Source organism: Thalassophryne amazonica, chromosome 7, assembly GCF_902500255.1.
Source record: "Thalassophryne amazonica chromosome 7, fThaAma1.1, whole genome shotgun sequence".
In the NCBI taxonomy this organism is placed as follows: domain Eukaryota; kingdom Metazoa; phylum Chordata; class Actinopteri; order Batrachoidiformes; family Batrachoididae; genus Thalassophryne; species Thalassophryne amazonica.
Genome location: NC_047109.1, coordinates 74,283,708 through 74,355,796, shown reverse-complemented (window position 1 = coordinate 74,355,796; position 72,089 = coordinate 74,283,708). Strand labels below are relative to the sequence as shown.

The 72,089-nt window shown below is 42.5% G+C and overlaps 3 protein-coding genes and 1 long non-coding RNA gene across 5 annotated transcripts in view; 2 read left to right on the top strand and 2 right to left on the bottom strand.

The window, feature by feature from the left end:
- Nucleotides 1–233, bottom strand: part of cdc42l (cell division cycle 42, like) — an 8,195-nt gene extending 7,962 nt beyond the window's left edge. Inside the window, exon 1 of the mRNA XM_034174495.1 lies at nt 144–233. The gene's annotated coding sequence lies outside the window, so the exon portion shown is untranslated. The remainder of the gene's footprint in view (nt 1–143) is intronic.
- Nucleotides 234–23,725: 23,492 nt separating this feature from the next.
- On the top strand, nt 23,726–46,867 carry mlf2 (myeloid leukemia factor 2). 2 transcript variants are annotated; one of them, XM_034174492.1, is made up of 8 exons: nt 23,726–24,016; nt 31,689–31,800; nt 31,899–31,934; nt 37,493–37,546; nt 37,649–37,777; nt 37,982–38,141; nt 38,356–38,582; nt 46,349–46,867. In XM_034174492.1, the coding sequence occupies exons 1-7, from the start codon at nt 23,973–23,975 to the stop codon at nt 38,565–38,567; spliced, it is 747 nt and encodes a 248-aa protein (XP_034030383.1). In that variant the 5' UTR covers nt 23,726–23,972; the 3' UTR covers nt 38,568–38,582; nt 46,349–46,867. The 2 variants fall into 2 exon arrangements, with proteins under 2 accessions (XP_034030383.1, XP_034030384.1); XM_034174493.1 differs by having other exon boundaries at nt 23,727–24,016; nt 38,356–38,570.
- LOC117514172 lies at nt 31,943–34,785 on the bottom strand. The gene is made up of 3 exons (XR_004561824.1): nt 34,626–34,785; nt 32,625–32,633; nt 31,943–32,135 (listed from the first exon to the last, which is right to left on the bottom strand). It is a non-coding gene; the product is annotated as an uncharacterized LOC117514172 (long non-coding RNA).
- Nucleotides 46,868–47,594: 727 nt separating the features above from the next.
- LOC117514169 (gamma-enolase-like) lies at nt 47,595–71,692 on the top strand. The gene is made up of 13 exons (XM_034174491.1): nt 47,595–47,739; nt 48,271–48,356; nt 48,483–48,578; nt 58,327–58,385; nt 58,469–58,538; nt 58,618–58,751; nt 58,846–59,068; nt 59,157–59,354; nt 61,421–61,497; nt 69,675–69,799; nt 69,934–70,042; nt 70,989–71,047; nt 71,400–71,692. Exons 2-13 carry the CDS (start codon nt 48,272–48,274, stop codon nt 71,467–71,469), a joined length of 1,305 nt encoding a protein of 434 aa, XP_034030382.1. The 5' UTR covers nt 47,595–47,739; nt 48,271; the 3' UTR covers nt 71,470–71,692.
- Nucleotides 71,693–72,089: the final 397 nt, after the last annotated feature.

Below are 72,089 nucleotides of genomic sequence, written 5' to 3'. Positions count from 1 at the left end.
ACATTCACCTGCCAAAACAACAAAAAACCAAGTGTGTCCGCTCCGTGTTAACTTCATACGGTTACTGACCGCTACTCACACATTTCTTAATCTGTGTACTTAATTACAATTAAGGAATTCAGACTTTTAACGAAAGTACTCACCGTTTTCTCTTCGCACTTCTTAGGCGTTGGTTACATCCGGGTTTGACTGCCGACTCACTTTCTGCGCAGCCGCAAATCGCGCGCGCCACAGTCCGCTGAAGAGAGAGACAGAAACACCGCCACCTAGTGACCAAAGTGCAGCAGTCACGTACTATCATATGCCATGAGACCGGGTTGCAAGGAACATAATTAGTAACTGAAACAATCCTTCACATGGTGATACAAGCATCAGATTTGGCATGAATGTTCTTCATAATTCAGTGTTTGAGGAAAAAAGTGCTGGCCACTTGAAAATACAATATGGCGGCCAGGTAGGGGTCAATGACGAATTATACAGGGGTCAAAATTAAAAATGCTCCGATAAACCACATTGTGTCTCATCACAAAGATTGCAAAAAGGTATAGTTTGGACTATCTATGGCTATCTAATAGGACTAACAAATGGAATAGTGTTGACTGTGCAGAATGCTTGGTTTGCAAAGTAAAGGTCAAACAATGTCAACGTACATTGTCATGTGACATATACTACCCTGTAACGTGACAACTGAGCATGACACATGGTGCAAAGTATTCCTTTTTAAAATCCTATTATCTCAAACCAATAATTTGCATCACATTTTACAAAAATTGGAGCAACTTTAACGTTTGACCCCCTGTACAAACTTGCTGTTTTTACCCCATAACTCCATTCAGCCATAGATAGTCCAAACTATACCTTTTTGAAATATTTATGATCAAGCAAATAATGTGTTATAGTTTTCAATATGATTGGAGCGTTTTAAAATTTTGACCCCTGTGTAATTCTTCATTGACCCCTACCTGGCCGCCATATTGGATTTTCAAGTGACCAGCACTTTTTCTCAAACACTGATTTATGAAGAACATTCATGCCAAATCTGATGCTTGTATCACCAAGTGAACAATTCTGGCCAAAAGTCATACTTATCTGCTCCACTAAAGTGAGCAAAATGTTTTTCCATCTGAATCAGAAACTAAACGTGCTTTACAGTGATGTCACCATATACACACCAACTGATGCCAGCAAGGTGCACACTAGTGATTTTCTGAAGAAATAATAATAATAATAATAATAATAATAGAGCCTTTTATTGTCATTGTACATATATACATACATAGAACAAAAAGTGTGTCCTCTGCATTTAACCAATCCTAATTACAGTTAGACACAATCCAACCACTAGGAGCAATGAGCAGTCACAGTCCGGCACCCGGGGACCAACTGCAGATGTACAGACTCTGCCTTGGTCAGGGCCAGAGACAGGAGTCGACCCTAAATAAGCATGTTTTTGATTGTAGGAGGAAACAGGGTGCACAGAGGAAAACCACACAGACACAGGAAGAACATGCAAACTCCACACAAAAAGGCTGGGAAGTGATCCCACAACCTTCTTGCTCTGAGGCAGCAGTGCTAACCACTAAGTGGCCATGCCGCCAACATCGCATCATTCAAACCTATCTCACTTCTCAATAAGTGGATGAGCAAAGTGTCAAAGCAAATACTTTAGAAAGACTACACTGAAAATAAGATGTGAAAGTAGGGTTGGGATGACTAGTTGGGTACTACTAGTCATTAACTAATTTTGATAGTAAATAAAGTTCCAATCTTAGGAGTAACACTCTCAAATTTACTTCATTTAAATAACAAAGTTGCAAAATAGCAAATGCAAAAAGAGGACATGTTATTAATATGCAGACAATGTTTCTGGTACCATTGGACATCATCATGAGATATCTATTCAAAGCCCTTAAATCAATCCCACGGTGGACCTGTACAGATTAGCTTCTCCCTGTAAAAAACATTGAAGATGTAAGCATAAACCACTGAAAGAGTTATTGGACACAAATGATTTTTCAGAATGATTTTCTCTTAAAGTTAATTAAATTAACCAACTAGTAGAAAATAGTTGTAGTAGTAGTAGTAGGGTACTTGCTAGTCATAGTCAACTATTACAATGAGTCATTCCAACCTTACACAAAAGTAAAAATTCAGTGCAATAGAAGTCAACACAAGTATATATACACACAACGACATGCAGGTTAGGTGAATTGGAAACTTTCTAATTGTCCAGGTGTCAGAGTTGGACCTGAACAGAACAACTCAGTTAACACAGAAAATAATCATGCAGGAGACACTGAATTTCTTTTTCCTGATCAGGAGAGAGCAAACAAGCATCAACCTCTGCTAACGACCATCCTGTCAGCTCTGAAGGGCCCCGCCCATCTGCCTCTCATATTTATTGAAATAAAGTTACATATACAAGCATATAGGGGCGTCAATAATACAAAACAAGTAAAAGACAGAGTCTGGTCTCATGTCGATATGAAAACTGTTATGGCTTTGAGTCTTCAGTCTCCTAGCCTTCCCATAACAACGTTCAGCCCTGAACCAGTGTGCCGGTCACACCGCTCTTCCCTCAAGGCTGACCCGTTAATTAAAGATGCACATCTGCGCTTAGCAAAAACATAGCTTTAGCAAAACAGTCTGCACATTCACTAAGCCAAAGATCATCTGTTCACTTTCCAGTGTAAGCAGTTGTAATGATTATTTGAAGAGTTCAGTGTATATGATTGCTTTAACAATAAGTGATTCATTAAAAGAGTAATGGTACGTGAACTCTCACACATGCATATATGTATATATGAAAATAGAGAACAGAATCAAAGACAAGATCAAAGACAGTACATCAAAGTAAAGACATTAATAATCAAAGTAAAGACATTAATATTTGATAATCATATTGCTAATATATAGAAAACCCTGTCACCAGGTCTCTCTTGCAAAAGACATCTTGATCTCAATGAGACTAACCTGGTTAAATAAAGGTTAAATAAATAAAACACACTTTTATTTATATTTTAAATACAAGTCAAGGGATGGATGTGATAACATTTGGAGTTAATTTAAATCAGTCAGCAATATGTACAATCAGGTTCATAAATAGTTGGACAGTGACATAATTTTTGTAGTTTTGCCTCTGTGCACCAAAGAATCAGGAAATTGAAACTGAGAGATGGTGCAAAAAGTAGACGAGTGAGAAAAGCCACAAGACAACCATGTCAACACCGAAAGAGCGATAAGCTCCCGTGGCTGTGATAGACAAAACCGTGCATACAGGAACTATAGTCTGTTGCAGAAACTCTGCACAGAGCAAACATTGTCTGTTGGAGAAACTGTGCATAGAGCAACTTTTGACAACAGTTATGCAGTGTCATGCTGGAGTGAGACATAAAAGCTTTTCTTAAAAGAAGAGTTGAAAATTCACCTACAGTTTGCCAGAAGGCACATGGGAGATGCAATCTTAGACATGATCTGTTTTCTTGTGCTAAAATCCTTGTCTGTTTCACATAACTGTGAAGCTGTGACTGGTGATGCCAAACACAAAAGTTACTCTGTGCACAGTTTCTCCCATCACAACCACAGAAGCCCATAGCTCCTTGAGTTTTCATGAGTGTCTTGGTGGCTTCCCTCACTTGTATCCTTATTGCAGCCGCTCATTTTTTGAGAACTGACTACTCCAGACAGATTGACCATACAGTGCCATACTGTCTGCATTTCTTAATGGTTGATGTGAATGAAGTTTAAGATATATTCAGTTGCTGATATGGTGATTTTGACTACAGAAGACTCACTGCAAAACAAAGTGATAGCAGATGCAGCAAGCTAGCAAGGGAAGCTTTCAAGAGTTCAATGACAACTCTTAAAGAATTGTGGATGTGATTGTCCTGGTCAAAACTGGAAACTGATCGTACAGCGCATCCAGAAAGTATTCACGGTACTTCACTTTTTCCACCATGTTAAAAGAGCATACAATGAGGATAAGCAACAAGGAAACTGGAGATCTCCGTGGACAACAAACCCCTGGAGTTCCAGCAGGCCCCAAAGTACCCGGGCATACGCTTGGACAGGACAATGTAGCTACAAGCAACATCTGGAGGAAGTGAGTGCCAAAGTAACAGCAAGGGTCTCACTCATCCGTTGCCTTGCTGGCACAACCTGGGGGCCTCTGCCAAGGTACTACATATCTCCACACAAGCTCTTGTATTCTCTCCAGCCAAGTACTGTGTCCCAGCCTGGAGCAGAAGCCCACATGTTAAGAAGGTCGATGCAGCCATTAACAATGCCCTCCGGATCATAACTGGCTGCCTGAAACCCACCCCAGTGTTATACCTGCCAGTCCTAGCAGAGATGGTGCCAGCCGGCCTATGGCGAGAGGCTGCTACCCTAGCCCTGACAAGGAAAGCCCAGGAACATGATTGGCACCTCCTCCATGACATCACAACCATGGCGACACCTCCAAGCAGACTCAAGTCCCACCACCCATACAACCAGGCCGTGCAAGAGATGCTTACTTCCATCTCGGAGGATCTGACAACCAAAGCCTGGCTGGTGGTGGCATGGAAGCAGGAGTGGGAGTCGGCAGGACATACATGTCTACACCATTATGTCCCGGATCCTGGAGATGGCGTAGAAGGAGAAGACCTACCTCGCCGGCAATGGACCCTCCTGAACCGCCTGCGCACAGTGATCGGCTGCTTCAAAGCGTCCAAGAAGAAGTGGGGCCTAACAGATAGTGCAGCGTGTGAGTGCGGGAAGCCTGAACAGACTGCTAACCACATTATCACCGCCTGTCTCCTGCACAGACCACCTTCTGAGGAGGGCCTTTTCCGAGTGGGACCTGAGATGAGGGCATGGCTGGGATGGGGCAAAAAAAGACTGGGAAAGTTGATAAACACCTAATTGGAAACAGGTGAGTGTCATGATTGGGTATACAAGGAGCATCCCCAAAAGGCTCAGCCATTCACAAGCAAAGATGGGGTGAGGATCACCACTTTGTGAACAACTGCATGAAAAAATAATCCAACAGTTTAAGAACAATGTTTCTCAACGTTCAATTGCAAGGAATTTGGGGATTCCAGCATCTACAGTCCATAATATAATCAAAAGATTCAGAGAATCTGGAGAACTTTCTACACTTAAGTGGCAAGGCCGAAAACCAACACTGAATGCCCGTGACTTTCAATCCCTCAGGCAGTACTGCATTAAAAACTGACATCATTGTGTAAAGGATCTTACCGTGTGGGCTCAGGAACACTTCAGAAAACCATTGTCAGTTAACACAGTTCGTTGCTACATCTACAAGTGCAAGTTAAAACTCTACCATGCAAAGCAAAAGCCATACAGAAACGCTGCCACCTTCCCTGGGCTGACTTCATTTGAAATGGACAGTCGCAAAAGTGGAAAAGTGTATTGTGGTCTGATGAGTCCACATTTCAAATTGTTTTTGGAAATCATGGACGTCGTGTCCTCTGGACAAAAGAGGAAAAAGACCATCCACATTGTTACCAGCGCAAAGTTCAATAGCCAGCATCTGTGATGGTATGGGGGGGTGTTAGTGCCCATGGCATGGGCAACTTACATATCTGTGATGGCACCATCAGTGCTGAAAGGTACATCCAGGTTTTGGAGCAACTCATGCTACCATCCAAGATAGATCAAGAAATCACATGTACATAAGTATTCACAACCTTTGCCATGAAGCTCAAAATTAAAAATTGAGCTTGGGTGCATCCTGTTTCCACTTATCATCCTTGAGATGTTTCTACAGCTTTATTACACTCCACCTGGGGTCAATTTAAAGACACACACCTGTCTACATATAAGGTCCCACAGTTTACAGTGCATGTCAGAGCACAAACCAAGCATGAAGTCAAAGGAATTGTCTGTAGACCTCAGAGACAGGATGGTCTAAAGGTATAAATCTGGGGAACGGTACAAAATATTTCTGCTGCTTTGAAGGTCCCAATGAGCACAGTGGCCTCCATCATCTGAAAACTGGAAGAAGTTCGGATACACCAGGACTCTTCCTAGAGCTGACCATCCGTCTAAACTGAGCAAGCGGGGCAGGGCCTTAGTCAGGGAGGTGATCAAGAACTGGATCATCACTCTGTCACAGCTCCAGCATTCCTCTGTGGAGAGAGGAGAACCTTCCAGAAGGACAACCATCTCTGCAGCAATCCACTAATCAGGCCTGTATGGTAGAGTGGCCAGACGAAAGCCACTCCTTAGTAAAAGGCACATGGCAACCCGCCTGGAGTTTGCCAAAAGGGACCCGAGGGACTCTTAGACCACGAGAAACAAAATCCTCTGGTCTGATGAGACAAAGAACCAGGCACCATCCCTACAGTGAAGCATGGTGGGGCAGCATCATGCTGTGGAGATGTTTTTCACTGGCAGGAACTGGGAGACTAGTCAGGATTGAGGGAAAGATGAATGCAGCAATGTACAGAGACATGTTGTGTGGGCCGCCAGAAGAGGAGGTACTGCTGGCCCACCACCAGAGGGCGCCCTGCCTGAAGTGCGGGCTTCAGGCACGAGAGGGCGCTGCCGCCATGGACACAGCCGGGGGTGACAGCTGTCGCTCATTACTTCTTGACAGCTGTCACCCATCTACTCAACATCATCTCAGTCCATAAAGACCAGACGTCATCTCCACCTCGTTGCCGAGATATCATACTTCATAGGAGGTACTACTCTCAGCCTTTTTTTGAGATTTATAAATCTGTGATTGTGAGTGTTTGCAGGAGAACCGGTCGTTTTGGTGGAGGCTGTGCATGACGGCGCTCCTTTTCCTCTGAGACCACTGCAACGTGTTGAGTGAGAGGTGGAGGTGGCATTCCCACCGTTGTTGTTACTGGGTGTACACACACCCACACTTGACTGTCTTTGTTCTTCGCCAGCAGTACCACATCCGACAGTCGGAGACGGTGATCACCTGGGAATTCGGGACTTGGCGGCTCGAGTATTCACCAGGTTCTGGGGCGGCGGAAATCGTGTGGTTCCGGCTCTTCTCAGGACAGACGTCTTCTATCCTCGAGCCTGCCCACACGTCACCTTGGTGTATTGACTGTTATGATATTCTGTGATTGTCTGTATGTTCGTTGTGCACATTCACAACATTAAATTGTTATATTTTGGCTCATCTATTGACCGTTCATTTGCGCCCCCTGTTGTGGGTCCGTGTCACTACACTTTCCCAACAGGATATCTCGGCCAGCGTCATGGACTCCGAGGGGCGTCACCCGGCTGTTGAATGAGCAATGGGAGAGCAGGGAGCGCAGGCGTCTGCAGGAGACGTGATTGGTGGGCTGCAGCACATTCTCACCGCCTTTACGGCTCGGTTGGATCAAATGACTGAGCAAAACATTCTCCTGAACCGCAGGGTGGAGGCTCTCTCCGCACAGATGGCGGCGAGCGCTCAGGGCGCTGCTGCGGCTCGTCCTCCTGCCAACCCTGTGCAGGATATAAACGTTCCAGTGGTGGTTCAACAACCCCTCCCACCATCCCCTGAAGCATACATAAGCCCTCCTGAGCCGTACGGAGGTTGTGTGGAGACGTGCGCGGACTTTCTTATGCAGTGTTCGCTCGTCTTCGCACAACGTCCCGTCATGTACGCGTCAGATGCTAGTAAAATAGCTTATGTGATTGCTCTGCTTCGGGGTAAGGCACGCGCCTGGGCTACGGCGCTCTGGGAACAGAACTCACGGTTGTTATCAGCATACACTGGGTTTGTGGGGGAGTTCAGAACAGTGTTTGATCACCCTAACAGAGGAGAGACCGCTTCAACTGTGCTGCTGTCAATGAGACAGGGACGCGAGAGCGCAGCCGCTTATGCAGTCAACTTCCGCATCAGGGCTGCGAGGTCCGGCTGGAATAACGTTGCGCTCCGCGCCGCCTTCGTAAACGGACTGTCGTTGGTTCTGAAGGAGCAGCTGGTAGCTAAGGAGGAACCGCAGGATTTAGATGGGCTTATCGATCTCGTTATACGGTTAGACAATCGGTTGGAGGAACGCCGTCGGGAGCGAGGCGAAGGACGTGACCGGATAGCGCCGCCCCTCTCCCTTCTGGGTTCGATAAGGCGCCGCCCTCCCCATGCTCCACAGCCGCAGCGCTTTGTGGGGCAACAGCTCCTCCTGCTGACGTTGTTAGGGAAACGCACAGGGCCAAAATGGGGAGGCTGATCCGTGGAGAGTGTTTTCTCTGCAGCTCAACTGAGCACACACAGAAAAACTGCCCCAAACGGCAAAAACGACAACAACCGCCCTTAGAGACTGGGCTAAGGAGGGGTCAAACCATTCAAGTGAGACACACACAAATTGCCACACGACTCCCAGTCACAATCCTGAGCGGGGATTTAACCCTTCAAGCCCGAGCACTGGTGGACACGGGGTCAGAAGGGAATCTGCTAGACAGCAGATGGGCAAGGGAGGTAGGGCTCCCTCTGGTGGCGCTTCCTTCGCCATTGCAGGTGGCGGCACTAGATGGCACCCTCCTCCCTTTACTCACACACAAGACACAACCAGTAACTCTGGTAGTGTCTGGAAACCATCGGGAGGAGATTGAGTTTTTTGACTCCTTCTACCTCCCGCGTGATTTTGGGCATCCCATGGATGTTGAAGCACAATCCCCGGATTGATTGGCCGTCTGGGGTGGTGGTTCAGTGGAGCGAAACCTGCCATCGGGGGTGTTTAGGATCCTCGGTTCCTCCCGGTTCACAGGCTAAGGAGGAGGTCAAAGTCCCTCCCAATCTGACGGCAGTGCCGGTTGAGTACCACGATCTTGCTGACGTCTTCAGCAAGGATCTGGCACTCACCCTTCCCCCGCACCGTCCGTACGATTGTGCCATTGATTTGGTTCCAGGCGCTGAGTTCCCGTCCAGCAGGCTGTACAACCTCTCACGACCTGAGCGCGAATCAATGGAGACCTACATCCGGGACTCATTAGCTGCCGGGCTGATCCGGAACTCCACCTCCCCGATGGGGGCAGGTTTCTTTTTTGTGGGCAAGAAAGATGGCGGACTTCGTCCATGTATTGATTACAGGGGGCTGAATGAGATTACGGTTCGCAACCGATACCCGTTGCCATTGTTAGATTCCGTGTTCACCCCCCTGCATGGAGCCAAAATCTTTACTAAGCTGGATCTTAGGAATGTGTATCACCTGGTTCGGATCCGGAAGGGAGACGAATGGAAGACGGCATTTAACACCCCGTTAGGTCACTTTGAGTACCTGGTCATGCCGTTCGGCCTCACCAACGCCCCCGCGACGTTCCAAGCCTTGGTTAACGACGTCTTGCGGGACTTCCTGCACCGATTCGTATTCGTATATCTGGACGATATTCTCATCTTTTCTCCGGATCCTGAGACCCATGTCCAGCATGTACGTCAGGTCCTGCAGCGGTTGTTAGAGAACCGACTGTTTGTGAAGGGCGAGAAGTGCGAGTTTCACCGCGCGTCTTTGTCCTTGCTGGGGTTTATAATCTCCTCCAACTCCGTCGCCCCTGATCCGGCCAAGGTTGCGGCGGTGAGAGATTGGCCCCAACCAACAAGCCGTAGGAAGCTGCAACAGTTCCTCGGCTTTGCTAATTTCTATAGGAGGTTCATTAAGGGCTACAGTCAGGTAGTTAGCCCCCTGACAGCCCTGACCTCTCCAAAAGTCCCCTTCACCTGGTCGGATCGGTGCGAAGCCGCGTTCAAGGAGTTGAAACGTCGGTTCTCTACTGCGCCACTTTTGGTGCAGCCCGACCCTAGCCGCCAGTTCATGGTTGAAGTGGACGCCTCTGACTCAGGGATAGGAGCCGTGCTGTCCCAGAGCGGAGAGACCGATAAGGTTCTTCACCCGTGTGCCTACTTTTCCCGCAGGTTGACCCCGGCTGAACGGAACTATGACGTCGGCAATCGAGAACTCCTTGCGGTGAAAGAGGCTCTTGAGGAGTGGAGACACCTGTTGGAGGGAGCGTCTGTGCCATTCACGGTTTTCACTGACCATCGGAACCTGGAGTATATCAGGACCGCCAAGCGGCTGAACCCCAGGCAAGCCCGCTGGTCACTGTTCTTCGGGCGTTTCGACTTCCGGATCACCTATCGCCCCGGGACCAAGAACCAGAGATCGGATGCCTTGTCCCGGGTACACGAAGACGAAGTCAAAACAGAGCTGTCGGATCCACCGGAGCCCATCATTCCGGAGTCCACTATCGTGGCCATCCTCACCTGGGACGTGGAGAAGACCGTCCGGGAGGCCCTGGCACGGAGCCCGGACCCTGGAACCGGTCCGAAGAACCGTCAGTACGTCCCACCAGAGGCCAGAGCTGCAGTCTTGGACTTCTGTCACGGTTCCAAGCTCTCCTGTCATCCAGGGGTGCGAAGGACCGTGGCAGTTGTCCGGCAGCGCTTCTGGTGGGCGTCTATGGAGGCCAACGTCCGGGAATATATCCAGGCCTGCACCACCTGTGCCAGGGGCAAGGCAGTACATAAGAAGGCCCAAGGGCTCCTCCAGCCGCTGCCGGTGCCTCATCGCCCCTGGTCCCACATCGGCCTGGATTTCGTCACGGGCCTCCCGCCGTCCCAGGGCAACACCACCATCTTCACGATAGTGGACCGATTCTCCAAGGCGGCCCACTTCGTGGCCCTCCCGAAGCTCCCAACAGCCCAGGAGACAGCAGACCTCCTGGTCCACCACGTCGTCCGTCTGCATGGGATACCCTCCGACATCGTCTCTGATCGTGGTCCCCAGTTCTCCTCACACGTCTGGAGGAGCTTCTGCAGGGAACTGGGGGCCACCGTGAGCCTCTCGTCTGGGTACCATCCACAGACGAACGGACAGGCAGAGCGGGCCAACCAGGACTTGGAACAGACCCTCCGCTGCGTCACATCCGCGCACCTGACGGCCTGGAGTAACCATCTGGCCTGGATCGAGTATGAGCATAACAGCCAGGTGTCTTCTGCCACCGGCCTCTCCCCATTTGAGGTGTGTTTGGGGTATCAGCCCCCGTTGTTTCCCGTGGTGGAGGGAGAGGTCGGTGTGCCCTCGGTCCAGGCCCACCTGCGGAAGTGCCGTCGGGTGTGGTGCTCCGCCCGTTCTGCCTTGTTGAAGGCCCGGACAAGGGCGAAGACCCATGCAGACCGCCGGCGATCCCCGGCCCCTGCTTACCAGCCCGGGTAGGAGGTGTGGCTTTCCACGAAGGACATCCCCCTCCAGGTGGACTCCCCGAAACTTCAGGACAGGTACATTGGCCCCTTCAGGATCCTCAAAGTCCTCAGTCCTGCCGCAGTGAAGCTCCAACTCCCGGCTTCACTGCGGATCCATCCGGTTTTCCACGTGTCCCGCATCAAACCTCACCCCTCTGTGCTCCCGGACCGACGCCGCCTCCTGCTCAGATCATCGACGGGGAGCCGGCTTGGATGGTGCGCCGGCTCCTGGACGTCCGTCGGATGGGTCGGGGGTTCCAGTACTTGGTGGACTGGGAGGGGTATGGACCCGAAGAATGCTCCTGGGTGAAGAGGAGCTTCATCCTGGATCCAGCCCTCCTGGCCGACTTCTACCGCCGACACCCCGACAAACCTGGTCGGGCGCCAGGAGGCGCCCGTTGAGGGGGGGGTCCTGTTGTGTGGGCCGCCAGAAGAGGAGGTACTGCTGGCCCACCACCAGAGGGCGCCCTGCCTGAAGTGCGGGCTTCAAGCACGAGAGGGCGCTGCCGCCATGGACACAGCCGGGGGTGACAGCTGTCAAGAGGTAATGAGCGACAGCTGTCACCCATCTACTCAACATCATCTCACTCCATAAAGACCAGACGTCATCTCCACCTCGTTGCCGAGATAAGCGCCTTGGGGCAACTGTTTGTTGTGATTTGGCGCTATATAAAAAAAAAAGTTGATTGATTGATTGATATCATACTTCCTGAGAGGTACTACTCTCAGCCTTTTTTTGAGATTTATAAATCTGTGATTGTGAGTGTTTGCAGGAGAACCGGTCGTTTTGGTGGAGGCTGTGCATGACGGCGCTCCTTTTCCTCTGAGACCACTGCAACGTGTTGAGTGAGAGATGGAGGTGGCATTCCCACCGTTGTTGTTACTGGGTGTACACACACCCACACTTGACTGTCTTTGTTCTTCGCCAGCAGTACCACATCCGACAGTCGGGGACGGTGATCACCTGGGAATTCGGGACTTGGCGGCTCGAGTATTCACCAGGTTCTGGGGCGGCGGAAATCGTGTGGTTCCGGCTCTTCTCAGGACAGACGTCTTCTATCCTCGAGCCTGCCCACACGTCACCTCTGTGTATTGACTGTTATGATATTCTGTGATTGTCTGTATGTTCGTTGTGCACATTCACAACATTAAATTGTTATATTTTGGCTCATCTATTGACCGTTCATTTGCGCCCCCTGTTGTGGGTCCGTGTCACTACACTTTCCCAACAAGACATCCTGGATGAAAACCTGCTCCAGAGCGCGCTTGACCTCACAAAGGGGCGACGGTTCATCTTTCAGCAGGACAGTGACCCTGAGCACACAGCCAAGATATCAAAAGAGTGGCTTCAGGACAACTCTGTGAAGGTACCTGAATGGCCCAGCCTGAGTCTGATTGAACATCTCAGGGGAGATATGGAAATGGCTGTGCACCAACGCTCCCCATCCAACATGATTGAGCTTGAGAGGTGCTGCAAAGAGGAATGGACAAAACTGCCAAAAGATAGGTGTGCCAAGTTTGTGCCATCATATATTCAAGAAGACTACTTATGTACTTGTGATTTCTTCAACCCAGTCTCACGGCAAGTCGTGATTCAGCAGCACGAAATATGCATTAATCTATTGGTTCATGATATTGTGACGAAAAGTGCCTCATTTTCATCACAGCAGCACGAATTCATTGTAATTCATTCAGATGGTTGCACAAAATTAAAAATGAAGCAGCGGGGGGGGAGGGGTGGTGGTTATGGTTAGGGTGGGGGAAAGGAGTAGGATTACGTTATGGTTAAGGTTAGGGTCGGGGTAGGAGTGGGGTTAGTAATAGTGAGTGAAAAAAAACCCTATCACAAAAATTTGACTTATTTCATCACGGGAGCACGAACAAAAAAAAAAGTGGGACTGGGCTGGATTTCTTAGTTTGTTAGTTTTAATACATTTGCAAATATATATATAATATATATATATATATATATAAAGAAACTTTTTTCTTGTTGTCATTATGGGGTGTTGTGAGTAGAATTTTGTGGGGAAAATGAATTTACTCTACTTAGGAATAAGACTGTAAGATAACATAACAAAATAAAATGTGGAAAATGTGAAATTGTAGTGGTCATTCTTCACCTTTTGACATAATTCACCATAACCAGCCTCGGTCAGGTCTCTGATCTGTTAACACGCCCAGCAGACTAAAGGCTTGCTCGACCCCCAGTGTTGCTTCCTCTGTCAGGAAGGCTGAACTGCATACAACCCCAATTCGAATAAAGTTGGGACATTGTGTAAAATGTAAATAAAAATGGAATACAATGATTTGCAAATCCTCTTCAACCTATATTCATTTGAATACACCACAAAGACAAGATATTTAATGTTCAAACTGATAAACTTTATTGTTTTTGTGCAAATATTTGCTCATTTTGAAATGGATGCCTGCAACACGTTTCAAAAACGCTGGGACAGTGGTATGTTTACCACTGTGTTGCATCACCTTTCTTTCTAACAACACTCAATAAGCATTTGGGAACTGAGGACACTATTGAAGCTTTGTAGTTGGAATTCTTTCCCATTCTTGCTTGATGTACGACTTCAGTTGTTCAACAGTCCGGGGTCTCCGTTGTTGTATTTTGCACTTCATAATGCGCCACACATTTTCAATGGGTGACAGGTCTGGACTGCAGACAGGCCAGTCTAGTACCCGCACTCTTTTACTACGAAGCAACGCTGTTGTAACACGTGCAGAATGTGGCTTGGCATTGTCTTGCTGAAATAAGCAGGGAAGTCCCTGAAAAAGACGTTGCTTGGATGGCAGCATGTGTTGCTCCAAAACCTGGATGAACCTTTCAGCATTGATGGTGCCATCACAGATGTGTAATGTCAAATGTGGACTCGTCAGACTGCAGCACACTTTTCCACTTTGTGTCTGTCCATTTCAAATGAACTCGGGCCCAGAGAAGGCGGCAGTGTTTCTAGATGTTGTTGATGTATGGCTTTCACTTTGCATGGTGAGTTTTAACTTGCACTTGTAGATGTAGTGATGAACTGTGTTAACTGACAATGGTGTTCTGAAGTGTTCCTGAGCCCACACAGGAAGATCCTTTACACAATGATGTCAGTTTTTAATGCAGTGCTGTCTGAGGGATCGAAGGTCACAGGCATTGAATGTTGGTTTTTGGCCTTGACACTTACGTGTAGAAAGTTCTCCAGATTCTCTGAATCTTCTGATTATATTATGGAATGTAGATGATGGAATCCTTAAATTTCTTGCAATTGAATGTTGAAAAACAATGTTCTTAAACTGTTGGACTATTTTTTCATGCAGTTGTTCACAAAGTGGTGATTCTCACCCCATCTTTGCTTATGAATGGCTGAGCCTTTTGGGGATGCTCCTTTTATACGCAATCATGACACTCACCTGTTTCCAGTTAGGTGTTCTTTGAGCATTCATCAACTTTCCCAGTCTTTTGTTGCCCTGTCCCAACTTTTTTGAAACATGTTGCAGACATCCATTTCAAAATGAGCAAATATTTGCACAAAAACAACAAAGTCTATCACTTTGAACATTAAATATCTTGTCTTTGTGGTATATTCAGTTGAATATAGGTTGAACAGGATTTGCAAATCATTGTATTCTGTTTTTATTTACATTTTACACAATGTCCCAACTTCATTGGAACTGCGGTTGTAAATGTTGTAACTTTTATGAATAAAACACATTTCTTCTTCGACTCTCATTTTCTCTCCCTCGCCTCTATGACCAACCAAAAACATGTAGAAGTAATGAGCATTAAATGGCACGAACTGCGTTGCTGGAATGGGGAAACTGTATCTCTTTTCACTCGCCACAGCTTCCACTCTTGTGATCACGACACGATCACACACACAACTTCTACACTGGCAATCCAGACTTCTACAAACTGCTGTGAATACTTTCCAGATGTATAGCATAGCAACTTTTATTTGTTGGTTCATCATTTACAATGGTACAAAGAAGAACTTGGTTAAAAAGATGTGAAACCTCAGATGCAGGTTGCTGCAAGGAAAAAATAGATGAATCATTTTTAGTTTGTTTGTGAGCAATTTTTCAGTGTTGAAAGTTTGAAAATGGCATGAATAAATTACAACAGAATCATGGGACAGACACACCTCTTGACTATATCTTTTCCTGCAAGGTAAGCACAATACTTTTTTAAAGTTATCCTTTTGTACTTGTGCCAACTTCCAATGTGGATCTGGCTGTATCTGCTGTGGCAACCCTGAACACAAAACAGGAGCAGCCAAATGGACAACAACAACAACAATGTTACTTTATTGTGTTAGTGAGCTTTTTTGTCTTTAATGCAGACTTATGTAAAAATGTTCTGTATGTGGGACTTGTGTTTGACTTATTTGAACAAAATGTATATACTTGTAATTGCTGTTGTATCAGTATTTTCCTTTTTTATGTCTATACTAGCTGGGGTACCCGGCGCTTCCTGGGTTAACCTGTTTTAGACATAAGCCAAATGCCAATCATTTTAATCAAAACAATTGCCCAACATTTGTTTTTGTAATGCTTATGTCTTATAAATATAATAGTTAATGGGCTAAAGTTTGTCCAGCAGAACTATAAGAGGTGGACTCCCCAAACTAAGTGGAAATACTTGGTTAAAAGACAAACACATTTGAATTCCTTCATGCAGACTTTGTTTTGCAATCAAATTTATAACATTAGTTAGTTAGTTAGTTACACACAAAAGGTAGGTAACAGTAAATGTAAATATCAATGAATCAAAAATTGAATTAGTGGTGTATTTCATTGTTTTTACATTGCAATTTTACAAACATAAAATGAATGTATTCAGACAGGAAGGCAAACTGGGTTGTACAGGACAGTCAGGTGCTTAACAGTTGAGAACATAAAGTAGCTGGAGGAAGGGATTAAATTAACAGAGATGGCCAACACATACACAGGGCTGGAAATTTGAATCTGCCTGGTCATACCCACAGCCTCAGCCTAAGCATGTTGTTGTTTTGCTGAGTGTGCTGTGGCTGTTCTGTGCTGAGTGTGCTTTAGAAAGGGATTAAATAAACAGAGATGGCCAACACATATACAGGGCTGGAAATTTGAATCTGCCTGGTCATACCCACAGCCGGCTATTTTGAGGGTAGTTTTCAGTTCAACTTTTTAAAAAATGGTACCAGTTTGTTCCCCACACATGAGGATTCAGAATATTTATAGTTTTTAGGGCTACATATTATAGTTTGGGAGTTTATCGCACATGGTACAACACTGTATGGTCTTACATAAATGGCTATTTTGGGGGTAATTTTCAGTTCAAATGTTTAAAAAAATGGTACCAGTTTGTTCCCCATGCCATTAGGATTCCGAATATATATAGTTTTTAGGGCTACATATTATAGTTTGGGAGTTTATCCCGGACAGACAGACAGACAGATGTAGCCTTCCTGTGATTTTGCAAGTTCTCCCTCTTAGAAATCATGGAGGGGTCTGAAATTTTCATCTTAGGTGCATGTCCACTGTGAGAGACATACTCTTAAAAAAAAAAAAAAAAAAAAATCCAGAAATCACAATGTATGATTTTTTACATAATTTATTTGTATGTTACTGCTGCAAATAAGTATTTGAACCCCTACCAACCAGCAAGAATTCTGGCCCTCACAGACCTGTTAATTTTTCTTTAAGAAGCCGTCTTATTCTGCACTCGTTACCTGTATTAATTGCACCTGTTTGAACTTGTTTCTTGTATAGAAGACACTTCACACACTCAGTCAATCACACTCCAACCTGTCCACCATAGCCAAGACCACAGAGCTGTCTAAGGACACCAGGGACAAAACTGTAGACCTGCACAAGGCTGGGATGGACTACAGGACAACAGGGAAGCAGCTTGGTAGAAGACAACAACTGTTATGATTATTTATTAGAAAGTGCAAGAAACACAAGATGACTGTCAATCTCCGTTTGTCTGGGATTCCATGCAAGCTCTCACTTTGTGGGGTAAGGATGATTCTGAGAAAGCTCAGAACTACACAGGAGGACCTGGTCAATGAGCTGAAGAGAGCTGGGACCACAGTCACAAAGATTACATTAGTAACACATGATGCTGTCATGGTTTAAAATCTTGCAGGGCAGCAAGGTCCCCCTGCTCAAGCCAGCGCATGTCCAGGCCCGTTTGAAGTTCACCAGTGACAATCTGGATGATCCAGAGGAGGCATGGGAGAAGGTCATGTGGTCAGATAAGACCAGAATAGAGCTTTCTGGAATCAACTCCACTTACCATGTTTAGAGGATGAGAACAACCCCAAGAAAACCATCCCAACCATGAAGCATGGGGGTGGAAACATCATACTCTGGGGGTGCTCTTCTGCAAAGGGGACAGGACGACTGCACCGTATTGAAGGGAGGCTGGATGGGGTCATGTATTACAAGATTTTGGCAAACAACCTCCTTCCCTCAGTAAGAGCATTGAAGATGGGTCATGGCTGCGTCTTCCAGCATGACAGTGACCCCAAACACACAGCCAGGGCAACTAAGGAGGGGCTTGGTAAGAAGCATTTCAAGGTCCTGGAGTGGCCTGGCCAGTCTCCAGACCTGAACTCTGTAGAAAATCTTTGGAGGGAGCTGAAACTCCAAACCTGAAAGATTTGGAGAAGATCTGTATGGAGGAGTGGACCAAAATCCCTGCTGCAGTGTGTGCAAACCTGGTGAAAAACTACAGGAAACGCTTGACCTCTGTAATTGCAAACAAAGGCTACTGTACCAAATATTAACACTGATTTTCACAGGTGTTCAAATACTTATTTGCAGCAGTAACAAATAAATAAATTATTAAAAAAATCATACATTGTGATTTCCGGATTTTTTTTTTTTTTTTTTTTTTTTTTTAGATTATGTCTCTCACAGTGGACATGCACCTAAGATGAAAATTTCAGACCCCTCCATGATTTCTAAGTGGGAAAACTTGCAAAATCGCAGGGTGTTCAAATACTTACTTTCCTCACTGTATATATATATATATAGATAGATAGATAGATAGATAGATAGATAGATAGATAGATAGATAGATAGATAGATAGATAGATAGATAGATAGATAGATAGATAGATATTGCTTTACAGTAAAATCAAATATCAAGAATAAAAATAAAAAATAAAAGTAACATACAATAGAGTTAAAAAAGGCACATAAAAACAAAACATGTTCAGCTACTGCAAAATTTCAGACAAGAAAGATGGTGCAAGGCCATTTATAGCTTCAAAAAACAAACATTAAAATCTTAAAATCAATTCTAAAATGAACTGGAAGCCAATAGAGGGAGGAGAGTACAGGTGTAATGTGCTCACTTCTGGAAGCTAAAGATGAGCAGCAGCATTTTACACAAGTTGGAGGTGTGCAAGAGAAGAATGGTTAACAACAGCATATTGTACATTACAGTAAACAAATCTGGAGTTGATGAAAGCATGAATGTCTGTCTGAAGATCATGTCTATGGAGAAAGGACTTTACTTTAAACAGAAGATGTGCCTGGAATAAACCATCCCCAAAATAATTCTGTTTTCACTAAACCTGCTTCCTGAAACAGGCCCCTGATCTACAAAAACTGTTCAAGAGAAATGAGACAGAATTACAGAAAGCATTATTTCCCTCTGGGTCGGCACAGCAGATTAGAGGTGGATTTGCACGTTGATTTGGCAAAACTTTTATGTCGTATGCCCTTCCTGATGCAACTTCACATTTACATGGAGAATGTGCAGAGTTGGCCTTGAACCAGGAACGTTCCACACTGGAAACAAGCACACATAACCACTTGGTCACCACCCCAAAATGCAGGCAGTAAAGGGACACAAGGAAATGGATGCGAAAACGATTCAAATATTTATTTATCAAATGCTTGAATGGTTGTGTTCCAGGAATCACAAACAAGAACAAGAACAAGAACCACAACAAAAACACAACATAACTAAAATCTTCCAACAACACAGTGCGGCGTGAGAATCCTAAATACTAAAACCTGAAGACAGTTGTGTATAATTAACAAGAAATGAACAAGACAGGGAGGAGTTGCAACTCCACCAAAGGACACCAGAGGAAGACAGAGAGAGACAGAGGAAGAAAATAAATGAGACTACTACAAACCATAAGTACAAACTCAATGAATACAACACGGAACAAAATGCACACAACATGGAGTTGCAGACACAAGGAAAGACCAAAAGTAACAGTCACGTGGGACAGACAAGACCAGAAAACATATATCAACTTAAAACCCATGTACAGCTGAAATCTAAAATAAAGGATCAGTGCACCCCAAAATCTTCAACTACATCCATAAAGTCCTACCACACAGGAGATGAGACAAACAGTAGATGTGGATCTGGACCGATATAATGTCTAAAGTTAATGTATTTGAACATTCAATGGATACTCAGCATTCACACTGAATTCAAAACCATCTTAGTTCTGTTTTGTCATTAGATTAGATTAGATAGAACTTTATTGATCCCTTGGGAAGACTCCCTCAGGGAAATTGAGGTTCCAGCAGCAGCACACAGGGAAAGAAGCACACAGAGTATCAAAAGTAGAAAAAAAAGAAACGGTTTGCAAATATAAATATAAATACAAATACACAATATAAATACCAGATATACTGATCAATACTGGTTTACTGCCTGCTACTGTTCCTCTCATTCTCATTCCCAACCTCTGTCTTCCTGTCATGTGCATGGGAAAAGTTTTCCTGTTGCCTTTGTGCAAATGCATGCTGCAATATTGTTTTAAACTGACCAAAATGAAATAAATGGAATATAAAATACAAAAATAAAGATGACAATATTCTATCTGTGAAAAGGGCAAGCTGAAGCTTAAAGCCCATGCCTGCAAATCCAACTGTATTTGGATACAGTACTTGATGTTGCACTCTTTCTTTTACTTGTACAGCAAAATTGTTGGTGGAGTGGGCGAGTTAGTCCATCTAATCCATCTTGTGTAAGCAATAACTCAAACACGAACAAATGTTATCATCCTGTAAATATCCATGTTAAAAGAGCATACAATGAGGATTAGCTGCTTAAAATCAGGTAAACGTTGGTGCACCAGATCAATCAAAAAAGTAACTGTGTTTAGCCTACGTAACATCCCTTGGGTGTGCCAGCCACCTGCAGGATGTGTCCACCTTCATGGACACATGGACCCTGCTCAGTGTGCTGCTCTCATTGGACCGTCATCTCTGCTATTTTGGCATTGTGGGATAGCTCGCGCCCACAGATTGAGCTTGCCGGACTACTTTCTTCACCCTGCCGCTCTCGTTTTCTGTGACAACACACAGAATGTGTCTCTTCCCAGATAGATCTCTTTCAGTGCAACTTCTTGTTCTGACTTTAACATGAAGTTAACACCCAAGTCTTTCATCGCCAGCTGTAAATGGTAATCAAAACATTCCAATCAAATTTTTCTGAACTCTTCCACATCAAAGTCCATCATGCCAATGTTTACAAAGTTGCTCATAAACTTAGTTTCTTAAATATTTATTATGGCCACTCTTAAAACTTCAGTTATCTTTATAATTTTATTACTGGTAAATTTTAGAATTGATTTCGATGAGATATACTCATTCTGGGAACTACTTTTTGAGCAGGAATTCTTCAAGCACGTCGGCTGTGTGCGCCTACTAATGCAGAATACCCAGAAACTGGACAGTTCTTCGGCCATAACGAGAGGGTCCACTTTTAGCTTGCCATAAACTAAGCTAGTGGTGCTCGTGAGAGTGTGTCATGTTACATTAACAACTACAGAGAGAAGCATGGTGACTACCGCATCTTCAAATACCAGACGAAATGCAGAGCAAAAAATGGAAAATAAAAGTGGAATTAAACATTAGGTAGAACATTTGAATGGGGACGATTCCAAAACTTTGCATTGAGCTTCCAAATTACATCAGGCAAGCTCAAAACACTGCTCCAAAAACCTTTTGAAACGTTTGAAACGCCAGCTTTTTGAACACTCTGCATGACAAGGATCACATTGTGTGCTGGGTTGCCACCTGCTGAACACTGGTGCCTGCTGGACTAATCAGGAATTGTGGATTTCAAGTATTTCTTGGTTTAAAATCATTGTAGTTGGACCTCAGGCAGAAGGCTAGAGGTTTGGAATGGAAATAGCGTTGTTCCAAATTAGAGATGTTCCGCCTTGTGTGGTGGGATGCTATTTTAGATTATAGGCATGCACTACTGGCCACAAAGCGGACCTATTACTCTGATTAGATCAGTAAAAACAAACATAACTCAAAGTTCTTGTTTGACACTGTAGCATTTCTTATTCACAGGCAGCCACCTGTTAGTCGTTCTTTTCAGCGCAGGATTTCTTGGATTATTTCGAGAAGAAAATAGAAGATATTAGGTTGAGCATATCTCAGCACACCTCGGCCCAGCCATTAAAACCTGCTATGGAGGTGGGCGCTACCATTGAGGTGTTACCAAGATTTACAGAATTTAATAGTATTTCATTAGGCGTACTGACGAAACTCGGGGCGTCTACAAAAAGCACAACCTGTTTATTTGATCCTATACCAACAAAACTGTTTAAGGACCTGTGGTCCACTCTTGGGCCAGCTGTGCTGGAAATTATCAATCTGTCATTAACCTCTGGATCTGTTCCGAAATGTTTTAAATCTGCAGTGATTAAACCATTACTTAAGAAATCTAATCTTGACCCTAGTGTATTGAAAAATTACAGGCCGATATCAAATCTATCATTCTGTTACAAAATTTTAGAAAAGGTGGTTTTACGGCAGGTCGTAGACTACCTCACTGAGAATGATCTTTTTGAGCCGCTGCAGTCTGCTTTTAGGAAATATTCCACAGAGACAGCGCTCACTAAAGTAGTGAATGATCTTCTGCGAGCAATGGACTCAGACACCACTACGGTTTTGGTGTTGTTAGATCTCAGTGATACGTTTAATACCGTGGATCATCATATTTTGCTCGATAGGTTGGAGAATTTTTTAGGATTACTGGAAGTGCCTTTGCCTGGTTGACGTCATATCTGTCCAGTCGTTCTCAATGTGTCTTGTATAATGGCACTATATATAAAAATAAAGCCAGCAACACTCAAGTGTCCTTCTTAATAAAGATTTTAATGACTCACGGCAAGGCGACAAGATCAGGAGCACAGACGCGTTTCGACTAGGTCTTCCTCAGTGTGTGTTGCTGGCTTTATTTTTATATTGACTTAGTTTTTGAGCCATGCACCTCCACTCCTGTTCCCTGTGGGTGCTCGTTTTTCCTCTGCTTTGTATAATGGCACTACCTCTGACCTTGGTGACATGAGATTTGGGGTTCCACAGGGATCTGTTTTAGACCCCTTGCTTTTCTCCCTGTATGTGGCACTCCTTGGGCATATACTGCAGAGTTTTGGGATTGTCTTTCATTGTTATGCTGATGATACTCAGTTGTACATGCCGATAACTGCGGGAAATCTCACTCCCATAAAATCCCTGGAGGACTGTCTTCTATCAGTGAGAAGTTGGATATCTAGTAACTTCCTACTTTTAAACTTTGATAAGACTGAAATGATGGTTCTTGGTCCAGCGAGACATCGGCATCAGTTTGACCAGCTAGCGCTCAGCCTGGGTTCGTGTGTCATACATCATACGGACAAAATGAGGAACCTTGGGGTAATTTTTGATCCCACGTTGTCTTTTGACCTCCATATCAGGGATGTTACTAGGACTGCTTTTTTCCATCCCCAAAATATAGCGAGGATCCGCCCCATCCTGTCTATGGCTGATGCTGAGACCCTGATTCGTGCTTTTGTTTCTTCTAGACTAGATTATTGTAATGTTCTATTTTCAGGGTTACCGCAGTCCAGCATCAGGGGTCTTCAGCTGGTTCAGAATGCTGCCACCAGACTTCTGACACATAGCAGAAGGTCTGAACATATCACACCCATTTTGGCATCTTTCCACTGGCTCCCTGTCTCTGTGAGAGCAGATTTTAAGGTTTTGTTATTGACTTATAAGGTTGTTCATGGACTGGCGCCATCTTATCTGGCTGATCTGGTGGAACTTTACGTACCGGCCCGGGCTTTGCAGTTGCAGGATGCGGGACTTCTCTGTGTTCCCAGGGTGAAGAAGAAGTCAGCAGGTCAAAGAGCCTTTTTGTATTGTGCACCCACCCTGTGGAATAGTCTTCTTGCGACCGTGAGGCAGTCGGAGTCCGTGGACATTTTTAAGTCAAGACTGAAAACCTATTTTTATTCTCTTTCTTATGAATAGCTTTTATTTTTTATCTGTTTTATTCTTTTGCTTCTGTTTTTATTATGTATTTGAATTTTTTTAAATCATTTTTAATTATTTATTTAAATTTTATGTTGAATTGTTTCATGTAAGGCGCCTTGAGACGGCTTTTGCTGTGATTTGACGCATTATAAGCTAATTAAATTTAATTGAAATTGAAATTACAAAGGGAGTGGCAACATGGCGGCCGGCGGCTTCACTTTCCTGATCCAGCCTTTATAATACAGACCAGTGCTCTGGCTTCTTTGTCAGGCAGACTTCCGTTTCTCATGTTTAGTGCAGGTTTCTAGAATTTACTCTGCAGGTAGACAGTGCCGTTTTCCAAAGTCACACTAGACATTTTAGACATTTGTTCCTCTGCTGTGTAACGTACCCGCTCAATGGTTTGCTCGTAAATTTTGATAAGAGTTTGACTTTATTATTCTGCGCTGCTGTTGAATAAAACGTCTGTTTACGTAGCTAGCTGGCTAGCGTCAGCCAGCTGAGTAAAACGAGCATGTTTCGCTTCTTGAATGATGTGGATGACGATCCGTTCATGATGTAAGTATAAACTTTAATCATTTCAGTGAGGGTGGTGGTGTTTGTAGTGCTTTATAAACCGGAGGGCGTCTGGCTGAGTGATTGCAGTGGAACTGGTATATTAGCCTCAGCAGGCCTGCCATAGTCCACCATATTGGACAGCTAACCCCCCCCCCCCCAAAAAAAAACAACAAAAAAAACCCCACTATCGTTCAGCAGCAGCACTAGTTGGTTTATAACAGTCGGAGCTGTTCAGCGTTTTAACTAGTGTTTCCAGGAAACGTTCCCTTTTTGCACTGTTGATCTCAGTTTTGACGGGTGGTAAAGTGGACAGCAATGGATTTTCAAATGAATATGATTATCCAAATGGCATTAAATACAGTGGCAATCTTTTTTACATTGGTCTTTTTGAAAAACAAAAGTGGCTACATTATTGTATTCTACCACTCGTTTGCAATATCAAGTAACCTAACTGCAGTTATATTGAGATAAAGAAGGACACAGAAGGCAGTTTAGGAATTTCAAGCTCAAAACATTGTGAGGTTGTAGGGTTGTGTAGGAACCGGGACTTTTGGTAATTGACGGTTTGCATACAGTACCACATCAATGGCAATGGCCTTTAAAAAAAAAAATAGAATGGAGACAGTATTTACTGTTACCCATCAGGGGACTTGATGCGTTAAGTGGTTAAGCGTTGGGCTTGAGACCAGAGGATCTTCAGTTCAAGCCCCAGCCTGAGTGGAAAATCTCTAAGGGCTCTTGGGCAAGGTCCTTAATCCCCTAGTTGCCCCCTGTGTGTTGTGAGCGTCTTGTATGGCAGCACCTTGACATCGGGGTGAATGTGAGGCATTTTTGTAAAGCACTTTGAGCGTCTGATGCAGATGGAAAAGTGCTATATAAATGCAGTCCATTTACCATTTATTTATTACCCGTAATGCAGTGTGTTGTTTGCTAAAGTACTTGTAGGCAAAATCCTTGGATGAGTTCTAGTTTGGCTCCTGTCTCTTTCCTCAGAGGTATTTGTCCTTTCTCTTAGTGTTTGAGGAAAAAGGTAATGAAGGGGGTGCCTGTGTGGTCTTTCCAGTTTCAAATAAATATTTTGAAAAGAAAGTACAAACCAGAACTCTTCCAGAAATTGCAAAAGTAGGTTCCATAGTGTAGTGTCACATTACATTACAGATAATAACAAAACACTGAATAACATCTGACAACAGTAAAAACAAATCCTGCCAAGCATTCCCCATCAGGAAAAGTACCCTATAGGCTTGATGTAACACTCGTCACGTTTTTCCACATTTTCTGTAAGAATGGCATTTTGATTTCTGTAATTATGTCTTCCCTAATTAAGGTTGGGTCCGATCCGGTTTCTGCTTTAGATACCAACGTAATTCAATTATTGGAAAATACCAATACAATAGGGCTGTACGACATGACCTAAAATTCATATCACAGTATAAACTGAATCCCTTCACGGTAACTGTATATATCGCAATATTAACCTATGTGTAAGAATTATCATGTATTTCTGAAAGGGTCCCTTAGCAAAGGTAAATTGATCAAAATAAATAAATAAAAGCAAAAGGAGGTGAGGGGGGAGAGGGAGATTTCTGAACTGAAGCAGAGCTGTTTCTTCTGCACCGCAGTTGAGGGTTTTAAGCCATGGGTAGCGGCAAATTTCCACCCGGCTCTCAGGTTCAAATGCTCTGTGCCACTGAGCATGGATTTTCTGAAAAATGAACTGAATTGTTGCTAGAAAAAAAAATCAGCCGCATCAGCATCCTGAGGCTGTGAAACGCTATGAAACAGCAGCTCAGAGCTCAGCAGAGCTGAACAGAGTTTCTGCCCATTGAATGGGGAAAAAAACACCATCAAACTCCTTCAGTATTACTCCTGAGTTCCTCGCGTGAGCATCGCTGATGATACATTTAGAAATTTACAGTTTATTTTACAGTTGAAATTAGGGACGCACCGATCCACAATTTTTCACTTCTGATCCGATCCTGATATCTGAATTTGGATATCTGCCGATACCAATACTTTTCCAATCGGATACCAGAGCTCTGTTTGCTTTAATATTATTATTCTCATTATTGTTGATTTTTATATGAGGATTTTCTTAAAAAGGAGACCTGAAAGTTCAGCTACAATGTGCCAGAAGGTGCATCTAAGATGAAAGCCTAGATTTGATGTTTTGGTGAAAGAATTGAGTACTTTTATTTTTTTATACACTTTTATAGTGTTATTTTTATAGACTTAAAGAGAAAAGACAACACTCTCTGTCTGTCTGTCTCTCCTTCTCAATTTCAATGGAGCTTTATTGATATCAATCAGTCAATCAATTTTATTTATATAGCGCCAAATCACAACAAACAGTTGCCCCAAGGCGCTTTATATTGTAAGGCAAGGCCATACAAAAATTACGTAAAAACCCCAACGGTCAAAACAACCCCCTGTGAGCAAGCACTTGGCGACAGTGGGAAGGAAAAACTCCCTTTTAACAGGAAGAAACCTCCAGCAGAACCAGGCTCAGGGAGGGGCAGTCTTCTGCTGGGACTGGTTGGGGCTGAGGGAGAGAACCAGGAAAAAGACATGCTGTGGAGGGGAGCAGAGATCAATCACTAATGATTAAATGCAGAGTGGTGCATACAGAGCAAAAAGAGAAAGAAACACTCAGTGCATCATGGGAACCCCCCAGCAGTTTAAGTCTACAGCAGCATAACTAAGGGATGGTTCAGGGTCACCTGATCCAGCCCTAACTATAAGCTTTAGCAAAAAGGAAAGTTTTAAGCCTAATCTTAAAAGTAGAGAGGGTGTCTGTCTCCCTGATCTGAATTGGGAGCTGGTTCCACGGGAGAGGAGCCTGAAAGCTGAAGGCTCTGCCTCCCATTCTACTCTTACAAACCCTAGGAACTACAAGTGAGCCTGCAGTCTGAGAGCGAAGCGCTCTATTGGGGTGATATGGTACTATGAGGTCCCTAAGATAAGATGGGACCTGATTATTCAAAACCTTATAAGTAAGAAGAAGAATTTTAAATTCTATTCTAGAATTAACAGGAAGCCAATGAAGAGAGGCCAATATGGGTGAGATATGCTCTCTCCTTCTAGTCCCCGTTAGTACTCTAGCTGCAGCATTTTGAATTAACTGAAGGCTTTTCAGGGAACTTTTAGGACAACCTGATAATAATGAATTACAATAGTCCAGCCTAGAGGAAATAAATGCATGAATTAGTTTTTCAGCATCACTCTGAGACAAGACCTTTCTAATTTTAGAGATATTGCGTAAATGCAAAAAAGCAGTCCTACATATTTGTTTAATATGCGCTTTGAATGACATATCCTGATCAAAAATGACTCCAAGATTTCTCACAGTATTACTAGAGGTCAGGGTAATGCCATCCAGAGTAAGGATCTGGTTAGACACCATGTTTCTAAGATTTGTGGGGCCAAGTACAATAACTTCAGTTTTATCTGAGTTTAAAAGCAGGAAATTAGAGGTCATCCATGTCTTTATGTCTGTAAGACAATCCTGCAGTTTAGCTAATTGGTGTGTGTCCTCTGGCTTCATGGATAGATAAAGCTGGGTATCATCTGCGTAACAATGAAAATTTAAGCAATGCCGTCTAATAATACTGCCTAAGGGAAGCATGTATATAGTGAATAAAATTGGTCCTAGCACAGAACCTTGTGGAACTCCATAATTAACCTTAGTCTGTGAAGAAGATTCCCCATTTACATGAGCAAATTGTAATCTATTAGATAAATATGATTCAGTGCCTTTAATACCTATGGCATGCTCTAATCTCTGTAATAAAATTTTATGGTCAACAGTATCAAAAGCAGCACTGAAGTCTAACAGAACAAGCACAGAGATGAGTCCACTGTCCGAGGCCATAAGAAGATCATTTGTAACCTTCACTAATGCTGTTTCTGTACTATGATGAATTCTAAAACCTGACTGAAACTCTTCAAATAGACCATTCCTCTGCAGATGATCAGTTAGCTGTTTTACAACTACCCTTTCAAGAATTTTTGAGAGAAAAGGAAGGTTGGAGATTGGCCTATAATTAGCTAAGATAGCTGGGTCAAGTGATGGCTTTTTAAGTAATGGTTTAATTACTGCCACCTTAAAAGCCTGTGGTACATAGCCAACTAATAAAGACAGATTGATCATATTTAAGATCTAAGCATTAAATAATGGTAGGGCTTCCTTGAGCAGCCTGGTAGGAATGGGGTCTAATAGACATGTTGATGGTTTGGATGAAGTAACTAATGAAAATAACTCAGACAGAACAATCTGAGAGAAAGAGTCTAACCAAATACCGGCATCACTGAAAGCAGCCAAAGATAACGATACGTCTTTGGGATGGTTATGAGTAATTTTTTCTCTAATAGTTAAAATGTTATTAGCAAAGAAAGTCATGAAGTCATTACTAGTTAATGTTAAAGGAATACTCGGCTCAATAGAGCTCTGACTCTTTGTCAGCCTGGCTACAGTGCTGAAAAGAAACCTGGGGTTCTTATTTTCTTCAATTAGTGATGAGTAGTAAGATGTCCTAGCTTTACGGAGGGCTTTTTTATAGAGCAACAGACTCTTTTTCCAGGCTAAGTGAAGATCTTCTAAATTAGTGAGACGCCATTTCCTCTCCAACTTACGGGTTATCTGCTTTAAGCTGCGAGTTTGTGAGTTATACCACGGAGTCAGGCACTTCTGATTTAAAGCTCTCTTTTTCAGAGGAGCTACAGCATCCAAAGTTGTCTTCAGTGAGGATGTAAAACTATTGGCGAGATACTCTATCTCACTTACAGAGTTTAGGTAGCTACTCTGCACTGTGTTGGTATATGGCATTAGAGAACATAAAGAAGGAATCATATCCTTAAACCTAGTTACAGCGCTTTCTGAAAGACTTCTAGTGTAATGAAACTTATTCCCCACTGCTGGGTAGTCCATCAGAGTAAATGTAAATGTTATTAAGAAATGATCAGACAGAAGGGAGTTTTCAGGGAATACTGTTAAGTCTTCAATTTCCATACCATAAGTCAGAACAAGATCTAAGATATGATTAAAGTGGTGGGTGGACTCATTTACATTTTGAGCAAAGCCAATTGAGTCTAATAATAGATTAAATGCAGTGTTGAGACTGTCATTCTCAGCATCTGTGTGGATGTTAAAATCGCCCACTATAATTATCTTATCTGAGCTAAGCACTAAGTCAGACAAAAGTTCTGAAAATTCACAGAGAAACTCACAGTAACGACCAGGTGGACGATAGATAATAACAAATAAAACTGGTTTTTGGGACTTCCAATTTGGATGGACAAGACTAAGAGTCAAGCTTTCAAATTAATTAAAGCTCTGTCTGGGTTTTTGATTAATTAATAAGCTGGAATGAAAGATTGCTGCTAATCCTCCGCCTCGGCCCCTGCTACGAGCATTCTGGCAGTTAGTGTGACTCGGGGGTGTTGACTCATTTAAACTAACATATTCATCCTGCTGTAACCAGGTTTCTGTAAGGCAGAATAAATCAATATGTTGATCAATTATTATATCATTTACTAACAGGGACTTAGAAGAGAGAGACCTAATGTTTAATAGACCACATTTAACTGTTTTAGTCTGTGGTGCAGTTGAAGGTGCTATATTATTTTTTCTTTTTGAATTTTTATGCTTAAATAGATTTTTGCTGGTTATTGGTGGTCTGGGAGCAGGCACCGTCTCTACGGGGATGGGGTAATGAGGGGATGGCAGGGGGAGAGAAGCTGCAGAGAGGTGTGTAAGACTACAACTCTGCTTCCTGGTCTCAACCCTGGATAGTCACGGTTTGGAGGATTTAAGAAAATTGGTCGGATTTCTAGAAATGAGAGCTGCTCCATCCAAAGTGGGATGGATGCCGTCTCTCCTAACAAGACCAGGTTTTCCCCAGAAGCTTTGCCAATTATGGGAGACACATGTTTACATTGTCAAAGCAGGTGTTATTTAGAGTAAAAATTAAGTCCTCTCTGTCTCTGTCTCTCTCTCGTTCTCTCGTTTGCTTTCTCGCGCTCTCTTTCACTCTTTTATGCTCTTTTAGGCTAACTTTGGCGTGACAGCCCTACTTGGTGTTGGCGAAGTCGCTACAGCCTCCTTCTAACAAGACCATGCTCTAACTTATAGTCTTTCTAGTAGAGTTTTATTTTAATTCAGCACGCTCAATCCTCTGCATGCTTGGGGCTGGAACTTCAATAAATTTTCACAGAAGCCTTCCATTCTCCTTGTCATACCGTGTGTACCGGTCTGTGCTTGTGTGCTAGGAAGTTACCACACACACGTGGCGCAAGTTCGCACTTGTGTGCACTCAAACATCGTGGATGTGGGAATAGGGCTGATGTGGAAATGCAGTCTTACTGGCCTCAGGTTGAGGCCTTAGTCATTATGACGATCTTACAAAATGGTTCCTGACACTTTTTTATTAAAATGCAGGTAGGGATGGCATGGCAAACCTTTTTGAAGCTCTTGAGGCTTTTTCCTTATTTAGAAAAAAAGATTGAAGCCTTTGAAGCATTGCAGACAGAGACAGCATAATTCTGTCTGGTGGTTTGAAGAAATTATCGCAGCCATGAACTTGTGGATGCTGTGTGTGTTCATTTTGATGTTGCTGCCTATTTCAGTTTGTTAGAATAAAGTGATGTTTGAATATGTTGCTCTTGCATTAGTCTGTAATTACATGAATGAAGGCAGTACAGGCTACAATTGATACTTGTGGTGATACTTTATGTGGGCATATGCCCACCAAAAACAATGCGCTCATACCAGAATATTTTGTGATACTGGAGGAAATATGAACTGTCTGCCATTTTTCATAAGCGTATTTAATAGTGCCGGGTTTTTTCCGAAAGCGGCTTTCTTTTTTTTTTTTTTTGAGAGTAGTAACTTTGAATATTAAGTTATCGCTACTAGTGAGAGGCTGTATTTGTTCCAGTGATTCATAGAAAAACCTCTGTGTAGCAGTGTAGAGAAATGTATAAAACCATACCATTGGGGGAAAAAAATCTCATTTACTTTAAAAGAAAATAACCTTTTTGTTACTACTTGCCAAACTGTCCTGTCCCACCCACAAAATGACCTACCAGACATAATAAGCAGCAGACTAGATGTTTTTTTTTTTCTGTAAGATTCTATTTCTCTAAACTCTGATACATTAAATGCTTTGTGAGTTGAAGTTGTGGTTTGTACCAGTGGTGTAATTAAGTTTATTTTTGAATATGTACTCACAATTATTAATTGCTGGATCATAGTTATAAAATACCTGCATTCGCTTTGTTTCCCCCTTTCTTTCTAATTGTTATGTGTATTGATGTAAATATATATTTGTGCCTCTAACTCCTGAACAAGTATTTTTAATCTAAGAGAAAACCTTCAGTGATGTCCTCCGTATTTGTCATCACTACACACATTGATAACATTAGCGCAGTTTATCTTAAACAACCATTGAGTTAATTTTCAAGTGCTTTTGAACTGGTATAAGCCAAATGTTATTTTTATGCCTGTAAGAATTTTGCTTTATCATATTGTTGTTTGTCTTTTTTTTTTTCTTTTCTTTTTTTTAAGCTCTGCCTTCATTATGTGCGTGTGCAAATATTGTCTTAATTTGATAAAGGAAAGCCTTTGATAAAGGCTCTTTAAAAATGTTTGTTAATGTACTGTGATTTCCTTTAGGGATCCATTTGCAGCTCACAGGCAGCAGATGAGGAGTCTGTTTGGACCATTGGCAATAGAACCTTTTCCTCTTGCACCCCACATCCAGCCTCACCGTGCACCTCGCCAACAGGTAACTGTGGTCATGTGAGAGTTTATACCCCTGATTTTAGCAAATGTGTTGTCTCGTGAATTTTATATAAAGTGTTTTCATCTGTATGTTTGTCTTAGGCTGGTCCTGTGACTCCTTTTGGGATGATGGGAATGGTGAGTTGTTGCTTCTAAGGGTGCAGCAGGCGTGTCTCTGAATGTTAATGCTTTAACTTGTAGTTATTGTGGTCATATTTCACACAATCTATAACAGTTATACTTATAAACAGTCTACTAAACAGTTATAATCGTACTATTAAGAGACCCTTTTCAGACAACAGATAATACAACTGTTATAGCAGGAACATTGCTCCCTACCTCTGATGACCGGTACCCCCGACTGAACAGTCCCCCTAAAAATCTGTCCGCCCTTCCTTCACTGCGCATGCGTCATTTCTGAGCGTCAGCAGCGATTCACCGATTATCACCTCATTTCTGCTTAAAACTGCACTCCAGTCATCATCTGTCTCAGCGACAGATATCTGAAGCTTTTGTACAACAATAATTTCCACATAAATTCAGCATTATTTCATCATAAAAGACGGGGGAAGTGATCAGAGCGCGACAGCAGCTGTCTGAGTCTGACGTGCTGCTGCGCCTATGTCATTTCTCTTTTTCAGCTCCTCTGAAAAAGAGAGCTTTAAATCAGAAGTGCCTGACTCCGTGGTATAACTCACAAACTCGCAGCTTAAAGCAGATAACCCATAAGTTGGAGAGGAAATGGCGTCTCACTAATTTAGAAGATCTTCACTTAGCCTGGAAAAAGAGTCTGTTGCTCTATAAAAAAGCCCTCCGTAAAGCTAGGACATCTTACTACTCATCACTAATTGAAGAAAATAAGAACAACCCCAGGTTTCTTTTCAGCACTGTAGCCAGGCTGACAAAGAGTCAGAGCTCTATTGAGCCGAGTATTCCTTTAACTTTAACTAGTAATGACTTCATGACTTTCTTTGCTAATAAAATTTTAACTATTAGAGGAAAAAATTACTCATAACCATCCCAAAGACGTATCGTTATCTTTGGCTGCTTTCAGTGATGCCGGTAATTGGTTAGACTCTTTCTCTCCGATTGTTCTGTCTGAGTTATTTTCATTAGTTACTTCATCCAAACCATCAACATGTCTATTAGACCCCATTCTTACCAGGCTGCTCAAGGAAGCCCTACCATTATTTAATGCTTCGATCTTAAATATGATCAATCTATCTTTATTAGTTGGCTATGTACCACGGGCTTTTAAGGTGGCAGTAATTAAACCATTACTTAAAAAGCCATCACTTGACCCAGCTATCTTAGCTAATTATAGGCCAATCTCCAACCTTCCTTTTCTCTCAAAAATTCTTGAAAGGGTAGTTGTAAAACAGCTAACTGATCATCTGCAGAGGAATGGTCTATTTGAAGAGTTTCAGTCAGGTTTTAGAATTCATCATAGTACAGAAACAGCATTAGTGAAGGTTACAAATGATCTTATGGCCTCAGACAGTGGACTCATCTCTGTGCTTGTTCTGTTAGACCTCAGTGCTGCTTTTGATACTGTTGACCATAAAATTTTATTACAGAGATTAGAGCATGCCATAGGTATTAAAGGCACTGCGCTGCGGTGGTTTGAATCATATTTATCTAATATATTCCAATTTGTTCATGTAAATGGGGAATCTTCTTCACAGACTAAGGTTAATTATGGAGTTCCACAAGGTTCTGTGTTAGGACCAATTTTATTCACTTTATACATGCTTCCCTTAGGCAGTATTATTAGACGGCATTGCTTAAATTTTCATTGTTATGCAGATGATACCCAGCTTTATCTATCCATGAAGCCAGAGGACACACACCAATTAGCTAAACTGCAGGATTGTCTTACAGACATAAAGACATGGATGACCTCTAATTTCCTGCTTTTAAACTCGGATAAAACTGAAGTTATTGTACATGGCCCTGCAAATCTTAGAAACATGGTGTCTAACCAGATCCTTACTCTGGATGGCATTACCCTGACCTCTAGTAATACTGTGATAAATCTTGGAGTCATTTTTGATCAGGATATGTCATTCAAAGCGCATATTAAACAAATATGTAGGACTGCTTTTTTGCATTTACGCAATATCTCTAACTAATTCATGTATTTATTTCCTCTAGGCTGGACTATTGTAATTCATTATCAGGTTGTCCTAAAAGTTCCCTGAAAAGCCTTCAGTTAATTCAAAATGCTGCAGCTAGAGTACTAACGGGGACTATGATGCACTGAGTGTTTCTTTCTCTTTTTGCTCTGTATGCACCACTCTGCATTTAATCATTAGTGATTGATCTCTGCTCCCCTCCACAGCATGTCTTTTTCCTGGTTCTCTCCCTCAGCCCCAACCAGTCCCAGCAGAAGACTGCCCCTCCCTGAGCCTGGTTCTGCTGGAGGTTTCTTCCTGTTAAAAGGGAGTTTTTCCTTCCCACTGTCGCCAAGTGCTTGCTCACAGGGGGTCGTTTTGACTGTTGGGGTTTTTACGTAATTATTGTATGGCCTTGCCTTACAATATAAAAGCGCCTTGGGGCAACTGTTTGTTGTGATTTGGCGCTATATAAATAAAATTAATTGATTGATTGATTTCGGAGCGTCAGTGGCGATTACCAATTATTGTCTTGTTTCTGCTTAAAACTGACTTTAGAATGATTTAAGAAGTTTTACTTTGTCATCTGAGGGTTAATAATCACATTATTTGTTCGCTTTGGGTGTAGAGAGTCAGACTCAGTTGGTCTCAGACGCATGAGCAGTGAAGGCAGGGCGGACCAGTTTTTTAGAGGGGACCATTCCGTCAGCGACACCAGTACTTATGTGCTCATGTCAGTTATACCTACTACTAGACCTGCCGCAAAAATTGATATATCGACTTACCGTTCAATATATAAAAATGAACATGATCATTTCGCTGTCCTCGACATAATGCCCTTTACATGCGCTTCTATTGTCACCATCCAGCGAGTTGCGCTGCGGTTTTTGTCCTTCTCAGCCTGCTGTGGGCTCCGCTCCCTCTGTCTGTGAGGCGCTGCGTCCTTACACACACACACACACACACACACACACACACACACACACACACACACACACACACACACACACACACACAGAGTGTAAACGGCATGCTGCAGTAAACAGCCAGCCAAGTTGACTGCACAATTATATCCAGAAGGTTTACATCAACAAAGTTTTAAAGAGAACATGGACTTGGTTTCAAAGCCTAATTGCACAGCTCCAGTGTGAGAACATTTGGGACTAAAGTCAAATGATCGAGGAGACCCCAACGCAAATGTGCCAGTACACCGACTTTGCTTAAACGGTGGCAACGAAAACGAGACATACAACCAACCTGAAAATGCACCTTAAACATCACCATCCCATCCAGTTTTCCAAACTGGTAAAACTGCATACTGATGTGGAGTGATTCCCCCTCTCCCTGCTCCCTCCCCGACAGTTTGCTATTAAGCATGCGTTTGCCCAAAAAAACAAACATAAACTAGACGGCATAAAATGGCGCACACTCACAGTGTTACTCATTTTATCATTAAGGAGATGCAGCCATTCAACCCAGCTGAAAAACCAGCATTTGAAAGGTTGAACTTGTATTATTATGATTTTCATTATGTCACTTATATAAAACGGTCTTAAACTAATGTCGACACTAATATCACAGTATTATCGATTATCATGATATTTTCTTTGGCATTATAACATCCAGCAAAATTTATCGTGACAGGCCTACCTACTACCCAACGGTTACTGTAGTACATACTAGAAGTAAGCAAGCAAGTAGTAGGACACAATTCAGACGTATTGCGCCACCACTGTCTTAACTGTCCTTTGACCTGGATGTTTACAAATAATGCATATGTGCATTCAAACACAGGCTGCAAAAATGTCTGTTTTGTAACAGCAGACTTTTTTTTTTTTTTAAAGGGTTCCTGATACTTGTTTTAATCACACTTTTGTATGTTAAACATGGGAAACTGTGGAAAAAAACTTTGATTCATTAAGTGTTTCATCCAGGTTTTAACTTTCCAGGAGCAGAATTGAAAGTGATATGGCTATGATATCCAGCAACGTCTTGGGAATCCCACAAATTGTCAGGATGTCCTGGAGAGGAGTGAATCAAACGCTTTGTGAAAATGAACACTGGCTGCAAAGAAGCACTGGCGATATTCACGCCAAGGCGCTTACCTATTATTTTAGTTAGAAATCTCTGCAGCACAAGGACAACAGAAATCATACTTGACCAGTTGACTCCTCATACAAGCAACAACATCAACTGTGTTTTCACAACAGGAATTGCAAAAGGAGGGAAACCGTCATTCTTGGTTATGGTTAGTGGAAATCTGATTGGCAGTTAAAATGAGCCTTTCAAATGTTTTGTTTATAGAGATGCGGCAAGTAGGCCAGAAAGATTTTGAACATGAACTTTTGTGAGTTAACAAATGCTGGACTTGGCAAATATTTCCCCATAGTCATGTCTTAAGCCTGATTTATGCTTCTACAGCTCCGTAACACCGTGGCCACAAAATGACATTGATGTTGGCGTGACTCTTTTGAAGTTCTCTGTTGCACTGGTGGGTGTCGTAATGCAATTTACTGCTGGAATAGTAGGGGGCACAATATGAAGAACAAGGCAGGGACTTTTTTCCGCCTGCACCAACACGGTTCTTGGTCGTACTCCCTCCCCACTTTTTATGAATTAATATGTCCCTCAACGAGCTGCACTTAAATACAATCATCAACCTCCAAACCAACGTTTTGTGCAATTTCCCTCTATGAACTGTGAGTCATTTGAGCGTCTTTGTAGTTTTTCATCTCCGTGTTGTGAAGTTGGTCATATTTGCGGACTTTTCTGCCAAACATTCCTCTATTTGATCCATGATCAAAATGTAACGCACACTGCAAAAAAAAAACTTTTAAATCTGACAAGAGAGAAAGGAGCAAAACTGGAAAAGTGTCCAATCACAGCCCTTGCAGTCTTCGTCATTTCGATGTATAGTTTCAGTTTTTGGTGCACGTCAAGCTGTGGAGAGGGTTCACAGCGACACAGAGGACTCTGCGGAGATGGAGAAGCATAAATCAGGCTTTACCTTTTTTTTAGCTAAACCATGTGAAGTGCTTATTATCTGCAATAAAGGTATATGTTGTTGATGAAGCTGGTTTATATACAGAGTAGGTTTTTGTTCACTGGTATTTCAGCTAACAACTGTTTAGTGTACTTATTTTCATTGTGGCAAGAATAAAATCCTGAGATTATAATTTTAAAGCCACAAATTTGTCTGTCTATACGTACATACACATTATAGGAAGAAAAACTGGCAAACATCCATGCACCCACTTACAGAATTGTAAAGTGCCTTTTTAGAATTGCATGTTCTCCCTGTGTCTGTGCGGGTTTTCTGTGGGTACTCTGATTTCCTCACACAATCAAAAACATGCTTATTTAGGACTTGCTCTGCTCCTTCTCTGCCCCTGACCAAGGCACCGTTTCTACATTTGGAGTTGGTCTCCGGGCACCGGACTCCGGCTGCCCACTGCTCCTAGTAGTTGGATTGTGTCGAACTGTAATTTGGAAGGGTTAGGTGCAGAGGACAAATTTTGTTTTATATATATGTTTGTATACAATGACAATAAAGGCCCTTCTTTTTCTAATTCATTGTCACAGGGAGGAGGATTTATGGATATGTTTGGCATGATGGGAGAAATGATGGGAAACATGGTGAGTAGCTTTTCACCTAGTTAAAAAATGAAACATTATTTGCCTCGATGAAGCCGGTGTGATAACAGTTCCCCGGTCCTACTTGTGTTTACTTTTTTCTAGGAACGGATGTCCGGTTCACCCAACTGTCAGACATTTTCCTCCTCAACAGTGATCTCCTACTCCTCCTTAGATGCTGGGGCTCCTAAAGTGTATCAACAGACCAGTCAAACAAGAACGGCCCCTGGCGGGGTGAGCTGGGGTTAAAGCAGTTACATTGGCAGCAATCATTACTGAAATATTAGGAGAGTTTAATTATTATTAGCAATAATTATGTGTGTTTGTAAGTGGACATGTAGTCCTAATACAGCTGCAGCCTTATTGCCATATGAAGGCTAAATTAATTATAGTGATAAAAAGGTCATGTACATGTGCTTCTCCCCCCAATGCGCACAGATCCGTGAGACACGACAGTCCATGCGGGACAGTGAGAGCGGCCTTGAGCGTCTTGCCATTGGCCATCACATTGGAGAGCGTGCGCATATAATGGAACGTTCACGAAATCGGCGCACTGGCGACCGCGAGGAGCGACAAGACTTCATTAACCTCGATGAGAGTAAGTCTTTGAAGGCGAGAAAGACTAGTTCTGTGATGAGACATATTTCTGGACAGACTGCTATTTTCAGCAGGTCTTTTTGAGCATCAGTTGGGAAGCAGTCTCATGTTTTGTAATGGAAAAAAAAAAATAGGGCAGCACATTGTCCGAGAAGTGTAAGCAGTATCATTGTACATGTGTAACTTTTTTTTTTTTTACTGTTTGCTTGTACCAGCTGAGGCTGAAGCATTTGATGAAGAATGGAGGAGGGAGGCGGGCCGATATGGTCCTCCAAACACCCGCGGGCTGGAATACAGCCGAGATCGACGAGCGGGAGGCCAGCAGCTGGCTCTTACTGCTCCTCCCAGCTCAACCTCTCCACCCGGCAATCGACATGACTCCCCCAGACATCGCCAGCACCACACCCGTCCACGTTACGACTGGTGAAAGGTAAAGCAAACCGTGTGTGTCCCAAAGGTCTTTGCACACATTGTTTGCCACTTATTCAGGTTTGGGTTGAGGTGGCAGTAGAAGAAGCAGCTCGGCGAAGTCCTCTAACTCTTCCTGAAGAAATTCAAGGCATTCCCAAGACAGCTGGGAAATATAATCCCTCCAGCGTGTCCCGGTTGTTCCCCGGATCCTCCTCCCAGTTGGATATGCCTGGAAGACCAGGGGGCATCCTCACCAGATGCCTGAGCTGCTGGCTCCTTTTGTTGTGCTCTGTTGAGTCCCTCCCAGATATTCAAGCTTCTCACCCTGTCCCTGAGTGCAAGCTCAAATACCCGATGGAAGAATCTAATTTCCACCACTTGTATCAGCGATTTTGTTCTTTTGTCATTACAAAGGTTCATGACTGTCGGTGAGGATAGGAGCGGAAATCTAGAGCTTCGCCTTCTGGTTCAGCCCTTTCTTAACCACAATGGTCTGGTACAGCATCTGCAAAACATCAGACACCATCAGAATCCGTCTGTCGATCTCACGCTCCGTCTTACCCCACTTATAAACAAGATGCTGAGATACAGTTGTGCCCAAAATAATAGCTGTGTTTTTAAAAAGTGAATAAAGCTTAAAATACTTATAATAGCTTCCGTTTCCATATACCTAAATTCAGTGTGAACACTGCACATTCTATTCCAAATCAAAACATGAAGAAAAATTTATTACATTTATTATTTCATAGAAAGTGAAGAAAACTGAATATTAGGTTGTTCAAAAAATAAAATAGCAGTGTTTGCATTTTCTTTACAAACTCAAACAATTTAGCTTTCATGTGAATCGCTGAACTACATAATATGTAGTTGTACACTGTATTTTCCTGTGTATAAGTCACACCTGTGAATAAATGCCTTTTTAAGAGGGAAAAACCATATAATTGTATGCAAAAGTTTGGGCACCCCTGATAATTTTCATGATTTTCCTTTATAAATCGCTGGTTGTCTTTATCAGAAATTTCAGTTAAATATATCATATAGCAGACAGACACATTTTAAAGCCTTTGAAATCATTTTGACTGCGCAGATAATTTTTTGCACTTTTTAATCAAAGTACACTTTTCTTCTGAACAATGTCTGGAATGACCCATTTTACTCAGATTTTCAGAGAGAAACGCACAGTGACCAGCATGTACAACATTTGCTGCCTTCATCCTTTTATAAGGGCCACCTGTAAGGGTGTAATAAGGATCACAGAAAGAAAAATGCAGAGATTGCTATTTTCTGACCAGCTTAATATTCCTTTTTTTTCACTCTCTGTAAAGTAATAAAACTGTTGATTAAAATTGTCCTCATGTTTAATTTGGAATACAATGTGCAGTGTTCCCACTGCATTTGTGTGCATGGAAATAAAAGTTGTTATAAGGATTTTGATCTTAACTCACTTTTTTAAACTCACTGCTATTATTGTGAACACAATTTTACTGCCCTGGAAACTGGCAATAAAATCAGGGTGAAATCTTAAAACAGGGTGATACAAAAAAAAAAGACACTGAAAATACCAGGCTTTGTATCGCCCCGCTTTTCATCCAATCAGGAGCCTCCATTTCTCGACTCTGCCAATGACACACCCCCATTTTGTGTTACCGTGGTGACACGTACAGGATCCAGATAATTTTATTCAACCAAACTGTCTGATCGAGGTGAGAGAGTTTTAGCCTCCCCAGCAGGGAGAATTCTACAACTTGAGTCTCATACTGAAGTTGTGAGACACCAAGAAGTTAGTGAAGAGGACAATAATAATACATTTTATTTGTAATGCACTTTACATTCATGGAATCTCAAAGTGCTAAACTCTAGGACACTCATAACCTTATAGAGAGACATAAGAACAAGAACACCACCAGGAAAACTGAGAGGGATGTGAACTTGTTCACTGAATGGCTGAGTGGAACCAAGAAGAAGAGAGAGCTGATACAGATACATCGGGGCATGATACATAAACAGATATATACTTATTAGACCATTGATTATGATATGCAGCTTCACCAATCAGCTGCTTCTGTTTACTGTTGTTGAGTGGTGTTGTGTCCTGGGTTCATGAGCTTTTGCCACAGTTTTCGTACTGGTGCCTGTTAGCGGTTGAAGTACTGGTATAAGACATTCCTTACGTGCACCGGTAATCTCGTCTCCATATTTACAACATATTAGCGTTTGACACAGTGAGCCTGCTGTTTTATGACATTATGCATTTGAAATTTGGACCCCTTTTTCAATTCTCAATAAATTGTAGGTTGTTAAAAATATTGTAATTATAGTGTATGTGTGTAACATAGTAATAGTAGTAATGAAATTGTTTAATTATTATATAACATGTAGTTGTTATTATTGACTCCTTTTGAGTTGGAGGTTCCAGCTCATCGTTTATTCCCTCCAGCAAATTAATAATGTTGTTTCAGTCAGTAAGTCTTGCTAACATCTTCCTCTGGCATAACAAATAAATGAACATGGGCGTAAAACATTCCGTCATCCACCGCGCATTGTGTTCACTGCCACGTGTCGTCCTAGTAACAGCTAGCACAGCTAAGTCAGGCCCCAGTGGCTTAATAGCTGGTGACTCTCTCTCTCTCTCTCTCTCTCTCACTCACACACACACACACGTACAGTAAAATGACTATTGCGAGTTACCTCAGTTCAGTTTATTTGCCATTTGCAGTAAAACTACATTGGAAAAAACGTTGCAAGAGCTTAGTGTGCATAAACATTCATTTTAAAAACATGGACACAAAGACATAATAAATGAATAAATAGATAACACTTGCCGCAATAAGAGATAATAAAAATAGTAAAGTGGTTGTCAGTGTGCACAGTTCAAAGCCATCACAGCTTGTGGAAAGAAGCTGTTTACATGGGGAGACGTGGTGCATTTAATAGAACGATGGCGTTTCCCAGAAGGAAGAAACTCAAATATATTCTTAGCAGGATGGGTGGGGTCATTAATGATTAGTAATGCCTGCGAAAGAAGCCTGCCTTTAAAAATGTCCTCCAGGGCTGGCAGCTCACAGCCTGTTACCCTGCGAGCAGAACGCACCACTCTGTTTAAAACTTTTTTTTCTTTACATGTAAGATTTCCAAACCATACAGAGATACAGTTTATAAGGAGACTTTCAACAGCACAGTGATAAAAATTTAAAAGAATGTGCTTATTTAGAGTAAACTCCTTAAGTTTACGTAGAAAATAGAGCCGCTGTCTGGACTTTTTGGCAATAGCTTGAGTGTTAGCATGCCAGCTCAAATCATTAGAAAGGGTCACACCAAGAAATTTCACACTGTCAACCCTCTGTACCTCTGTGTTGTTAATAATAATAGGCAAGTGAACATTGCTTTTCCCAAAATCAATAATCAGTTCATTTGTTTTGGAAGTATTAAGAACTAAATGATTTTGTTCACTCCACTGGACTACATACTGAACCTCTGACCGATAGAGTCATCACCATCTGAATTAACAAGACCAATAATAGTAGTATCATCTGCATATTTGATGATCATATTATTGGGAAAAGACGCAACACAATCATATGTGTACAAAGTGTAGAGCAGAGGACTTAGAATACATCCTTGCGGAGAACCTGTATTCACAAGTACATTTGAAAAACAGTTGTTAATTTTAACCCTCTGTGGTCTACCAGTTAAAAAGTTTAAAATCCACTTGCAAATGGCATCACATAAGCCAAGAGTTTTCAATTTGTGAATGAGCTGCACTGGAACAAGAGAATTAAAAGCAGAGCTGTAGTCTATAAAAAGCATACGGACATAAGATTTTCCTTTGTCCAAGTGCTTATACACAGAGTTCAGCGTGAAGGAGATGGCATCTTCGACACTCCTGTTGCGTCTGTAAGCAAATTGGAGCAGGTCCACAGACACTGGTGTTTGACTTTTAATATAGTCCAACACCAGACGCTCAAAAGTCTTCATTAAAACAGAGGTTAAGGCCACAGGCCGATAGTCATTAAAACAGGTCACAGGCATCTTCTTAGGTACTGGTATTATGTCTGACTTTTTAAAAGATAAAGGGACAGTACAGTACTGCAGTGACAAGTTAAAAAGGTCTGTTAAAACAGGAGCTAGTTGCTCTGCACACAGTTTGAGCACCCGGGGTGGGATTCTGTCCGGTCCAGGGGCCTTCCTCACCTTGGTCCTGGACAAAACCCTTTGGACTTCTTCCAGAGTGATGGTAAGTCCACTCTGCTCAAATGAAAAGACAACAGGCTCAGTGTTCCCAGTTTCAAATCTACAATAAAACTGATTAAGATCATTTGGCAATGAGGGATCAAAGTCAGTAATGTTTGCTCCTTTAGGTTTCCATGTGGTTGCAGGATTCAGTCCCTCCCACATTAGATGTGGGTCATCTGCATTGAGGTAACCTTCCATTTTGTCACCCCAGGAGTGTTTTGCGGCTCTAATAGACCGCTCCAAAGAGTATCTGGCTTGCTTGCAAGCAGCATGGTCACCAGATTTAAAAGCCTCAGCACGCTCCTTTAATTTTTGTCTCACATCAGCATTAATCCAAGGTTTCTGACTAGGATGATGTGTGATAACCCTCTGCGAGACACATATATTGATGCAAAAATTAATATATCCAATAATAGCATCGCAGTATTCGTCCAGATCCTCTGACTGGAGGACAGACCAATCTGTCGCATCAAAACAGCCTTGGAGTTGAACCTCACTGTCCCTGGTTCAACACTGTACAGTGCGGGTTATTGGCTTCAGTTGTCTACTCCTCTGAATGTATGAAGGAAGCAGAAGAATGGAGGAGTGATCTGACTTGCCGAAGGGGGGTCTAAGTAGGGACTTATAAGCTGATTTAACATTACTGTAACAGTGGTCTAAAATATGTGCCCCCCTTGTGGGGAGTTTCACATGCTGATAATAGTTACGTGAGACCGTTTTAAAGTTACTTTTATTAAAGTCCCCAGCCACAATAATCACTGAGTTTGGGTGAGAGTTTTCATAAGTATGTATGATGTCACTCAAATCACTAAGAGCATCAGAAGTGTCAGCCCGTGGATGAATGTAGACAGCGCATAAAAACATTACAGAAAACTCTCGGGGGAGATAAAAGGGGCGACATTTGATGACAAGGCACTCCAGGTTAGCTGTGCAAGTTTGATTCATTATAACTGTCCGTGCAACAGCGTTCATTAATAAAAAAAACACACACCTTCTCCTTTTGACTTCCCGGTGCGTTCTCTCACTCTGTCGGAGCGGTAAATAGAGAAGCCCGGCGGCTGAATGGCAGAGTCTGGCACCTCACTGCAGAGCCATGTCTCCGACAGGCAGTACACAGAGCAATCTCTGGCCTCGCGCTGGGTCTGGATGTGGCTCAGCAGGTCATCCGTCTTGTTTGGCAGAGACTGGACGTTCGCCAAATAAATAGACGGCAGCGGGACTTTGCAGGGGCATCCGCGGAGTTTAACGAGCAGACCTCCTCGCTTTCCCCTGTGCTTACGCTTCCTACGCTGATGGCTGTAGGCGTCCCCATCGTGGAGCTCAGGTCGGCGGCGTACACGGCGTTGGCTCCGCCCGGTCCCCTCGCTCTGCTCTCGGCTCCCATGACTTGACTCTTGGCCCCTGTAGCCTCGCATGGGGCAAACATTAAAGTCAGCACACCTCAGTTCAGGGATTACATGGGATAGGCCACCAACTTTATCCCGGATCTGAATAAGTAATTCACGATCATACGTGACAGTGGCAAGTGTTCCAAAAACGAATAAAAACAACATAAAACACATAGCACACAAGTGAGCTCTTGCTCTTGCGACGGCGCCTTCCCTCGGCGCCATCTTGCCCTTTGCCTTGCACGATTACTGCAATTTAAGTACTCTCCTGACCTGAATTTTGCCTTCTGAAAAGGAAACTACAAATACACATTAGGCATGCGACTTTTTTGCAACCCCATTGTCCTGTATCATATATTGGAGTTTTTTTTTTTTTGCTCCAAAAAACTCACCTATGACTAAGTTAGAAATTTTTATATTCTGTTGCATTGGGGTGGATTTACAAAAACTAGAACTCTGGTTGAGTAATAAACAAAAAAACGAACAAGATCCAAAACATTTAGCATCTTTTTACCTTTTTTGTTTTTTGGAAATCCACCCAAATGCAACAGAGTACAAAAAATTCAAAGTTAGCCATGGATGACCTTTTTTGATCGAATTAAAAAAAAAAAAAGTTTTTATTGTTTTCTAGCAAAAGGTCACCAGAATATGATACAAGACTTTGGGGTTGCAGTATACTTACAATGAGGTGTTAACCCCCAAAACGTGAATCAGCTGCAAATCCGCAAACCGTTAATTGCAAAATGTGAATACTGAAAAAATATCTCCCAGGACATGAACGCGGGTCTGACAAAACGTGAACACGGGTCTTGCAAATTGTGAATATCATTCATGATATATGTTTTTTTTTTTTTTTTTTTTTTTTCCTTTCTTTCAGTTTAAGTAGTTTATGGGTTTCAGTTTATGGCTCAGTTACTGCAGGAAATCTTGATTGCAAACCCTATCACCGCAAAAATTATTTTTTTGGGGGGGTGGGCGGGGGAGTTGAGTGGGGGTCACTACAGCCGGTGAGGTGGGGAGGATATCTGAGCAGCTCTCGATGGTGAGGAGTTTGACTGGGACAGTCCACCTGTCAAACTCACAGAGGACAGAAATCTCTCCCTCTGGTAAACGGCTCAATAATCTTAAGAGAAATGTTGTAGAAAACAAACACTAGTTTTTAACCTCAGTAAGGTAGATAATGAGCTACAACTGTATTTTTATCCATATGAGCTGTCATCTGAGCTGGAAAAATAAAATTTTTCTAAATGAGCAGGCGGCAGAGAAACGGAAGTGTAGGGACCTAACGTAATTGAAAAAATAATTGATCGATGACTATTATGAAAATAAGCGTTAGTTGCAGCCTTACCCTATACCATGACAGATCCTGGCTTTTGTTGCGGATATCAATCTGCCCGGTCCTTTTCATCCTTGGTGTTGCGCACACAGTGTCCATTTCTTCTAATAAATATCTAGAATACTGATTCGTTTGACCACAATACACAGTTCTACTGTAATGGTCAAACCCAGCTGGCTCTGAGCCCAAAGATGTCGTTGCTGCTTCTAGATTAGTTTAAGATAAGGCTTCTGTTTTGCACAGTAAAGTTTTAAGTGATATTTTTGAATAAATCTCTTTATTGTAGTGCTTGACAAAGGTTTTGAAGTAATCCCTTGCCCAGGTGGTTATATCAGCTATTGATGAATGACTGTTCTTGATGCAGTGCCATCTAAGGGATCAGAAATCACAAATTCAACTTAGTCATGTGCCCTTGCCCTTTACAGACTAAAGTTCCTCCAAGTTCCTTGAATTCTTTAATGACATAATGCACTATAGCACTAGAAATATACAAATTCCTCCCCGTCTTTCTTTGAGGAACATTGTTTTTAAATATTTCAATAATTTTGTGCATTTGTTGGTCCTCAGACAACTTTTATATATTGATTTATTTATTTAGAATGTGTTGCAGGCCTAAATGAAAGAATGGATCTGTATTAACAAATGAAGTGAAGTTGACCACACAAAGCATGAAATACGTTGACTTCATGCTGTCTACAATAAAATCAAAGTCAAGTGGAAGAATCACTGCGGGAGGTTTTTAATTTGCATTTTCCGATTTGGGGTTATGAATGAAAAACTGAGTTTATTTTGTCACAAGAATAACGAGCTGAACATACTTCACTGTGGTTCTTCCCGCAGGTGTCGCATGTAACGTGAGCACACAGAAGGATTGGAGGATCCCCGCCCCTCCCCCCCCAAAAAAACCCAGATGCTGTGAACCAAGCTGACGATGGAAGTTGATGATTGTGACGTCACAACTGTCTGTCATAAATGTTTGATATGACTGGACTGTCTATATATAAATGATATAATGCACAAACACACACATACACACACCTCACCACTGCATTCAGAATTCTTTCACACTAACACACACACACACACAAACACACACACAGCATATAATCACACTTGCTTTAGATGCCAGTTCTCATTCTGACAATTTGTCACCCCCCCCTCACTGCTCAGTACATTCAGCACACCCACTGTACAGTCAATTTTATGTTTGTGAAGACACTAGTGTGTCTATGAATTGAATTGTATACTGTTGACTAATTATAGTAACTAAATAAAAGCTCGTTAAACGTTGGTAGCTAATTTCCAAATGTGTATTTTGTCTCTGTTAACGCTGTTTGAGATTAAAAGCATTAGGATATATCCAGCATTCTTTGGTGTGTGTGTGTGTGTGTGTGTGTGTGTGTGTGTGTGTGTGTGTGTGTGTGTGTGTGTGTGTGTGTGTGTGTGTGTGTGTGTGTGTGTGTGTGTGTGTGTCCCATGTGCCAGTATGTCTGTCAGTCATGTGACCTACAGATGGAGCACAATACTGAAGGATCCAATTGAAACTGTTCTCCCAAAGCCTACATGCTTGCTCGTCTTTGCTGCCTTTAATCACAGTATGACTATTTATAAACGTGCAGCCTGCCTTCCAGCATGCGGTGTTCTCACGTCCTACCTGTCTCCTTTAATTCCCATCGTTGCATCTCAGTCGACTAAGGCTTGCTCACACCACCTTTTTCTGCAGCTTTCTTACCTGAACATTATCCTCACCCCCCCCCCCCCCCCCCTTCTCTTGATATCCTGTGCTGTCATCTGTGTGCAAAGTATGTTTTTATTTTCTAAGAAATATTCACTTTGGCAGCACTTGATCTTTTCATGCAAACGATTTGCTGGGAAGCATTAACATGAATACCAACGCTAGAAGTGATGAGATGATGCGTGTCCAGATGTGAGTTTATAGGTGCTCTCCACAGAGCAGCGACAGCACTCAGCTGTGATTGGTCGCATTTGGACAAACAAAATGTTATGCTATGCATCTTTTATCAGCTTTATCAGGAACACAAAATGCATGCACCCCCTGCTGTTCTCCTCTATTCCTCTTTCTTGTTCCCTCCCCTCTCCTAGTTCTTCCTATGACTCACACGCTCCTCCTCCCCCCTGTGTGTCATACATCTTCACCCCTTCTCCTCCCACTCTCTCCCTCTGAATCGCCCACAGTCGCTCTCTGTCTCCAGGCTTCAAACAGGCTGCAGGTAACATTTAAAAAGATTGATCCATTTTCTTCATCGCCTCCATCTCTCCAAGCATCCCTCCCTCCAAGTTTTCACCTTCTGGTGTGTGTGTGTGTGTGTGTGTGTGTGTGTGCGCGTGCACCCATTCCTCCATTGCTTCATCGTGTCTGAACCAGCACAGAAATCCAAGCTGTTTTTTTTAACAGCAGGTTGATAAATAGCTGTGCATTATTTTTAATTATGTTTTTGTGTTTGTGTTTCTTGATGTCATTCCAAGCTGCGTCACAGAGAGAAAGACGCAGTGTGAAGTGACAAAACCAGGCATCTCAAAATGGTTGTTGGCTTTCATCAATATTATATTTGCTTTAATTGTATTTTTTTTTTTCCCCCCATTGGTCTGCCCTGAGTCTCCTGTGTATGCAGTACTCTGCAGACTCCTCAATAAATTACAGGAAAACATTTTTAAGTTATGAATTGTGCAGATTAACACAAACTAAATTGTGATGCACAGTACAAGCTGGTTAAATAAACCTTGTAATTTATTATCTGCAGGATGTCAATAGTGAATATTGTTGCCAGGGAGATCCTGGACTCGAGGGGAAACCCCACTGTGGAAGTAGATCTACATACAGGCAAAGGTTAGAAAGTATTAAAAAAAAAAAAAAGTGTGTTTGGAGTTTGATCAAGGTGCAATCTCGTCAAAACAAATAAACCCCAACAATACTTCTGATTGCATTGAGAAGCCAGATATTTCCTGTTTCCAGGTTTGTTCAGAGCTGCTGTACCCAGCGGTGCGTCCACTGGTATCTACGAGGCACTGGAGCTCCGTGATGGAGACAAGACTCGCTACAAAGGCAAAGGTGATGATCACAACCGTGAATGACCAGTGGGTCATTGGCCGTGTTACTTTGACCTAAAGCAAGGAATTGAGCAATTGGTGTGAAAAAGTACAGCGTCGTTTGGTAACTACTTGAAAAAAACGTTTCTCATTATAAAAGAGACAAAATCGCTATTTCTGATGTGAAACTAACTGGCAAAGAAGCTTGTGAAGCTGCTTGTTTTCTCGGGTACAAAAAGAGACATTTGGTGCGGGGGCGTGTCCATAGTACACAGAACATTATATTTGCCAATTACAAATTTAGGTGCTACGTAGTCTGCACTTACCTGGAGATTCTGCAGCCTTGCTTAAAAAAATAAATCAAACTTTACTATAAACCCACATACTTGTATTAAATTTATGAGTTCAACACGTTAAGATTTTATTGCACTTGTGTGCATATTTATCCTTGCTGGTCCATGGCTGAATAATACTCAAGTTTGATCGTATTTGTACTAAACTTGGTGTAAGATTGCGGTTCAATCAAGGACTTATTTTAAGAAAAAAAAATTAATAAAGTCAAGGTCACACATTTGACCTCTTTCTTATATATAGACAACTTCTAGAATGGCTAGTTCGAATAATTGGTTAAAGATACACGTATGGCTGGTATTAAACACTAATATGAAGTCATATACCAAGATTTTCTTGGTCCATTGGTCACACGAGTATTGACTTTTTGTAAGCTTGACATGTCAAACTTGAGGCCAAAATTTAGCAGTTAGGGTTAGGGTTGATGTCCACTCACAAGGACTCTTGATGTGTTTCCACCTGAAAGCAAAGGGTTACCTGGGGAAGCTCAAAAGACCAGCGGACTGCCAGTAAATCAATGGTTAAAGTTGTTTCCTTTTTTTGTTTAATAAAATGTGGATTAAAAAAATCAGTGGTGAAAGGACAGTATTTATATAATGCTTTCCCATCAGAGGCAGGTGCTCTAGGGACTAATGCCCCACATTCCAACACCAAACAACATTCTTGGAGCAGTTGTCTGCCTGGGTGGTTGCTCTCCAGGACCCAAGGCAGTTCTGTGGTGTCGGGGATGCAACAAAGTGCAGTACCACCAATGCCTTCTCCCAGACAAACTGAGGGTTCTCTGGTCACAAGTCTGCCTCTCTAACCTCCAGGCCATCCATAGAAACAAAAAACCACATGAAATTGGAGAAATTCAAGCATATGGTATGCAATATTACACACAGTTTTCATAAAACAGTTAAAAATGTTTCTGAATGATGCTGTTTTGACAAACAACAAAACGGTAAATCTATTATTTGATAATTACGGTACCTCTCGTTCACTCTGTAAGTCCAGAAGCTTGAACTTGGTCCCAAAAATGCCTTGGATGTAAATAAATGAAAAACCATAAAATAAAAGCTCCCGAACAAGCAGCATGATGTTGTTGAGGTAACATCAGATGTCTTAAGTGTTTTTCCTTTCCTATTTGTATTGTTTTTGACTCTTGCAGGTTCTCATGCTCAATCACTTTCCAGGTGACACAAGTTAAGTTTGTGGTTTACAGTTTGGAAAGACTCCGTCAAATGTCACAGCTAGACAGAACTAAACAGTGCATCTGGAAAATATTCACAGCACTTTTTCCACATTTTAACAGTTTTTGCGATGAAGCTCAAAATTGAGCTCAGGTGCATGCATCCTGTTTCCACTTATCCTTGAGATGTTTCTACAGCTGGGGTAAATTCAGTTGATTGGACATGATTTGGAAAGACACACCTGTCTATATATAAGGTCCCACAGTTGACAGTGCATGACACAGCACAAACCAAACATGAAGTCAAAGGAATTGTCTGTAGACCTCTGAGACAGGATTGTCTTGAGGCACAAATCTGGGGAAGGGTACAGAAACATTTCTGTTACTTTGAAGGTCCCAATGAGCACAGTGTCCTCCATCATCCATAATAGTGCAACAGATAAGAGAATATTTAGGGCGGAAACCTGCAAATGGTGATAAAAGTATCAAATTCAGCAGAAATACTCCTCAGACAATTCTCTTTTGAAAAAACTTATTGGCCACTTGAATTTTCAGTTGGCATTCAGGTAGGGGTCAATTGAAGAATTACACAGGAGTCAAAATTAAAAGATGCTCCAATCGTATTGAAACCTATGCCACATTTCTTGCCTGATCATAAAGATTCCAAAAAGGTATGGTTTGGATGGTCTGTAACTGAATTCTATAGAGTTATGGGATAAAAACTGCAAGAATGGTGACAAAGGTCAGTGTCGGTTTGTACAACTTTAACTTTGTTTGTACAACTTTAACTTCGAAAAGTTAAAGTTGCTCCAATTTTTGTAAAAAGTGATGCAAATTACTAGTCGAGTTAACACGGTTTTAAAAAGGAATAGTTTGGACCATGTATCATCCTTACTTATCACATTACGGGGTAACACGTCATAGTGTTGGGGAAAGTGTAGTGAAACGGACCCACAACAGGGGGCGCAAATGAACGGTCAATAGATGAGCCAAAAGGTAACAATTTAATGTTGTGAATGTGCACAACGATTATACAGATAATCACAGAATCTGATAGCAGTCAATACACAAAGGTGACGTGTGGGCAGGCTCGAGGATAGAAGACGTCTGTCCTGAGAAGAGCCAGAACCACACGATTTCCACCGCCACAGAACCTGGAGAATACCAGAGCCGCCAAGTCCCGAATTCCCAGGTGATCACCGTCCCCGACTGTCAGATCTGGTACTGCTGGTGAGGAGCACAAACAGTGAGATGTGGGTTTGTGCACACCCAGTAACAAAAACAGTCAGAAGGTGGAAAGTCACCTCCACCTCTAATCACACACTCGTGCAGCTCCTGTCTAACCACTTATCTGGTTTGGGTGTGAAGCGAAGCCGTCACTGTTCACACCAAACGCCAATCCACAGATAATGAAACGCCACAGGAATACGGCTGCAAAGAAGTTCAGGTTATTATTCAATGATTTAGGTCAGCAGAGAAAAGTACCTTCACAGGTAGATGATATCTCGGCAGCGAGGTGGAGATGACATCCGGCTTTTATGGAGTGATGAAATGAAGATGGGTGACAGCTGTCATGAGTTGATGTGTGACAGCTGTCACTCCCGGTTGTGTCCGTGGCGGCAGCGCCCTCTTGTGCCTGAAGCCCGCACTTCAGGCAGTGCGCCCTCTGGTGGTGGGCCAGCAGTACCTCCTCTTCTGGCGGCCCACACAACACATAGAATCCAATAGACATAGACCTTGTTTGACCTTTACTTTGGAGACCAAGCATTCAACACTGTCAAAACTATTCCATTTACTAATCCTATTAGCGCAACCAATAATTTGCATCACTTTTTACCAAAATTGGAGCAACTTTAACTTTTGACCCCTGTAAAATGAACTTGAACTTATTTATTTTGCCACACAAACTTGACAACAACAAAAACTGATACACAAGACAATTCCACAGTGACATGTGTGACCAAAAAGGAGGTGAGCAGAAGCAAAGCTTATAAATGCCCACCCCATATATACATACATACATACATATATGCACATTACCAACCCCCAGAGCAAGCACACAGGCGACAGTGGTAAGGAAAAACTCCCTCAGATGTATTGAGGAAGAAACCTCAAGCGAAATCTGAAAGAAACCTTAAATGAAAAAGAAAGAAACCTCAAATGAAACTGACCTTTGTCACCATCCTTGCTGTTTCTAGTAATACTGTGAGAAATCTTGTAGTCATTTTTGATCAGGATATGTCATTCAAAGCGCATATTAAACAAATATGTAGGACTGCCTTTTTGCATTTACGCAATATCTCTAAAATCAGAAAGGTCTTGTCTCAGAGTGATGCTGAAAAACTAATTCATGCATTTATTTCCTCTAGGCTGGACTATTGTAATTCATTATTATCAGGTTGTCCTAAAAGTTCCCTAAAAAGCCTTCAGTTGGTTCAGAATGCTGCAGCTAGAGTACTGACGGGGACTAGCAGGAGAGAGCATATCTCACCCGTGTTGGCCTCTCTTCATTGGCTTCCTGTTAATTCTAGAATAGAATTTAAAATTCTTCTTCTTACTTATAAGGTTTTGAATAATCAGGTCCCATCTTATCTTAGGGACCTCGTAGTACCATATTACCCCATTAGAGCGCTTCGCTCTCAGACTGCGGGCTTACTTGTGGTTCCTAGGGTTTGTAAGAGTAGAATGGGAGGCAGAGCCTTCAGCTTTCAGGCTCCTCTCCTGTGGAACCAGCTCCCAATTCAGATCAGGGAGACAGATACCCTCTCTACTTTTAAGATTAGGCTTAAAACTTTCCTTTTCGCTAAGGCTTATAGTTAGGGCTGGATCGGGTGACCCTGGACCATCCCTTGGTTATGTTGCTTTAGACGTAGACTGTGGGGGGTTCCCATGATGCACTGTTTCTTTCTCTTTTTGCTCCGTATGCATCACTCTGCATTTAATCATTAGTGATCGATCTCTGCCCCCCTTCTCGGCATGTCTTTTTCCTGGTTCTTTCCCTCAGCCCCAACCAGTCTCAGCAGAAGACTGCCCCTCCCTGAGCCTGGTTCTGCTGGAGGTTTCTTCCTGTTAAAAGGGAGTTTTTCCTTCCCACTGTGGCCAAGTGCTTGCTCATAGGGGGTCGTTTTGACCGTTGGGGTTTTTCATAATTATTGTATGGCCTTGCCTTACAATGTGGAGCGCCTTGGGGCAACTGTTTGTTGTGATTTGGCGCTATATAAGAAAAAAAGTTGATTGATTGATTGATTGATTTTTATCCTGTAACTCCATAGAATTCAGTCACAGATAGTCAAAACTATACCTTTGTGGAATCTTTGTGATCAGGCAAATGATGTGGAATATTTTTCAATATGATTGGAGCTTCTTTTAATTTTGACCTCTGTGTAATTCTTCAATTGACCCCTACCTGACCACCGATTGAAAAGTCAAGTGGCCAATAGGTTTTTCAAAAGAGGAGTGTCTAAGGAGTATTTCTGCAGAGGTTTATGCTTTTATCACCATTTGCATGATTGTTTCAGTTATCTGCTGCACTATAAATGGAAGACATTTGAATCCACCAGGACTCTTCTTAGAACTGGCGGCCCATCTAAACTGAGCAATCTGCGGAGAAGGACCTTAGTCAGGGACGTGACCAAGAACCCGATGGTCACTCTGTCAGAGCTCCAGCATTCCTCGGCTGACAGAGGAGAACCTTCCAGAAGGAAAACCATCTCTTACTCACTCACTCACTCACTCACTCATCTTCAACCACTTATCTGGGATTGGGTTGCGGTGGCAACAGCTCCAGCAGGGGACCCCAGACTTACCTTTCTTGGGCCACATTAACCACCTCTGACTGGGGGACACTGAGGCATTCCCAGGCCACTGTGGGGATATAATCTCTCCACCTAGTCCTGTGTCTTCCCCAGGGTCTCCTCCCAGCTGGACGTGCCTACAACCCCTGGCAATAATTATGGAATCACTGGCCTCGGAGGATGTTCATTCAGTTGTTTAATTTTGTAGAAAAAAGCAGATCACAGACATGACACAAAACTAAAGTCATTTCAAATGGCAACTTTCTGGCTTTAAGAAACACTATAAGAAATCAAGAAAAAAAATTGTGGCAGTCAGTAACAGTTACTTTTTTAGACCAAGCAGAGGGAAAAAAATATGGACTCACTCAATTCTGAGGAATAAATTATGGAATCACCCTGTAAATTTTCATCCCCAAAACTAACACCTGCATCAAATCAGATCTGCTCGTTGGTCTGCATCTAAAAAGGAGTGGTCACACCTTGGAGAGCTGTTGCACCAAGTGGACTGACATGAATCATGGCTCCAACACGAGAGATGTCAATTGAAACAAAGGAGAGGATTATCAAACTCTTAAAAGAGGGTAAATCATCACGCAATGTTGCAAAAGATGTTGGTTGTTCACAGTCAGCTGTGTCTAAACTCTGGACCAGATACAAACAACATGGGAAGGTTGTTAAAGGCAAACGTACTGGTAGACCAAGGAAGCCATCAAAGCGTCAAGACAGAAAACTTAAAGCAATATGTCTCAAAAATCGAAAATGCACAACAAATCAAATGAGGAATGAATGGGAGGAAACTGGAGTCAACGTCTGTGACCGAACTGCAAGAAACCGCCTAAAGGAAATGGGATTTACATACAGAAAAGCTAAACGAAAGCCATCATTAACACCTAAACAGAAAAAAAACAAGGTTACAATGGGCTAAGGAAAAGCAATCGTGGACTGTGGATGACTGGATGAAAGTCATATTCAGTGATGAATCTCGAATCTGCATTGGGCAAGGTGATGATGCCGGAACTTTTCTTTGGTGCCGTTCCAATGAGATTTATAAAGATGACTGCCTGAAGAGAACGTAAATTTGCACAGTCAATGATGATATGGGGCTGCATGTCAGGTAAAGGCACTGGGGAGATGGCTGTCATTACATCATCAATAAATGCACAAGTTTACGTTGATATTTTGGACACTTTTCTTATCCCATCAATTGAAAGGATGTTTGGGGATGATGAAATCATTTTTCAAGATGATAATACATCTTGCCATAGAGCAAAAACTGTGAAAACATTCCTTGCAAAAAGACACATAGGGCCAATGTCATGGCCAGCAAATAGTCCGGATCTTAATCCAATTGAAAATCTTTGGTGGAATTTGAAGAAAATGGTCCATGACAAGGCTCCAACCTGCAAAGCTGATCTGGCAACAGCAATCAGAGAAAGTTGGAGCCAGACTGATGAAGAGTACTGTTTGTCACTCATTAAGTCCATGCCTCAGAGACTGCAAGCTGTTATAAAAGCCAGAGGTGGTGCAACAAAATACTAGTGATGTGTTGGAGCGTTCTTTTGTTTTTCATGATTCCATAATTTTTTCCTCAGAATTGAGTGATTCCATATTTTTTTCCCTCTGCTTGGTCTAAAAAAGTAACCGTTACTGACTGCCACAAATTTTTTTCCTGATTTCTTATAGTGTTTCTTAAAGCCAGAAAGTTGCCATTTGAAATGACTTTAGTTTTGTGTCATGTCTGTGATCTGCTTTTTTTCTACAAAATTAAACAACTGAATGAACATCCTCCGAGGCCGGTGATTCCATAATTTTTGCCAGGGGTTGTAGAACACCTCGCTAGGGAGGCACCCAGGGGGCATCCTTACTAGATTCCCAAACCACCTCATCTGGCTCCTTTCAACACAGCGGCTCTACTCCGAGCTCCTCACGAATGACAGAGCTTCTCACCTTATCTCTAAGGGAGACACCAGCTACCCCCCCTGAGGAAACCCATTTTGGCCACTTGTACCTGCGATCTACTTTTTTCGGTTGTGATCCAACCCTCATGACCATAGGTGAGAGTAGGAATGAAAACTGACCAGTAGATCGAGAGCTTCGCCTTTTTGGCTCTGCTCCCTTTTTGTCACAACAGTACAAAGGAGCAAATGCAACACCGTCCCTGCTGCGCCGATTCTCATGCTCCATTGTGAACAAGACCCCGAGGTACCTGAACTCCTTCACTTGAGGCAATTAAGACCTCATTCCCTACCCGGAGTAGGCAATCTACCGGTTTCCTGCTGAGCACCCTGGCCTCAGATTAAAGGTGCTGATCCTTATCCCAGCCGCCTCACACTTGGCTGCAAACTGATGCAGTGAGTGTTGGAGGTCACAGGTCGATGCCTCAATCCACCAATCAGGTCTGTAAGGTAGAGTGGCCAGGCGGAACCCACTCCTTAGTAAAAGGCACATGGCACCCTGCCTGGAGTTTGCCAAGAGGCCCCTTAAGGACTCAGACCAGGAGAAACAAAATTCTCTGGTCTGATGAGACAAAGTTTGGACTCTTTGGCGTGAATGCCAGGCATCATGTTTGGTGGAAACCAGGCACCATCCATAAAGTGAAGCATGGTGGTGGCAGCATCATGCTGTGGGGATGTTTTTCAGCAGCAGGAACTGTGAGACTAGTCAGGAATGAGGAAAATATGAATACAGTAATGTACCGAGACATCCTAGATGAAAACCTGCTCCAGAGCGCTCTTGACCTCAGACTGGGGCGACAGTTCATCTTTCAGCAGGACAGTGACCCTAAGCACACAGCCAAGATATCAAAGGAGTGGCTTCAGGACAGCTCTGTGAATGTCCTTGAGTGGCCCAGTGCTGCAAAGAGGAATGGGCAAAACTGCCCAAAGATAAGTGTGTCAAGCTTGTCGTTATTTTCAAGAACACCTGAGGCTGCGGGTCCGAGTCTGAGCACGGACTTTTAATCTCGGAAATGACTCCGATCCCACATGTGAGGGTTTTAATGGAAATACATTGCAATCGGACGGGAAATTTTATCCGACGTAAGCAAAAAATCCACTGTACAAAATCTGTTATATATGGTGTTTATTATATGGAAAACAATACAAAAACTTTGGGACTTTTTTTTGTCCGGTGATTACAAATATCTGTTTTTTTATGATGACGGTTTAATTGAGGTTTACGGTACATGAGACTGAACAATAAATTTACCTCTTAAAACTTTGATGATGAAGTTGCTTCCATTTCACACGGCTGACTTTATTTTTCCGAATTTTTCATCTGTATTTATGTATTGTACAATGTATTTAATGGAAATACATTGCGATCAGAATCCAAAGTTCGAAGTCATCCCAAGTTCGGTCATCCATGGGAGGCTCGGAGTAGAGTAGCTGCTCCTTTGCATTGAAAGGAGCCAGCTGAGGTGGTTCGGGCATCTGGTAAGGATGTCTCCTGGGCGCCTCCCAAGGGAGTTGTTCCAGGCACGTCCATCTGGGAGGAGACCCCGGGGAAGACCCAGGACTAGGTGGAGAGATTATATCTCCACAGTGGCCTGAGAACGCCTTGGGATCCACCAGTCAGAGGTGGTCAATGTGGCACGGGAAAGGGAAGTCTGGGGTCCCCTGCTGGAGCTGTTGCCCCCGCGACACAAACCCGGAAAAGCGGTTGACGGATGGGACATTTTATCTGACGTGAACGAAAAATCCACTGTACAAAATTTGTTGTATATGGTGTTTATTACATGGAAAACAATACAAAAACTTTGGGACTTTTTTGTGCGGTGACTGCGAATATCTGGTTTGAGTTGAGTTAAACTGTACATGGGACTGAACAATAAACTTACCTCTTAAATAAAACTTTGATGATGAAGTTGCTTTCATCCCACACAGCTGACTTTATTTTTCCAAATCTTTCTTCTGTTTGGATCTGAAGGGAATCTGTACATCTTGAAGCCCTTGTTGTATCTATTTGTGCCTCCAAATGCACAACAACCCGGCATTTTTAGTGAATAAATAATTAAAATAGCTGGATTTACATGCAGATAGATTAACAGCGAACACTACTTTGAACCTAAGATGGCACCAGGAGTCACTTCACCGATTTTTTTCAACTCGTCATGTCGCCACGCTCTCTATCAAGGCACTCTAGTAGTAGCAACAGCCTGCTTGGCCCATGGGCTATAAGGAGAAAGTAGATTTTATCTTTTTCAGTGCAGTAATACATTTCTTATGTAGTATTGCCAAAAGCACTGTTTACTCCTTTTAAATATATGGTTTTAAATGTCAAACCTGTGAGGAGCTATAGAAGATTGTTTCTGTCCCCCTGTCCAGCACTTTGACACCTATCTTTCATGTATTGTCCCTCATCCTTCCTTTATTGTGCTGTATGTTGTGGTTATCTTACGGTGGCACAATGTGCTTTGACACTTTTAAGTGTCTCTGCTTGTGATCCTGTTTAAGGTGTCCTCAAGGCTGTTGGCCACATTAATGACACCATCGGACCAGCCCTCATCCAGTCAGTGAGTACCAGCAGAGGAACGAACATCTGGAAGACTTGAGCAGCAATATGCCTCCTGTGTTTATGGCATTTTGTTCATTTCAGGGATTCAACGTTTTGGAGCAGGAGAAACTCGATAACATGATGATTGAAATGGATGGTACTGAAAACAAATGTAAGCATCATTAAACTTTGTGTGTGTGTGATTATCATGTCCTACCATGTGTTGTGTAACGGTTAACATCTTCCTCCAGCTACATTTGGAGCCAATGCTATTCTTGGAGTGTCTCTGGCTATTTGCAAAGCCGGTGCAGCAGAGAAAGGTGTCCCCTTATACCGTCACATTGCTGATCTGGCTGGAAACAGAGAGCTGGTCCTCCCAGTTCCTGTGAGTCTCATAAATTCATATTGTACAACAACTACGGCAACAAAAAGTCACACACATAAGCACCTCTTCCTCTCCTTATCTGCTTCTGATTCAGGCCTTTAATGTGATAAATGGGGGTTCTCATGCTGGAAATAGATTGGCTATGCAGGAGTTTATGGTCCTTCCGGTGGGGGCGGAGTCATTCCGAGATGCTCTGCGTGTGGGGGCGGAGCTCTATCAGACGCTGAGAAGTGTCATCAAAGACAAATATGGTCAGGATGCTACAAATGTGGGTGATGAGGGTGGATTTGCTCCGAATATACAGGAGAACAGTGAGGGTAAGTGCTAGCACATCATTAAAAACAATACAATCCTCCTTGATGACCTGCAGTGTGACCTTACAGTGCCTCATTTCTGTGTCGTCAGCCCTGGAGCTGATAAAGACGGCCATAGAAAAAGCCGGCTTCACAGACAAGGTGGTAATTGGGATGGATGTTGCTGCTTCTGAGTTTTTCATTGAGGGCAAGTATGACCTGGACTTTAAGTCTCCACCCAATGTAGCTCGAAACATCAGTGCTGCAGAGCTAACCAGCATCTACCAGGACTTCATTAACAACTACCCAGGTGTGTGTGTGTGTGTGTGTGTGTGTATAGTTTGGACCATTTGAATGTAAGATAGAAGAATTTCCATGGTGCAGAAAAACTCCTTTACAGTAGTTTGATCAATCAAAAACAACCTCTGCGATGGAGATAATCTCTGCCAGTTAATGGTTAAAAAAAAGGTTTCACCAAAGTAAACTTAAAAAGGTTTACTATAACGTAAAACAGTGGTGAGCCTTAAATTCACGTTGAGCCAAATGTTTTAGAATCCTTTATTCAGTGCAGACAAACACATACTGCAAAAGTAATTCAAGAGGTTTGAAGGAGAAATTGTGAAATATCCAAGTTAAATCCCCTAATTTGAGTCTGGTTTAACATGCCTCTCACATTTTCCAACAGTAACATGCACCAAAATATAAAAGCAGTTGCCTAAGTCAAGGATGAGTAAAACCGAGACGTATAAGGTCTGTGATGAAAAAAGCGGTCCTTTTTATTTTTTTCAAAAAATAAATGGATTTGATTCATATGTTTTTACGTCAGACATGCTTGAACCCTCGTGCGCATGCGTGAGTTTTTTCACACGTGTCGGTGACGTCATTCGCCTGTGGGCAGGCCTTGAGTGAGGAGTGCTCCACCCCGCCCATCGGAATCTCTTTGTCTGAATAGCCGCGGCGGACGGCGCGCGTTGCTTTATCAACATTTTTTCTGGACCTGTGAGGAATATCCGAGTGGACACTATTCGAGAAATTAAGCTGGTTTTCGGTGAAAAGTTTAACGGCTGATGAGAGATTATGAGGTGTTTCTGTCGCTGTAAGGACTTCCCACGGAGCGGGACGTCACGCAGCGCTTCCAGGCGCCGTCGTCGGCCTGTTTCGACATGAAAACATTCTAATTTAAGGCTTAATTCACCCAGGACGTCGTGAGAGAACAGAGAAGATTCAGAAGAGGCCGGCATGAGGACTTTATGCGGACATTCCACTGTTTAAGGACATGTTGTAATGAAAGACGTGCGCGCAAATTCGCCGAGTTGTTTCCGTGACGACTCGGCAAATCTGTGTGCGCCGCGGCAGGAAAAAACACCTCCGTTTTGAAAACCATTTGTAAAATTCAGGCGGCTTTTGATGGCTTTCAACAAGTGAGTAACTGAGAAATTGTTTAACAGCTTGGGCATGTTCCAACTTGCCCGTTAAGGTTTCCAACGGAGGTGTTTTTCCTGTCGCGACCCCCCGCGGTCGGGTCCGGCCCGACATGCGACTCTGCCCGCACGTTCTTTCATTACAAAATGTCCGTTAACAATGGAATGTCCGAATAAACTCCTCATGCCGACTTCTTCTGAAAGTTCTCTGTTCTCTGACGACTTCCTGGGTCAACAGAGCCTGAAATGTGGAAGTTTTCAACTTGAAACGGCGAGACGCTGCCGCCTCGAAGCACAGATCGCCATCAGGTGCCGTGGGCCGTCCTTACAGCGACACTACCAGACCAAAATCTCTCATCAGCTGTTAAAATTTTTACCGAAAACCAGCTGAATTTATCGAATGGTGTCCACTCAGTTGTGCCTTACAGTTTTTGAAAAAATTTTTATCAAACAAAGCAGCAGTCTCTGAGCCATTCCTAAACAATGAAAAAACGACGAGAGGGTGGGCGACTCCTCACTCAAAGACTGGCCACAGGCGAATGACGTAACCGACAGGCGTGAAAAAACTCTCACATGCCCACGAGGGTTCAAGCATGTCTGATGTAATCACACGTGATTCAAATCCATATGGTTTTTGAAAAAAATAATAAGGTCCGTTACTTTTATCACAGACCTCGTATACCTTTGGGTCTAAAATGGCTTGACCTTATTGCTATAGTCATTAACATGGGCACAGTGTTTCCTAGTCCTTTAATTTATCAATTAAAAATATCATTCATTCAAAAAGTGCACCTTCAAACTTTTTTACGTATCTCTAGGTAATATTCATCCAGTTAGAATCTTTATTGGCAGCATCAGAGTGACCCATCGACCTCTAGGTGACTAACCGAAAATAAAAATCAGGATTTCTCTTTCAGCTCTTTAATAAAAATGATCTTCTTTCCTTTTGCGTCAGTTGTGTCCATTGAAGATCCGTTTGACCAGGATGACTGGCCCGCTTGGACAGAGTTCACTGCCTCTGTGGGAATTCAGGTAATGTCACATTGACTGGCACTCCTGAGTTTTAAGTACAGAATTTAAAATGTGTTCAAATAAATCCTAATGAACCAATTTTGTATCTTCAGAATATTTAATAAAATATCCAACATTGCTGAATAACATCAACAAAGGAAACTCCTTTTATATACGTATGTAATGAAATTTAAAAATGCACACATAAAATGTATGTGTGGAATACGTTATTGGCACACTTTGATGAATTTTTCAGTAAATCTTCACTTTTATAGCCAGTTTAACTCAGGAGATGGATACATGAACATTTCCAAGTCATTGAATATATCTTAGACTTCATTTACATCAGTCCTTAAGAAATACTTGTACAAACAGTATGGTACTGTGTAGTAAATCTGTTTGGAAGAGGCAGTTGTCAAAAACTGAGTGACTCTGAAAGGAGGGTGATGAAGAAGGCCATCAAGACACTATGACAACTCTGAAGGAAGTATAGGCTTCTGGCACTGTGATTGGAAAAACTGAGCAACTTTTATCTGTTGCATCACCAGGCAGTCCCAGCTTCATGTTGGAGCAGAGCTGAGAAGGACTTTAACATAGGAAAATGTATAATATCTAGGTGTGAGTCTCGTGTGCCTTCTGGCAAACAGTAGCTGAAATTTTACATATTTTTAAGAAAATCCTTCTAAATTCTACTGAAGCTGTTGCTAGTGATGCAACAAACCATAGTTGCGCTATTCTGAATTTCTCCAGTCACATACGCAGGAGTCTGTTTTGGTCGGATGTTCACATACACTCATCATGGACATGGTTGTTACAATAGTATTGGGTTTTCTGTCATTTCTTTGAACTATTCTTTTTCTGGGGTAGAAAGATTGTACTTCATTTTGGATTTGCTGAAATCAACACAGGGTCAAAATTGTGCATACAGCACACTGTTTGTTTGAATGTTCCTTAGCAAGTTTCACTTCTAGCAGATACTTGGAATTGCCATCAACAAGCTTCTGGCAAAATTCTGAATGGAAATCTCTTGGGAAAATGTTTAGAAATATATTAGACTGTACTTAAAAATCAGGTCTATGCCAGGAAACTTAGAAAACCTTCAAAAACTTACAGAAAACTTCCCTGGAGTAAAACGGATAGGGATAGTTTATTTGGTAATCTGTCAAATGGAATAATCATGAAACAGAAAAGAAATTAGTGGGCGCATGTGTGTATGAGGCCGTAAATACTGTGGGCTCAGAGCAGCAGACACACACTGCAGTAAAAAAAAACAAAAAACGGTACACCGCAGCTAATAGTGTGTGTCACAACTTTACACGTGTTTATTGACAAATACTGAACACAAGGAGACAATCGGGGTTGGTTAAAGAGCTCTGCAGCTCTAGTTTCACCATGAAGAAACAAATGCAAAAAAAAATAGTGAGGAAAATAAGTATTTGAACACCCTGCAGTTTTGCAAGTTCTCCTACTTAGAAATCATGGAGGGGTCTGAAGTTTTCATCTTAGGTGCATGTCCACTGTGAGAGACATAATCTAAAAAAAAATTCGGAAATCACAATGTATGATTTTTTAATAATTTATTTGTATGTTACTGCTGCAAATAAGTATTTGACCCCCTACCAACCAGCAAGAATTCTGGCTCACATAGACCTGTTAATTTTTCTTTAAGAAGCCCGCTTATTCTGCACTCTTTACCTGTATTAATTGCACTTGTTTGAACTTGTTACCTGTATAAAAGACACCTGTTCACACACTCAATCAATCACACTCCAACCTGTCTACCATAGCCAAGACCAAAGAGCTGTCTAAGGACACCAGGGACAAAGCTGTAGACCTGCAAAAGGCTGGGATGGTCTACAGGACAACAGGGAAGCAGCTTGGTAGAAGACAACAACTGTTATGATTATTTATTAGAAAGTGGAAGAAACACAAGATGACTGTCAATCTCCCTCGGTCTGGGATTCCATGCAAGATCTCACTTTGTGGAGTAAGGATGATTCTGAGAAAGCTCAGAACTACACAGGAGGACCTGGTCAATGACCTGAAGAGAGCTGAGACCACAGTCACAAAGATTACATTAGTAACACATGATGCTGTCATGGTTTAAAATCCTGCAGGGCAGCAAGGTCCCCCTGCTCAAGCCAGCACATGTCCAGGCCTGTTTGAAGTTCACCAGTGACCATCTGGATGATCCAGAGGAGGCATGGGAGAAGGTCATGTGGTCAGATGAGACCAGAATAGAGCTTTTTGGAATCAACTCCACTTACCATGTTTAGAAGATGAGAACAACCCCAAGAAAACCATCCCAACCATGAAGCATGGGGGTGGAAACATCATACTCTGGGGGTGCTCTTCTGCAAAGGGGACAGGACGACTGCACCGTATTGAAGGGAGGATGGATGGGGTCATGTATTGCGAGATTTTGTCAAACAACCTCCTTCCCTCAGTAAGAGCATTGAAGATGGGTCATGGCTGGGTCTTCCAGCATGACAATGACCCCAAACACACAGCCAGGGCAACTAAGGAGGGGCTCCGTAAGAAGCATTTCAAGGTCCTGGAGTGGCCTGGCCAGTCTCCAGACCTGAACTCAATAGAAAATCTTTGGAGGAAGCTGAAACTCCAAACCTGAAAGATTTGGAGAAGATCTCTATGGAAGAGTGGACCAAAATCCCTGCTGCAGTGTGTGCGACCCTCGTGAAAAACTACAGGAAACATTTGACCTCTGTAATTGCAAACAAAGGCTACTGTACCAAATATTAACATTGATTTTCACAGGTGTTGAAATACTTATTTGCAGCAGTAACAAATAAATTATTAAAAATCGTACATTGTGATTTCCATTTTTTTTTTTTTTTTTTTTTTGATTATGTCTCTCACAGCGGACATGCACCTAAGATGAAAATTTCAGACCCCTCCATGATTTCTAAGTGGGAGAACTTGCAAAATCGCAGGGTGTTCAAATACTTATTTTCCTCACTGTACATATTTGAATGCGCACATGCCCAAATGTACCTGCACTGGTTTTTATTCGGAACAATAACAGAAATACAATATATGTCCTCACCAAGGTACCACTCATCGCACACCGTGCCAGCCTCCAGCCTGTTCCCAACCCAACCCAATGCATTTGCGCATCACATATGATTTGAACATTGATGGAATGAAAATGTTTCCTATTAACAAAAACAAATTCATCATGTGGTGGCACCTTTATAGCAATATGTGTGCAGTCAATAGCCCCGATTACATTAGGGAAACCGGCTCCCGCTGCAAATTGCACTTTAATTTTGGAATGTGATGTACCTGGATGACATTCGGATGGTTGCGTCCCACACAGGCTGGCACACTCCTGACCACTCGGCCAGCTCCCACTGGAAGCCCCTGTTGCCAGGAAGCCCAGCATGGTTAGCACCTGTGGGCACAGGCAACCCCTGGCTCCTCGCTGTATTGTACTCTAGGGCTGGCCACAGTTCTGCGTGCAACTCCACTAACACTGGCCTTGGTAATCGAAATCGGCTTATGAGCCAATTAGCCTCATTTGCAAGTAAATCCTTGCTTTCTCTGAATACTCGCTCACATCAGATTCCATCATTTGCAAGTTCCTCAAACAATGCTAATGCAGCCATTGCTAATACCATTTTCCTCATCACATGCTTCTATATCCACCCATATAATTGCAAACACATGGGTGTGTTAATTGTTCATAAGTGTGTCTCTGGTGTGCCCATCTCTCTGATGACTTCTTGTTCACACTATTAACAGTTTCCCAGCATCACCTCTACATGTCACCAGTGGACCAATAGCTGTAGCACATGCGTACGCCAGCCATGAACTTGGCGTGGCGCACCACACATTTTCACAGTCATTTCACTTTTGATACATCTGAACGTTAGCGTGGAGACGGACATACGCACGCAACATTTTTGTCCATACACAGCCTTTGTACATGAGGCCCAAGGTCTTTTTCCAGACCTTGGTAGAGTGGCAATACCTCCCAATAACCTGTACTGATGATTATTTGATTATCTTTGAATGTGCAGTTCTTTATAGAAATATCTCCAAGAGGCATTTTGAGCTTGTGTAAATCTACAGTTCTTTCTCAAAGTTCCATGAAATTTCCTGTTGTACTGTGTGTTTGTCAGTCCACTGAGTGCTGTGAAACAAATCTTTGTGTGTGTGTGTGTGTGTGTGTGTGTGTGTGTGTGTGTGTGTGTGTGTGTGTGTGTGTGTGTGTGTGTGTGTGTGTGTGTGTGTGTGTGTGTGTGTGTGTGTGTGTGTGTGTGTGTGTGTGTGTGTGTGTGTGTGTGTGTTGGTGCAAAGGAGCTACCAGTTGTAGTAAAACATGATCACTAATAGTCTTGCAGATTTATCAACTCACTGCTATGATGGCCCTTCCACCGACTAGGATTGTACTTGTACCATGTTTAGTTAGGTTTAGCCCACAATGCTCTCAAATATATGCCCCATCAGTACTATGTGCTGGTGGGTGGGGCGATAATAATCTAAGTATTTTGATCCTGTCTTGATTTACGAAAACCCAAATTAAATTCAAACTTGTGCACCAAATTCTTTTTTCATTCCTTCTTACTCTGTATTAAAGATGAATGTTAACAAATCCTTCTGCCCCATAAAAAGAATAGCCCAAACCAATCTTTAAAAAGTTCAACATTACCATAACCTTCAAATTTTGACTACAACTGTGTAACTCAATCAAAGATCTCATGGGTGTTTTGGTGGCTTGTACTGCAACATACACTCAACAAAAATATAAACGCAACACTTTTGGTTTTGCTCCCATTTTGTATGAGATGAACTCAAAGATCTAAAACTTTTTCCACATACACAATATCACCATTTCCCTCAAATATTGTTCACAAACCAGTCTAAATCTGTGATAGTGAGCACTTCTCCTTTGCTGAGATAATCCATCCCACCTCACAGATGTGCCATATCAAGATGCTGATTAGACACCATGATTAGTGCACAGGTGTGCCTTAGACTGTCCACAATAAAAGGCCACTCTGAAAGGTGCAGTTTTGTTTTATTGGGGGGGGATACCAGTCAGTATCTGGTGTGACCACCATTTGCCTCATGCAGTGCAACACATCTCCTTTGCATAGAGTTGATCAGGTTGTCAGTTGTGGCCTGTGGAATGTTGGTCCACTCCTCTTCAATGGCTGTGCGAAGTTGCTGGATATTGGCAGGAACTGGTACACGCTGTCGTACACGCCGGTCCAGAGCATCCCAAACATGCTCAATGGGTGACATGTCCGGTGAGTATGCCGGCCATGCAAGAACTGGGACATTTTCAGCTTCCAAGAATTGTGTACAGATCCTTGCAACATGGGGCCGTGCATTATCCTGCTGCAACATGAGGTGATGTTCTTGGATGTATGGCACAACAATGGGCCTCAGGATCTCGTCACGGTATCTCTGTGCATTCAAAATGCCATCAATAAAATGCACCTGTGTTCTTCGTCCATAACAGACGCCTGCCCATACCATAACCCCACCGCCACCATGGGCCACTCGATCCACAACATTGACATCAGAAAACCGCTCACCCACACGACGCCACACACACTGTCTGCCATCTGCCCTGGACAGTGTGAACTGGCATTCATCCGTGAAGAGAACACCTCTCCAACGTGCCAAACGCCAGCGAATGTGAGCATTTGCCCACTCAAGTCGGTTACGACGATGAACTGGAGTCAGGTCGAGACCCCGATGAGGACGACGAGCATGCAGATGAGCTTCCCTCAGACGGTTTCTGACAGTTTGTGCAGAAATTCTTTGGTTATGCAAACTGATTGTTTCAGCAGCTGTCCGAGTGGCTGGTCTCAGACGATCTTGGAGGTGAACATGCTGGATGTGGAGGTCCTGGGCTGGTGTGGTTACACGTGGTCTGCGGTTGTGAGGCTGGTTGGATGTACTGCTAAATTCTCTGAAACGCCTTTGGAGATGGCTTATGGTAGAGAAATGAACATTCAATACACGAGCAACAGCTCTGGTTGACATTCCTGCTGTCAGCATGCCAATTGCACACTCCCTCAAATCTTGCGACATCTGTGGCATTGTGCTGTGTGACAAAACTGCACATTTCAGAGTGGCCTTTTATTGTGGGCAGTCTAAGGCACACCTGTGTACTAATCATGGTGTCTAATCAGCATCTTGATATGGCACACCTGTAAGGTGGGATGGATTATCTCAGCAAAGGAGAAGTGCTCATTATCACAGATTTAGACTGGTTTGTGAACAATATTTGAGGGAAATGGTGATATAGTGTATGTGGAAAAAGTTTTAGATCTTTGAGTTCATCTCATACAAAATACAGTACCTTATTATGTGTATTTCTGAATGATTGATATACAGTAGTGTTCAGAATAATAGTAGTGCTATGTGACTAAAAAGATTAATCCAGGTTTTGAGTATATTTCTTATTGTTACATGGGAAACAAGGTACCAGTAGATTCAGTAGATTCTCACAAATCCAACAAGACCAAGCATTCATGATATGCACACTCTTAAGGCTATGAAATTGGGCTATTAGTAAAAAAAAAGTAGAAAAGAGGGTGCTCACAATAATAGTAGCATCTGCTGTCGACGCTACAAACTCAAAACTATTATGTTCAAACTGTTTTTTAGCAATCCTGTGAATCACTAAACTAGTACTTAGTTGTATAACCACAGTTTTTCATGATTTCTTCACATCTGCGAGGCATTAATTTTGTTGGTTTGGAACCAAGATTGTGCTCGTTTACTAGTGTGCTTGGGGTCATTGCCTTGTTGAAACACCCATTTCAAGGGAATGTCCTCTTCAGCATAAGGTAAAATGACTTCTTCAAGTATTTTGACATATCCAAACTGATCCACGATACCTGGTATGCGATATATAGGCCCAACACCATAGTAGGAGAAACATGCCCATATCATGATACTTGCACCACCATGCTTCACTGTCTTCAGTGTGAACTGTGGCTTGAATTCAGAGTTTGGGGGTCGTCTCACAAACTGTCTGCGGCCCTTGGACCCAAAAAGAACAGTTTTACTCTCATCAGTCCACAAAATATTCCTCCATTTCTCTTTAGGCCAGTTGATGTGTTCTTTGGCAAATTGTAACCTCTTCTGCACATGTCTTTTATTTAATAGAGGGACTTTGCGGGGGATTCTTGCAAATAAATTAGCTTCACACAGGCGTCTTCTAACTGTCACAGCACTTATAGGTAACTCCAGACTGTCTTTGATCATCCTGGAGTTGATCAATGGGTGAGCCTTTGCCATTCTGGTTATTCTTCTATCCATTTTGATGGTTGTTTTCTGTTTTCTTTCACGTGTCTGTTTTTTTTTTTTTTTGTCCGTTTTAAAGCATTGGAGATCATTGTAGATAAACAGCCTATAATTTTTTGCACCTGCGTATAAGTTTTCCCCTCTCCAATCAACTTTTTAATCAAACTACGCTGTTCTTCTGAACAATGTCTTGAACGTCCCATTTTCCTCAGGCTTTCAAAGAGAAAAGCATGTTCAACAGGTGCTGGCTTCATCCTTACATAGGGGACACCTGATTCACACCTGTTTGTTCCACAAAACTGATGAACTCACTGACTGAATGCCACACTACTGTTATTGTGAACACCCCCTTTTCTATTTTTTTTTACTAATAGCCCAATTTCATAGCCTTAAGAGTGTGCATATCATGAATGCTTGGTCTTGTTGGATTTGTGAGAATCTACTGAATCTACTGGTACCTTGTTTCCCATGTAACAGTAAGAAATATACCCCATACCTGGATTAATCTTTTTAGTCACATAACACTATTATTCTGAACACTACTGTAAATAAATCCCAAGACATATTGAAAACACATCAGTATTTGTTTTTAATTTCACAATCTCAAAGCATTTTCATTGTTGTTCAATAACTGAACATTTCATTTATTTTATTTTATTCTGAATTATACAAAATGTGTTTATTTGAAGTTTATTTGCAATATGAACATATTTTAAATCCTGAACTTAAAACTCAGGGTTGTCAGTCATTCTCATCATGCATGGCTTGTACGTGAAAACGAGTTAATTCTGCTTTTCCTGGTCCATGTGGTGTCAGTGACGTAATGCATAGAGGCATGGGCTGGTGTTTAAAAAAACAAAACAAACAAAGAAATGCAAGCTATGCATAGAAGTGCTGACTGTAATGTGCAGGTCGTCGGCGATGACCTGACAGTCACTAATCCACGGAGGATAGAACGAGCCGTGGAGGAAAAAGCCTGTAACTGCTTGCTGCTTAAAGTCAACCAGATCGGTTCCATCACAGAGGCCATCAAGGCGTAAGTCGTACTTTGTGTGCTTGATACACAGTCACATCTGCCTGCTTCTGCATGGAGATTTTACACACATGCATGCATGTATTGATGTGCATCATATTTATTCTGATCACTACCAACCTCTTCCTCCCACTCAGATGTAAGCTCGCTCAGGAGAGCGGCTGGGGTGTGATGGTCAGTCACCGCTCAGGAGAAACAGAGGATACTTTTATAGCTGACCTGGTGGTTGGGCTTTGCACTGGACAGGTAAATTTCTGTGCAAATTGTCAGCTTATACAGGGAGTTCCCCAGTTTATTAACTGATCAATTCTACTTTTGGGAGATTGTGGATAGCTTTTATTTGTCCAGGAGTCACAGCACATTGCAGTGTTAATATCACTATGCAGCTCCTCGCACCTTCAAGGGGAGATAATTGGACCTTTTTTTTATTATTATTAATGCATCATATCTGTCAACTCCACTTACAGAGTTTGACCAGTTTGTTGAAGGGAAAGCTCAACATTTTTCAACCTGGGCTCTATTTTTAGATGTTTTGGGTAACAAGAACAATATTAATTGGCACATTATTGATTTAAAATGCAAAAACCTACATAGTCTAACCAGCTAATTAATGTAATGGCACAGGCCAAGCTAAAAATACTGTCTCAAATTCTTCTTGTCGCCATTGAACAGGCAAAAATGTTATTAGAACTGTCTGTTAGTACGGAGAGGAGGTAAATGCATGTATGTCTACCTCAGTAAATGTAAGTACACTTAGTGGCTTACCTTTGCTTAGCCATCCTCCACTGAGTCATTGCAAGTTGATTGTAGATGAAGACACAGCACCCCCCCCCCCCACCCCACCCCCCACCCCACACACACACACTCCCCCACATATCCCCTATAATTCAAATAATGTCAGTCTCTATGGACCTGGTGCTCTGGGTCTGTTCTTATCTGTATGATCAGAGCCTGTTCTTCATCCTAAGAATCATTAGGATTTGTGTGTGTGTGTGTGTGTGTGTGTGTGTGTGTGTGTGTGTGTGTGTGTGTGTGTGTGTGTGTGTGTGTGTGTGTGTGTGTGTGTGTGTGTGTGTGTGTGTGTGTGTGTGTGTGAGAGAGAGAGAGAGAGAGAGAAACAATACACCTCATTTAAAATAGAGACAACTGAAAATGACTTGAAACTTGGCTGTTTGTTTCTCCCTCCCTTCAGATTAAGACTGGAGCTCCCTGTCGATCAGAACGTCTGGCCAAATACAATCAACTCATGAGGTGTGTATTTAAACACTAAAATAGAATGTTTTTTAACATCCCCTATTGCATTAAATACAATATTTAACCACCATCCATCGTAATACTTGAACCTGATAATTAGCATACAACTTTTAAGCTTCTTTGCTGTTTTAATTATATGGTTTGAAAAATAGTTGCTAGTAAGACACTAATAAGCATGCTCAGTCTATATATTGTGCTCAAATATCAAAATGACCAGTATGATTCTCTTATCAGTTTTATGAATGTTTTTCTCTCCTTTTACTCTTCCATTTGTTGTTGTTCTTTTTCATACTCATCTCTTTGGTCTGTGTTTCTCTCCGTCTCCTCCTCACATCTATCTTTCTCTCAGGATTGAAGAAGAGATGGGTGACCAAGCTCGCTTTGCTGGACACAGTTTCCGCAACCCCAGCGCCCTCTGAGTATCGTTTGTAATTGAACAGCACAGATGCACTCACAGAATCGTTAGGATTTCTTGACAGATTCATTGTAGAGTAATAATGACTATTTCAGCAAAGCCCAAAACACACTGACAAGCACATTCACACTAATGACTTCTTAAATCACTAACGTGCACAGATAACGGGGCTGTAGCTGCGGGAAGTTACCCAGCAGGACATGGTGTAATTTTACTCCATTTGATTGCAAAATCGTGAACAGAAATCACCTCTCAGCACGGACACGTCCTCTGCTGCACTGCATCTCATCCCTGTGAAGGTCTCACATTAACTTACTGTGAAGCTGCGCTGAACTTTTTGTGTCTCCTTTTCCTCCGGTTTCCTTCCATCTGTCCTAGTGATATTACCACACGGTATGAACTTAAATCACTTACTCTGTCACTCTGAAGATCAGATGAATAAAGATTAATACATGTTGGTGGCTCTCCTGTGTTCATTTAACCTATGGAAAAGTGCCCATGAGAAAGACGTTCACAGCTGCGACAATCATGTTTGTCACCGTGACCTTGACATTTACCCAAATGATTGACATCTGGCTGACCTTGCTGGGACAATTCTGGAATCTACCTTAATATGTGCCACAT

Coding starts and splice junctions, on each gene's coding strand:
- LOC117514169 (XM_034174491.1), top strand. CDS start 48,272: ATGTCAATAGTGAATATTGTTGCCAGGGAGATCCTGGACTCGAGGGGA. Junction 48,579..58,326: donor GACTCGCTACAAAGGCAAAG/GTGATGATCACA, acceptor ATCCTGTTTAAG/GTGTCCTCAAGGCTGTTGGC. Junction 59,069..59,156: donor TATACAGGAGAACAGTGAGG/GTAAGTGCTAGC, acceptor CTGTGTCGTCAG/CCCTGGAGCTGATAAAGACG.
- mlf2 (XM_034174492.1), top strand. CDS start 23,973: ATGTTTCGCTTCTTGAATGATGTGGATGACGATCCGTTCATGAT. Junction 24,017..31,688: donor GATGACGATCCGTTCATGAT/GTAAGTATAAAC, acceptor GATTTCCTTTAG/GGATCCATTTGCAGCTCACA. Junction 31,935..37,492: donor CTTTTGGGATGATGGGAATG/GTGAGTTGTTGC, acceptor TCATTGTCACAG/GGAGGAGGATTTATGGATAT.